The following is a 72,089-nucleotide window of genomic DNA, read 5'->3' as shown; positions in this document are numbered from 1 at the left end:
AGTACCATAACTCCTTGATACGAGATCCAATGAAGCTGGTTTTTGACTTGTTGGAAAGAGCGCGTCGTCCTCTTTCACATGGGTCCAACCCCACTATCAGAATCTACCGAAGCTGTGCGCAGCAAGCCAAAGGAGGCAGAGACCTACAGCTTGGGCTTGGGCCTTGTACTGACTACAGCCCTTTGAGGGACGCCCAGATTAGGGTTTCCCACTCCCCCTTGTGCTCTCCTCCTTATAAATAGAGCCAGCAGCCATCAGAATGAGGGTGGGTTTTGTTTAGATGCAAGATAGCTGCTGCTTCTTCCTTGTAAACGCGTGTGTCGGCTAGACCACCCGATTTGCTTGTTTCAAGACCCCAACTTGTGATTCAGATTCAGCCTTTGGCTTAAATCCGTGAGTTATTTGCTTGTTCATCTTGTTCTTGCTTGTTCTCGGTTGCTTGCAGGTTCTTGGTGTTCTTGGCACGGCAAGAACATCACAATCGGAGCCGGTGTACCTGTTGCTAAGGCGCAGCAACCTTGTGGTCGTTGTAGTCGGACAACCAACGTCGAATCCACCCCAAATCGAGTTTATCCACACTCACCAAAAGATCAGGAACAACCCCTTGGCCCATCACATGCTAGGTTTTTTAGCCGGTATCTCTAGCTTTTCTGGGCTCATTTCTGCTGCAACAGTGGCTATTTCTTTTCTTCCATCATTGGCCTGTGCTTTTGCTGCAATTTGGATTGCCTGAACATCACAGTCAAAAGCACGCTTCAAATCACTCTGAAGAGAGAGGACACCGTTAGGCCCTAGCATCTTAAGCAATAGGTACGAATAATGTGGTATTGCCATGAATTTTGCTAGTGCTGGGCGCCCGAGGATTGCATGATATGATGAATCGAAGTTCGCACCTTCAAACTTAATGAACTCTGTTCGGTAGGTCGAGGGAGTCCCAAAAGTAACCGGTAGAGTGATTTGTCCAAGTGGCATTGCTGCCTTCCTAGGTACTATGCCATAAAAAGGCGTTGCTGCCTTCCCAGGTACTATGCCATAAAAAGGCGTGCTTGGTGGTGTAATCATCCCGGCGAGTTGTAGTCCCATCTTCCTTAGAGTTTCTAAAAAAATGATGCTGAGTCCGGCTCCTCCGTCGATTAGTACTTTCGTAATAGTCATACCAGCAATGGTTGGATCTAGAACCAGTGGGTAATGGCCTATGTTTCCTACGCTGGTCCATTGGTCTTCTCTTGAAAATTGGATTGGATACTCTGACCAATTGAGATATCTTGGTGTAGCAGGTTCTGCTGCCATAATGGTTCGTAACGCTAGCTTTTCTTGATGTTTGCTTCTAGAATCTAGAACCCCAGCAAAGATTACTGCCACTGTCCCCCTGGATTTTTGGAATCCCTTGTCTTCATGGTTGTCTTCTTCTTTTTTTTGATTGCCTTCTTTGGTATTTTCCTTACTATCTTTCCTCGTGTATCGATCTTTGAAGGTGTAGCAATCTCCGATGGCGTGATTTCCTTTGGTGCAAAGGGCAACGCATGTTTTCAATGTCATCATACCTTCTGGGCTTTGAAAACTTCCTTGATTTGTCAGACACTACTATGGTGTTGTCTAGACCCCATTTTCTTTCCTGATGTCTGTTGTTTCGAGGATTTTGCCTGTTTGGGTTGTCTCTGTTGTTTCTATTTGGGAATCTTTCTCGTGTCTTTTCCTCTATGGTAATCATCTTTTCCACTGTTCGTCTGAATTCTTCATTGTTTCTTGGGTTTTCTTTGCAGAAGTCTTGAAATTGCCACCTAGCCATGATTCCATGAGAGAAAGCCTCGATTACTTCTCATTGGGTGATGTCATGTACTTGAGCTCGTAGTTCACCAAATCGTCGATAGTAATTTCTGAGACTTTCCCCTCCTTTCTGCTTGAGTCCTTTTAGCTCTACATGGGTGATTGGGTGTGTAATAATACCCGCGAAATTTTCATAGAAAGCTCTTTGCAAGTCTTCCTAATTTCTGATTGATCCTGGATTCAATTTGTCAAACCATTAGAGTGGCATGGTTTCTAGGGCCATGGGAAAGAACAAGGTCTTGATGTCATCGTCTCCTCTGGCCAATTCAATCGATTACGAGTAAATCCTGAGCCATTGCTTTGGTTCGGTCTTGCCATCATACTTGGAATGGTTGGACGACTTGAACTTGTGAGGCAGTCGTATTGAAGCAAGTCTGTTTGCAAAACAGGGATATCTATCGTGCGTTCTGGCTTCTATGTATTCTGATTCGGTGCCCCCTTCTTGCCAACTATTATCTTGGTGAGAGTAGTTTTGCGTGGCTGTCCGAATAGGTGCTTTGCTTCTAGCCTTTCTTGGTTGTTCGACTCAGTCGTTTTGACTATGGTTTCTTTTACTTTCTCTGTTGTGACTTCCACTTGGTCCAAGTCTCTCAAAGGCGGACTTCCTTTGATTTTGATCTTCCTGCTCATGAGATGTTGCCCTTCCATCGTGTGTCCTAAGGACTATTGATCAGAGGAAGTCTCGGAGCTGTTCTTGTTTTTCATTGGGATATGAAGTCACCCTGAGTTCTTCTAGTGCTTCTCGGATCTTATCGTAGGGTGTATTCGCTGCTCATCCTTCTTCGACCTCTTGCTCTGATTTTCTTCTATTGTACTCGGCTAGATCTGACTCATATTTGATCCAAGCTTCCTTACACTGCTTAGCACGGCGTTGACGTCCTTGTTTCAATTTGTTCTTTCTTTCTCTGGCTTGCTTCTGACTCTCGGTCTCACCATCGTGCCCCTGGGTAAATGGTGATATGTTGGACTCAGATTCATTTGAAGACCTGATGTCAGGTGCTTCTGGGGGGACCAATGGTGATCGAGGACGGCGAATCATGAACACTTCTCGAGCGTGAGTTGTTTTGTCATCAGCATTGGTTTATGTACTGTCAGAGTTGTCGATAACTTCAGTAGAGGCTTCTAGGTCGTAGATCAAGTCTCCTTTTTGGTAGGGTAGAGTTGTTGTTGTTGTATCATCGACTAGTTGGGTGCCGCCATCCTCAGGAACAGAACCTGGCTAGTGGATGATGCAGTCTTAAGATGTTATAGTTAAGACGAGACCTTCCTGGGCCCCTTTCAGCAGCATTCTAAGCATGGGATAGGTGGATCCTTCGGGCCATGTCTGATAAGATGTTGCCATGTTGTGGAGTCCGAACGGAAGAGGACCCGACTTCTTAAAGTGCTCTGAGTGTACTCCGAGTTGTATCCTTGATAGGTTGGCATCATGCCTCGGAGCCTTGTCGGAAAAGAACTCAGTTTTCCGAAAGAACTTGGATAAGACTCCGTCTCGGAAGTGGAACTTGAGTTTGAATCGGATGCGTGAAACCATGAAATCTGAATCGGATCGGACATCGCGATCTACACGAATCTTCCAGTAAGTTGATCTGTCGTTGTCGCCGAAATGGAAAGGTCTTGATAATGATCTGAATCTTTGAGGAGATAGCCTTGGAGCTTGCCATTGTCACCTGCCTTGCAGATCTATGAACCGAAGATGAAGGTTGACCCTAGCGAGAAAGTCATGTTGTCGAGGTCCATCGAGCTCTCGGATGCAAAGTCACCAAAAACCCCTACCTGGCGCGCCAGCTGTCGATGTTTGACCACCGATAGCCTGCCATGGGGGTCCCCGGAGTAGTATGTTTGGGCTTCAGCATATGCGGAACTCGATGGTGAACGCAAGAGACAGTCAATTTATCCTGGTTCGGACCCTCGATCTTTGATCGAGTCGTAGCCCTACGTCCAGTCGGCGTTAGCCTTTGCATTAGATTGATCGTAAAGTGTTGTGTCGTACAATTGTTCTCTGAACTCCCGATCCAAGGAGCCCTGCCCTCCTTTATATAGTCAGGAGGCCAGAGTCCTAGTTGGTTTACAATGAAAGTTCCTAGTAGGATTATAGAATAATACAGCTACTAAGATTACAGGGGAAGAATCCTAGTTAGACTAGATCTTCTCCCTTCCTTGCAGGGTATCCCATGGGTCCCGCACCGATAGTATCATAGGCTCGAAAATCATTTTGGACGCACCCGATGGAACTCCGACGTTGGTCATGTGGAATCTCGCTCCATTTAGAGATAGTGCTAATCTTAACGCAAGATAGCTGCACGGTTTGCGCCGAATGTGCCGTAGGCTTGGAAATCGTTTGGACGCACCCAACGGAACTCCTAGGTGACATGGGTCATGTGGAGTCTCACTTCTTTCCATTTTGAGACAGTGTTAGTGTCGGGGCAAGATAGGAGCATGGTTTGCACAAGACGTACCATAGGCTCAAAAATCATTTTGGACGCACTCGATGGTACCACTAGGTGATGAGGCTCAAGTGGAAGCTCATTTTGGTCCATTTGGAGATAGTGCTAATGTTGTCGCAAAATAGGTGCACAGTTTGCGTTGAATGTATCATAGGCTCAAAAATCGTTTTGGACGCACCCGATGGAACTCCTAGGTGACGTTAGTCATGTGGAATCTCGCTCCATTTGGAGATAGTGCTAATCTTGATGCAAGATAGCTGCATGGTTTGCGTCGAACGTGTCATAGGCTCGGAAATCATTTGGACGCACCCAATGGAACTCCTAAGTGACATGGGTCATGTGGAATCTCACTTCTTTCCGTTTGGAGACAGTGTAAGTGTCGGTGCAAGATAGGTGCACATTTTACGTCAAATGTACCATTGGCTCATAAATCGCTTTGGACGCACTCGATGGTACTCATAGGTGACGAGGCTCTAGTGAAAGCTTGCCCCATTTGGAGATAGTGCTAATCTTGACGCAAGATAGTTGCACGGTTTGTGTCGAACATACCATAGGCTCAGAATTCATTTTGGACACACCCGATGGAACTCCTAGGTGACTTGGGTCATGTGGAATCTCGCTTCTTTCCATTTGGAGTCTGTGTTAGTGATGAGGACATCAACACTGACGATGCATCCGCGCCAACACCAGTACCTATCGCTGGTCCTCTTACTCGTGCTCGTGCTCGTAAAATTAATCATCAAGTGAGTTGCCTCTTGAGCTCCTGTCCATCTTGTTTAGATCTTGGAAACGCGTGCACTCTTGTTTTGATTAGGAACCAAGGAGAAGACCAAAAGGGAGAAGGATTCGCGATGGCTGGATTCGGACTGCAGAAAGGCACCAACTTGTGACCATCACCACGGTTGTATACGGAGTCGGATTCGGGCGCTTTAGGACTTTTTGGAAAGCTTATCAAGTCTATTTTCATATGGAACCAGTTCCACGTCCATATCTGTTCGGCAGCGTCGGCAATTATTCAATTACCGTCGAGAGGTCTTTATGTCCAGGGTGCTGCGTCACCTTATTTTAGTCCGATGGGCTGTGTATCGTCTTAGGGTCCATTAGGGACGTGTCTTAGGGTTGGAGTACAACCCAAACACCTTGTTGGTCATCCACCCCATGTTATATACCCTTTGGCCGCCGCCAAGACACTCGGGTTTTGTTTAGATCAAGTTTAGCCTTTGCTACTTGCTTGTAGGCGTGCGTGCTGATCCAGCCGCCCGTCTCCTTGTCTTCGGAACCCCACTCATAATAAGATTCAGTTTGAGGCTTTCAATTTCATCTTGCAAATTCAGTGCTTGTTTCCTTGTTCTTGCTAGTTCTTCGATTGCTTGCAAGACGGGAGCCCTAGTGGCTGGTTGTCGCACTCCACAAGATCGTGACGGCCTTTGGAGGTGGTGTATCGGTTGCTAAGGCGCAGTCTTGGAAGGCTGTAGTCGGGCCGTGAACGTCATCTCCATCCACCAAATCGAGTTGTCTCACGCCTCTCATCGAAAGATCGTCCATAAACCCTAGTAGGTTCTTATCAATTGGTAATCAGAGCAAGGTTTATCGGTGAGAGACTTGCAATTCTTCGCTGTTTTTATTTTTCCTACAGTCCAGAAAAGCCAAAAAAAATAGTAGATTAGTTTCCTGCAATCCTATAAACCTTTGGGCCGTGGCTAGTGCTACCTAGTTAGGGCTTGTTGAGTCGTCGGTTGCATCGGTTGTGTCAAGTTGCTGGTCTTAGTTTTAGTCCTTTAGAGTTTCGAGTTCTTGTCACATTCTAGTCACAACCGTGCACGTTTGAGTGGCTGTCCGAACCACTTAAGTCATACCATATTCCGAATCTAAGCAGGTTTGGTGATCCATTGTTTCTGAATCTAAGTAGATTTCGGTGATTCATTGTTTCCGAATCTAAGTAGGTTTCGGTGATCTAGTTATTTCCAAATCTAAGTTGTTTGATGTGTGCAAGTCCAAGTTTGAGTTGCTGACCGAACGACTCAAGTCATACCATACTTTGAGTGATCTTACTCTAGAGAGAGAGAGAGAGAGAGTATACCCCTACACTTTCAGAAAAAGTGTGAGTGGTGAGTTGCTCATTTGTCATCTCTCTATTCATATAATCAGTTTTGAGTGTCCCCTGCAAAAAAAAAGAAAGAAAAAAAGGAAAAAAACCAAAAGAAAAAGAAAGAGAAAGAAAAAAAGGGGGCTGTTTTGTGATTGTTCGTTCGCTTCAGGTGGTGCGTTGTGCCTTCGTTTGTGTCTAGGCTCGCGTCTCTAGCACGGTCTAGGCTAGGACCAGCACAATACCACCGGTTGAACGATTATTCAGCTTGCTTTTTATAACTAACGTGGTGCTAGTTGTTCCTTTGTTTTTAGCCCACCTATATAGCTCTACATATTTTATAGCTTGACAGGTCTTGTGCTGCGGCACCAATACACTTCATCCATTGCTGCAGACTTGTTGGTAGGCGACCCCTACTATCGAGCAAAGTAAGAATTGGTAAGAACTTGTGTAACAAGTTGAGAGCGAGCGACTTGCTGTAGCTACTTCCTAGTAGTTGTAGGGCTTTTATCTCTTCACTTGTTTTTGTGTTGTCTTTGCCTTTGAACCATGACAGGGTCCAGTGATGATAAAACTATTCCACATTCACCTCGCACTAAGGGCATCATACAACATTTTGAAAGGAAAGTGAAGCTGCACACCGAGGGCCTTGATAGCGACTTGCAGGTGACAAATGAAAAGCTTGGGCAGTTGGAGGCAACGCAGATTGCCACCAATAACAAGCTCGCAAGTTTGGAGGAATCTGTTGCTAGTGTGGACAAAAGCCTTATCGCTCTTCTAAGGCATTTTGATGCCTTGCACAATGATGATAAAGAGAAGTATAAAGAAGAAAAGGAGGCAGGTCACGAGGATGGGGGTGATGACGTTGACTACACTGGTGATACTGAACATGATGATCGAGACACTCATGAATGCCGTCGTCTACGTCATAACTGTAGAGGTATGGGTGGCAACCGCCGACACGAGGTACACAATAATGATGATGCCTTCAGTAAGATTAAATTTAAGATACCTCCTTTTGATGGTAAATATGACCCTGATGCATATGTTACTTGGGAGATTGCTGTTGATCAAAAGTTTGCATGCCATGACTTTCCTAAGACTACACATGTTAGGGCTGCTACTAGTGAGTTTACAGATTTTGCTTCTGTTTGGTGGATAGAATATGGCAAGAAAAATCCTAATAAACGACCTAAAACTTGGGATGCGCTGAAACGAGCCATGAGAGCTAGATTTGTTCCATCTTATTATGCTCGTGATATGATAAATAAGTTGCAGCAATTGAGACAAGGTGCTAAAAGTGTAGAAGAATATTATCAGGAATTATAAACGGGTATGTTGCGTTGTAATTTAGAGGAGGATGAGGAACCTGCTATGGTTAGATTTTTGGGCGGGTTAAATCGGGAAATTCAGGACATCCTCGCTTACAAAGAATACAATAGCGTAAACCGTTTGTTTCATCTTGCTTGTAAAGCTGAAAGGGAAGTGTAGGGACGACGTGCTAGCGCAAGGACTAATGCTTCTGCAGGGAAAGCTAGTTCATGGCAGCAACGCACGGCTACAACTCCATCTCCACGTACTCCTACGCCATCATCCAGTGATAAGACTCGAGTTGCTCCCATAAATTCAGTTGCGGAGACAATACAAAAGCCTGCTGCAAGTACTTCATCCGTGGCATCGACGGGTAGAACAAGCAACATACAATGTCACCGGTGCTAGGGATATGGGCATGTGATGCGTGACTGTCCAAACAAGCGTGTCATGATTGTCAAAGATGATGGTGAGTGTTTATCTGCTAGTGATTTTGATGAAGATACACTTGCATTGCTTGCGGCTGACCATGCAGGTAGTGAAGAACAAATAGAAGAACATGTTATGCAGATGACGCGGACCACTATGAGAGCTTGATCGTACAGCGAGTGCTTAGTGCACAAATGGAGAAGGCGGAGCAAAATCAGCGACACACCTTATTTCAAACAAAGTGTGTCATCAAAGACCGTTCGTGCCGCATGATCATTGATGGGGGTAGCTGCAACAACTTGGCAAGCAACGACATGGTACAGAAGCTTGCACTCACCACCAAACCACACCCGCATCCCTACTACATCCAATGGCTGAACAACAGTGGTAAGGCCAAGGTAACTAGACTTGTGCGAATCAATTTTGCCATCAGGACATATAAAGATATTGTTGAATGTGATGTTGTGCCTATGCAAGCTTGCAATATTCTGCTAGGTAGACCATGGCAATTTGATAGGGATTCTATGCATCACGGTAGATCAAATCAATATTCTTTTCTATACCATGATCAAAAAATTGTGTTGCATCCTAGGTCTCCTGAAGCTATTATGCAAACTGATGTTGCTAGGGCTGCTAAATCCAAGAGCGAGAGCAATAAAAATGACAAATCTGTAATTGAAGACAAAGATGAGATAAAACTGAAAGGACGATGTATGCTAGCCACAAAATCTGATATTAATGAGTTCAATGCATCCACCTCTGTTGCTTATGCTTTGGTATGCAAGGATGCTTTGATTTCAAATGAGGATATGCAACGTTCTTTGCCTCCTGCTGTTGCTAACGTTTTGTAGGAGTATTCTGATGTGTTCCCAAGTGAGATACCAGCGGGGCTGCCACCAATATGTGGGATTGAGCACCAAATTGATCTTATTCCTGGTGCATCTTTGCCAAACCATGCATCATACAGGACAAATCCGGAAGAAACAAAGGAAATTCAGCGACAAGTGCAAGAACTACTAGACAAAGGTTATGTGCGTGAATCTCTTAGTCCTTGTGATGTTCCAGTAATTTTAGTGCCTAAGAAAGATGGAACCTGGCGTATGTGTGTTGATTGTAGGGCTATTAATAATATCACCATTCGATATCGACACCCTATTCCACGATTAGATGATATGCTTGATGAATTGAGTGGTGCTATTCTGTTTTCAAAAGTTGATTTGCGTAGTGGGTACCACCAGATTCGTATGAAATTGGGAGATGAATGGAAAACGGCTTTCAAAACTAAGTTTGGTTTGTATGAGTGGTTAGTAATGCCTTTTGGGTTAACTAATGCACCTAGTACTTTCATGAGATTAATGAATGAGGTTTTGCGAGCTTTCATTGGGAAATTTGTTGTCGTCTACTTTAGATTTACAGCAAATCCATGGATGAACACCTTGATCACTTGCGTGCTGTTTTTAATGCTCTACGTGATGCACGTTTATTTGGTAACCTTGAGAAGTGCACTTTTTGCACCGATCGAGTAGCGTTTCTTGGCTATGTTGTTACTCCACAGGGAATTGAGGTTGATAAATCCAAGATTGAAGCTATACAAGGATGGCCTGTACCCACGACGATCACACAAGTGCGGAGTTTCCTAGGACTTGCTGGTTTCTATCGCCGATTTGTGAAAGATTTCAGCACCATTGCTGCACCGTTACATGAACTTACAAAGAAGGGAGTGTCCTTTTCTTGGGGCAAAGCACAAGAGCATTCTTTCCACATGCTAAAAGATAAGTTAACACATGCACCCCTGCTCCAACTTCCTGATTTTAATAAGACTTTTGAACTTGAATGTGATGCTAGTGGAATTGGAATGGGTGGTGTTTTATTGCAAGAAGGAAAACCCATTGCATATTTTAGTGAGAAACTAAGTGGACCTATGCTGAATTATTCTACTTATGACAAAGAATTGTATGCACTTGTGCGAACGTTGAAAACATGGCAGCATTATTTGTGGCCTAAAGAATTTGTTATACATTCTGATCATGAATCGTTGAAGCATATTCGTAGTCAAGGAAAACTAAATCGTAGACATGCTAAGTGGGTTGAATTTATTGAATCTTTCCCTTATGTAATTAAACACAAGAAAGGAAAAGAGAATGTCATTGCTGATGCTTTGTCTAGGAGATATACTTTGTTGACACAACTTGACTATAAGATCTTTGGTTTGGAAACAATTAAAGAACAATATGTGCATGATGATGATTTTAAGGATGTCTTACTGCAATGTAAAGATGGAAAAGCGTGGAATAAATTTGTTGTGAATGATGGCTTTGTGTTTAGAGCTAACAAGCTATGCATTCCAGCTAGCTCCGTTCGTTTGTTGTTGTTACAGGAAGCGCACGGAGGTGGTTTGATGGGACATTTTGGAGCAAAGAAGACGGAGGACATCCTTGCTGATCATTTCTTTTGGCCAAAGATGCGGAGAGATGTGGAGAGATTTGTCTCTCGCTGCACGACATGTCAAAAGGCTAAGTCACGCTTAAATGCACATGGTTTGTATATGCCTCTACCTATTCCTAATGCTCCTTGGGAAGATATTTCTATGGATTTTGTGTTGGGATTACCAAGGACTAGGAAGGGCTGTGACAGTGTTTTTGTGGTTGTGGATAGATTTTTGAAAATGGCACACTTTATACCTTGTCATAAAACTGATGATGCCACACATATTGCTGATTTGTTCTTTCGCGAAGTTGTTCGTTTGCATGGTGTGCCAAAAACAACTATTTCTGATCGAGATGTTAAATTTCTTAGCCATTTTTGGAGAACTTTATGGGCTAAATTGGGGACTAAACTTTTATTTTCTACCACTTGTCATCCCCAAACTGATGGTCAAACTGAAGTTGTGAATAGAACTTTATCAACTATGTTAAGGGCTGTTTTAACGAAAAATATTAAGATGTGGGAAGATTGTTTGCCTCATATTGAGTTTGCTTATAATCGTTCAATGCATTCTACAACAAAGATGTGTCCATTTGAGATTGTTTATGGCTTGTTACCATGTGCTCCTATTGATTTAATGCCTTTGCCAACTTCAGAAAAATTAAATTTTGATGCTAAACAACGAGCTGAATTAATGTTGAAACTACATGAATCAACTAAACAAAACATAGAGCGTATGAATGCTAAATATAAGTTTGCTGGTGATAAAGGTCGAAAAGCAATAAATTTTGAACCTGGAGATTTGGTTTGGTTGCATTTAAGAAAGGAGAGGTTTCCTGCATTGAGAAAGTCTAAATTGATGCCTAGAGTTGATGGACCATTTAGGGTATTACAACGGATTAATGAGAATGCATATAAACTTGATCTTCCAGTAGATTTTGGGGTTAGTCCCACATTTAACATTGCAGATTTAAAGCCATATTTGGGTGAGGAAGATGAGCTTGAGTCGAGGATGAATCAAATGCAAGAAGGGGAGGATGATGAGGACATCAACACCGACGACGCATCCGCGCCGACACCAGTACCTATCGTTGGTCCTCTTACTCGTGCTCGTGCTCGTAAAATTAATCATCATGTGAGTTGCCTCTTGAGCTCCTGTCCATCTTGTTTAGATCTTAGAAACGCGTGCACTCTTGTTTTGATTAGGAACCAAGGAGAAGACCAAAAGGGAGAAGGATTCGCGATGGCTGGATTCGGACTGCAGAAAGGCACCAACTTGTGACCATCACCACGGTTGTATACGGAGTCGGATTCGGGCGCTTTAGGACTTTTTGGAAAGCTTATCAAGTCTATTTTCATATGGAACCAGTTCCACGTCCATATCTGTTCGGCAGCATCGGCAATTATTCAATTACCGTCGAGAGGTCTTTATGTCCAGGGTGCTGCGTCACCTTATTTTAGTCCGATGGGCTGTGTATCGTCTTAGGGTCCATTAGGGACGTGTCTTAGGGTTGGAGTACAACCCAAACACCTTGTTGGTCATCCACCCCATGTTATATACCCTTTGGCCGCCGCCAAGACACTCGGGTTTTGTTTAGATCAAGTTTAGCCTTTGCTACTTGCTTGTAGGCGTGCGTGCTGATCCAGCCGCCCGTCTCCTTGTCTTCGGAACCCCACTCATAATAAGATTCAGTTTGAGGCTTTCAATTTCATCTTGCAAATTCAGTTCTTGTTTCCTTGTTCTTGCTAGTTCTTCGATTGCTTGCAGGATGGGAGCCCTAGTGGCTGGTTGTCGCACTCCACAAGATCGTGACAGCCTTTGGAGGTGGTGTATCGGTTGCTAAGGCGCAGTCTTGGAAGGCTGTAGTCGGGTCGTGAACGTCATCTCCATCCACCAAATTGAGTTGTCTCACGCCTCTCATCGAAAGATCGTCCATAAACCCTAGCAGGTTCTTATCAGTTAGTGTCGGTGCAAGATTGGTGCATGGTTTGCGCTAGACGTACCATAGGCATAGAAATCATTTTGGACAAACCCGATCATACCCAAGGTGACGAGGCTCAAGTGAAAGCTCGCTCCGTTTGGAGATAGTGCTAATCTTGACGAAGATAGGTGGACGGTTTCCATCGAATGTACCATAGGCTCATAAATCATTTTGGACGCACCAGATGGAACTCCTAGGTGACGTGGGTCATGTGGAGTCTCACTTCTTTCCGTTTTGAGACAGTGTTAGTGTCGGTGCAAGATAGGTGCATGGTTTGCACTAGACGTACAATAGGCTCAGAAATTGTTTTGGACGCACTCTATGGTACCACTAGGTGATGAGGCTCAAGTGGAAGCTCGTTTCGCTCTATTTGGGGATAGTGCTAATGTTGTCGCAAGATAGGTGTACAGTTTGTGTTGAACGTATCATAGGCTCGAAAATCATTTTGGACGCACCCGATGGAACTCCTAGGTGATGTTGGTCATATGGAATCTTGCTCCATTTGGAGATAGTGCTAATCTTGATGCAAGATAGCTGCACGGTTTGCGTTGAATATGCCATAGGCTCGGAAATCATTTGGACGCACCCAATGGAACTCCTAGGTGACATGGGTCATGTGGAATCTCACTTCTTTCCGTTTGGAGACAGTGTAAGTGTCATTGCAAGATAGGTGCACATTTTGGGCCAAACGTACCATCGGCTCATAAATCGCTTTGGAGGCACCCGATGGTAGTCCTAGATGACGAGGCTCAAGTGAAAGCTCGCCCCATTTGGAGATAGTGCTAATCTTGACACAAGATAGTTGCACGGTTTGTGTCGAACATACCATAGGCTCAGAAATCATTTTGGACACACCCGATGGAACTCCTAGGTGACTTGGGTCATGTGGAATCTCGCTTCTTTTCGTTTGGAGACAGTGTTAGTGTCGGTGCAAGATTGGTGCATGGTTTGTGCTAGACGTTCCATAGGCTCATAAATCATTTTGGACGAACCCGATCATACCCTAGGTGACGAGGCTCAAGTGAAAGCTCGCTCCGTTTGGAGATTGTGCTAATCTTGACGCAAGATAGGCGCACGGTTTGCGTGGAACATACCATAGGCTCATAAATCATTTTGGACACACCTGATGGAACTCCTAGATGACGTGGGTCATGTGGAGTCTCACTTCTTTTAGTTTTGAGACAGTGATAGTGTCGGTGCAGGATAGGTGCATGCTTTGCGCTAGACGTTCCATAGGCTCAGAAATTGTTTTGGACGCACTCGATGGTAGAACTAGGTGATGAGGCTCAAGTGGAAGCTCGGTTCGGTCCATTTGGAGATAGTGCTAATGTCGTTGCAAGATAGGTGCACAGTTTGCGATGAACGTATCATAGGCTCGAAAATCATTTTGGACGCATCCAATGGAAATCCTAGGTGACGTTGGTCATGTGGAATCTTGCTCCATTTAGAGATAGTGCTAATTTTGACGCAAGATAGCTGCACAGTTTGCGTCGAACATGTCATAGTCTCAGAAATCATTTGGACGCACCCAATGGAACTCCTAGGTGACATGGGTCATGTGGAGTCTCACTTCTTTCCATTTTGAGATAGTGATAGTGTCGGAGCAAGATAGGTGCATGGTTTGCGCTAGACGTACCATAGGCTCAGAAATCATTTTGGACGCACTCGATGGTACCACTAGGTGATGAGGCTCAAGTGGAAGCTTGTTTCAGTCCGTTTGGAGATAGTGCTAATGTTGTCGCAAGATAGGTGCACAGTCTGCGTCGAACGTATCATAGGCTCAAAAATCATTTTGGACACACCCGATGGAACTCCTAGGTGATGTTGGTCATGTGGAATCTTGCTCTATTTGGAGATAGTGCTAATCTTGACGCAACATAGCTGCACGGTATGCGTCGAACATGCCATAGGCTCAGAAATCATTTGGACACGCCCAATGGAACTCCTAGGTGACATGGGTCATGTGGAGTCTCACTTCTTTCCATTTTGAGACAGTGTTAGTGTCGGTGCAAGATAGGTGCATGGTTTGCGCTAGACATACCATAGGCTCAGAAATCATTTTGGACGCACTCGATGGTACCACTAGGTGATGAGGCACAAGTGGAAGCTCGTTTCGGTCCGTTTGGAGATAGTGCTAATGTTGTCCTAAGATTGGTGCATAGTTTGCGTCAAACGAATCATAGGCTCAAAAATTATTTTGGACGTACCCGATGGAACTCCTAGGTGACGTTAGTCATGTGGAATCTCGCTCCATTGGAGATAGTGCTAATCATGATGCAAGATAGCTGCACGGTTTGCGTCGAACGTGCCATAGGCTTGGAAATCATTTGGGTGCACCCAATGTAACTCCTAGGTGACATGGGTCATGTGGAATCTCACTTCTTTCCGTTTGGAGACAGTGTAAGTGTTGGTGCAAGATAGGTGCACATTTTACGCCAAACGTACCATTGGCTCATAAATCGCTTTGGACGCACCCGATGGTACTCCTAGGTGATGAGGCTCAAGTGAAAGCTCGCCTCATTTGGAGATAGTGCTAATCTTGACGCAAGATAGTTGCACGGTTTGTGTCGAACGTACCATAGGCTCGGAATTCATTTTGGACACGCCTGATGTAACTCCTAGGTGACTTGGGTCATGTGGAATCTCACTTCTTTTTGTTTGGAGATAGTGTTAGTGTCATTGCAAGATTGGTGCATGGTTTGCGCTAGACGTACCATAGGCTCAGAAATCATTTTGGACAAACCCGATCGTACCCTAGGTGAGAGGCTCAAGTGAAAGCTCGCTCCATTTGGAGATAGTGCTAATCTTGATGCAAGATAGGTGGACGGTTTCCATCAAATGTACCATAGGCCCATAAATTATTTTGGACACACCAGATGGAACTCCTAGGTGACGTTATTCGTGTGGAATCTCGCTCCATTGGAGATAGTGCTAATCTTGATGCAAGATCGCTGCACGGTTTGCGTCGAACATGCCATAGGCTCGGAAATCATTTGGACGCACCCAATGTAACTCCTCGGTGACATGGGTCATGGGGAATCTTACTTCTTTCTGTTTGGAGACAGTGTATGTGTCGGTGCAAGATAGGTGCACATTTTACGCCAAACGTCCCATTGGCTCATAAATCGCTTTGGGCGCACCCGATGGTAGTCCAAGGTCACGAGGATCAAGTGAAAGCTCGCCCCATTTGGAGATAGTGCAAATCTTGACGCAAGCTAGTTGCATGGTTTGTGTCGAATGTACCATAGGCTCAGAATTTATTTTGGACACACCCGATGGAACTCCTAGGTGACCTGCGTCATGTGGAATCTCGCTTCTTTCCGTTTGGAGACAGTCTTAGTGTCGGTGCAAGATTGGTGCATGGTTTGCGCTAGACGTACCATAGGCTCAGAAATCATTTTGGACGAACCCGATCATACCCTAGGTGACGAGGCTCAAGTGAAAGCTCGCTCTGTTTGGAGATAATGCTAATCTTGACGCAAGATAGGCGCATGGTTTGCGTCGAACGTACCATAGGCTCATAAATCATTTTTGACGCACCAGATGGAACTCCTAGATGACGTGGGTCATGTGGAGTCTCACTTCATTCAGTTTTAAGACAGTGTTAGTGTCGGTTCAAGATAGGTGCATGGTTTGCGCTAGACGTACCATAGGCTCAGAAATCATTTTGGATGCACCCAATGGAACTCCTAAGTGATGTTGGTCGTGTGGAATTTCGCTCCATTTGGAGATAGTGCAAATCTTGACGCAAGATAGCTGCACGGTTTGCGTCGAACGTGCCATAGGCTCAGAAATCGTTTGGACGCACCCAATGGAACTCCTAGGTGACATGGGTCATGTGGAGTCTCACTTCTTTTTGTTTTGAGATAGTGTTAGTGTCGGTGCAAGATAGGTGCATGATTTGCGCTAGACGTACCATAGGCTCAGAAATCATTTTGGATGCACTCGATGGTACCACTAGGTGATGAGGCTCAAGTGGAAGCTCGTTTCGGTCCATTTGGAGATAGTGCTAATGTTGTCGCAAGATAGGTGCACAGTTTGTGTCGACCGTATCATAAGTTCGAAAATCATTTTGGACGCACCTAATGGAACTCCTAGGTGATGTTGGTCGTGTGGAATTTCGCTCTATTTGGAGATAGTGCTAATCTTGACGCAAGATAGCTGCACGGTTTGCGTTGAACGTGCCATAGGCTCAGAAATCGTTTGGACGCACCCAATGGAACTCCTAGGTTACATGGGTCATGTGGAGTCTCACTTCTTCCCGTTTTGAGATAGTATTAGTGTCGGTGTAAGATAGGTGCATGCTTTGCGCTAGATGTACCATAGGCTCAGAAATCATTTTGGACGCACTCGATGGTCCCACTAGCTGATGAGGCTCAAGTGGAACCTCGTTTCGGTCCGTTTGGAGATTGTGCTAATGTTGTCGCAAGATAGGTGCACAGTTTGCGTCGAATGTATCATAGGCTCAAAAATTGTTTTAGACGCACCCGATGGAACTCCTAGGTGACGTTAGTCATGTGGAATCTTGCTCCATTTGGAGATAGTGCTAATCTTGTTGCAAGATAGCTGCACGGTTTGCGTCGAACGTGCCATTGGCTCAGAAATCGTTTGGATGCACCCAATGGAACTCCTCGGTGACATGGGTCATGTGGAATCTCATTTCTTTCTGTTTGGAGACAGTGTATGTGTCGGTGCAAGATAGGTGCACATTTTACGCCAAACGTACCATTGGCTCATAAATCGCTTTGGACGCACTCAATGGTACCAATAGGTGATGAGGCTCAAGTGGAAGCTCGTTTCGGTCCATTTGGAGATAGTGCTATGTTGTTGCAAGATAGGTGCACAGTTTGCGACGAATGTATCTTAGGCACAAAAATCATTTTTGACACACCTGATGGAACTCCTAGGTGACGTTGGTCATGTGAAATCTCGCTCCATTTGGAGGTAGTGCTAATCATGACGCAAGATAGAGCACGGTTTGCGTCGAACGTGCCATAGGCTCGGAAATCGTTTGGACACGCTCAATGGAACTCCTAGGTGACATGGGTCATGTGGAGTCTCACTTCTTTCTGTTTTGAGACAGTGTTAGTGTCGGTGCAAGATAGGTGCATGATTTACGCTAGACATACCATAGGCTCAGAAATCATTTTGGACGCACTCGATGGTACCACTAGGTGATGAGGCTCAAGTGGAAGCTTGTTTCGGTTCGTTTGGAGATAGTGCTATGTTGTCGCAAGATAGGTGCACACTTTGCGTCGAATGTATCATAGGCACAAAAATCATTTTGGACACACCCTATGGAACTCCTAGGTAACGTTGGTCATGTGAAATTTCGCTCTATTTGGAGATAGTGCTAATCTTGACGCAAGATAGCTGCACGGTTTGCGTTGAACGTGCCATAGGCTCGGAAATCGTTTGGACGCACCCAATGGAACTCCTAGGTTACATGGGTCATGTGGAGTCTCACTTCTTCCCGTTTTGAGACAGTATTAGTGTCGGTGCAGGATAGGTGCATGCTTTGCGCTAGATGTACCATAGTCTCAGAAATCGTTTTGGACGCACTCGATGGTCCCACTAGCTGATGAGGCTCAAGTGGAACCTCGTTTCGGTCCATTTGGAGATTGTGCTAATGTTGTCGCAAGATAGGTGCACAGTTTGCGTCGAACGTATCATAGGCTCAAAAATTGTTTTAGACGCACCCGATGGAACTCCTAGGTGACGTTAGTCATGTGGAATCTTGCTCCATTTGGAGATAGTGCTAATCTTGTTGCAAGATAGCTGCACGGTTTGCGTCGAATGTGCCATTGGCTCAGAAATCGTTTGGATGCACCCAATGGAACTCCTCGGTGACATGGGTCATGTGGAATCTCATTTCTTTCTGTTTGGAGACAATGTATGTGTCGGTGCAAGATAGGTGCACATTTTATGCCAAACGTACCATTGGCTCATAAATTGCTTTGGACGCACTCGATGGTACCAATAGGTGATGAGGCTCAAGTGGAAGCTCGTTTTGGTCCATTTGGAGATAGTGCTATGTTGTTGCAAGATAGGTGCACAGTTTGCATCGAATGTATCATAGGCACAAAAATCATTTTTGACACACCTGATGGAACTCCTAGGTGACGTTGGTCATGTGAAATCTCGCTCCATTTGGAGGTAGTGCTAATCATGACGCAAGATAGAGCACGGTTTGCGTCGAACGTGCCATAGGCTCGGAAATCGTTTGGACACGCTCAATGGAACTCCTAGGTGACATGGGTCATGTGGAGTCTCACTTCTTTCTGTTTTGAGACAGTGTTAGTGTCGGTGCAAGATAGGTGCACGATTTACGCTAGACGTACCATAGGCTCAGAAATCGTTTTGGACGCACTCGATGGTACCGCTAGGTGATGAGGCTCAAGTGGAAGCTCGTTTCGGTTCGTTTGGAGATAGTGCTATGTTGTCGCAAGATAGGTGCACACTTTGCGTCGAATGTATCATAGGCACAAAAATCATTTTGGACACACCCTATGGAACTCCTAGGTAACGTTGGTCATGTGAAATCTCGCTCCATTTGGAGATAGTGCTAATCTTGACGCAAGATAGCTGCACGGTTTGCATCGAACGTGCCATAGGCTCAGAAATCGTTTGGACATGCCCAATGGAACTCCTTGGTGACATGGGTCATGTGGAGTCTCACTTCTTTCTGTTTTGAGACAGTGTTAGTATCGGTGCAAGATAGGTGCATGATTTGTGCTAGACATACCATAGGCTCAGAAATCGTTTTGGACACACTCGATGGTACCACTAGGTGATGAGGCTCAAGTGGAAGCTCGTTTCGGTCCGTTTGGAGATAGTGCTAATGTTGTCGCAAGATAGGTGCACAGTTTGCATCGAACGTATTATAGGCTCGAAAATCATTTTGGACGCACCCGATGGAACTCCTAGGTGACGTTAGTCATGTGGAATCTCGCTCCATTTGGAGATAGTGCTAATCTTGATGCAAGATAGCTGCACGGTTTGCGTCGAACGTTCCATAGGCTCGGAAATCATTTGGACGCACCCAATGGAACTCCTAGGTGACATGGGTCATGTGGAATCTCACTTCTTTCCATTTGAAGATAGTGTAAGTGTCAGTGCAAGATAGGTGCACATTTTGCGCCAAACATACCATCGGCTCCTAAATCGCTTTGGACGCACCCGATGGTACTCCTAGGTGACGAGGCTCAAGTGAAAGCTCACCCCATTTGGAGATTGTGCTAATCTTGATGCAAGATAGTTGCACGTTTTGTGTCGAACGTACCATAGGCTCAGAAATCATTTTGGACACACCCGATGGAACTCATAGGTGACTTGGGTCATGTGGAGTCTCGTTTCTTTCTGTTTGGAGACAGTGTTAGTGTCGATGCAAGATTGGTGCATGGTTTGCACAAGATGTACAATAGGCTCAGAAATCATTTTGGATGAACCCGATCGTACCCTAGGTGACGAGGCTCAAGTGAAAACTCGCTTCGTTTGGAGATAGTGCTAATCTTGACGCAAGATTGGTGCACGCTTTGCATCAAACATACCATAGGCTCATAAATCATTTTGGACGCACCAGATGGAACTCCTAGATGACGTGGGTCATGTGGAGTCTCACTTCTTTTAGTTTTGAGACAGTGTTAGTATCGGTGCAAGATAGGTGCATGGTTTGCGCTAGACGTACCATAGGCTCAGAAATCATTTTGGATGCACTCGATGGTAGCACTAGGTGATGAGGCTCAAATGGAAGCTCATTTCGGTCCGTTTGGAGATAGTGCTATGTTGCCGCAAGATGGGTGCATAGTTTGCGTCGAATGTATCATAGGCACAAAAATCATTTTGGACACACCCGATGGAACTCCTAGGTGACGTTGGTCATGTGAAATCTCGCTCCATTTGGAGATAGTGCTAATCTTGACGCAAGATAGCTGCACGGTTTGCGTTGAACATGCCATAGGCTTGGAAATCATTTGGACGCGCCCAATGGAACTCCTAGGTGACATGGGTCATGTGGAGTCTCACTTCTTTCTGTTTTGAGACAGTGTTAGTGTCGGTGCAAGATAGGTGCATGATTTGCGCTAGATGTACCATAGGCTCAGAAATCGTTTTGGATGCACTCGATGGTACCACTAGGTGATGAGGCTCAAGTGGAAGCTCATTTCGGTCCGTTTGGAGATAGTGCTAATGTTGTCGCAAGATAGGTGCACAGTTTGTGTCGATCGTATCATAGGCTCGAAAATCATTTTGGACGCACCTGATGGAACTCCTAGGTGATGTTGGTCATGTGGAATCTCGCTTCTTTCTGTTTGGAGATAGTGTAAGTGTTAGTGCAAGATAGGTGCACATTTTGCGCCAAACGTTCCATCGGCACATAAATCGCTTTGGACGCACCCGATGGTACTCCTAGGTGACGAGGCTCAAGTGAAAGCTCACCCCATTTGGAGATAGTGCTAATCTTGATGCAAGATAGTTGCACATTTTGTGTCGAACATACCATAGGCTCATAAATCATTTTGGACACACCTGATGGAACTCATAGGTGACTTGGGTCATGTGGAGTCTCGCTTCTTTCTGTTTCGAGACAGTGTTAGTGTTAGTGCAAGATTGGTGCAAGGTTTGCGCTAGATGTACCATAGGCTCATAAATCGTTTTGGATGAACCCGATCGTACCCTAGGTGACGAGGCACAAGTGAAAGCTCGCTCCAATTGGAGATAGTATTAATCTTGATGTAAGATAGGCGCACGGTTTGCGTCAAACGTACCATAGGTTCATAAATCATTTTGGACGCACCAGATGGAACTCCTAGATGATGTGGGTCATGTGGAGTCTCACTTCTTTTAGTTTTGAGACAGTGTTAGTGTTGATCCAAGATAGGTGCATGGTTTGCGCTAGACATACCATAGGCTTAGAAATCGTTTTGGACACACTCGATGGTACCACTAGGTGATGAGGCTCAAGTGGAAGCTTGTTTCGGTTCGTTTGGAGATAGTGCTATGTTGTCGCAAGATAGGTGCATAGTTTGCGTCGAATGTATCATAGGCACAAAAATCATTTTGGACACACCCGATGGAACTCCTAGGTAACGTTGGTCATGTGAAATCTCGCTCTATTTGTAGATAGTGCTAATCTTGAAGCAAGATAGCTGCACGGTTTGCGTCGAACGTGCCATAGGCTCGGAAATCATTTGGACGCGCCCAATGGAACTCCTAGGTGACATGGGTTATGTGGAGTCTCACTTCTTTCTATTTGGAGACAGTGTTAGTGTCGGTGCAAGATTGGTGCAAGGTTTGCGCTAGATGTACCATAGGCTCATAAATCGTTTTGGACGAACCCGATCATACCCTAGGTGACGAGGCACAAGTGAAAGCTCGCTCCATTTGGAGATAGTGCTAATCTTGACGCAAGATAGGCGCACGGTTTGCGTCGAACATACCATAGGTTCATAAATCATTTTGGACACACTAGATGGAACTCCTAGATGTCTTGGGTCATGTGGAGTCTCACTTCTTTCAGTGTTGAGACAGTGTTAGTGTCGATCCAAGATAGGTGCATGGTTTGCGCTAGACATACCATAGGCTCAGAAATCATTTTGGACACACTCGATGGTACCACTAGGTGATGGGGCTCAAGTGGAAGCTCGTTTTGGTTCGTTTGGAGATAGTGCTATGTTGTCGAAAGATAGGTACACAATTTGCGTTGAATGTATCATAGGAACAAAAATCATTTTGGACACACCCGATGGAACTCCTAGGTAACGTTGGTCATGTGAAATCTCGCTCCATTTGTAGATAGTGCTAATCTTGACGCAAGATAGCTGCATGGTTTGCGTTGAACGTGCCATAGGCTCGGAAATCGTTTGGACGCGATGATGAGGACATCAACACCGATCATACATCCACGCCGTCCACGCCGACACCTGCTGGTCCTATTACCCGTGCTCGTGCTCGAACACTTAATCATCAAGTGAGTTCCTTCTTGAGCTCTTGTCCATCCTGTTTAGATCTTGGAGACACATGCACTCTTGTTTTGATTAGGAATCAAGGAGAAGACCGAAAGGGAAAAGGACTCGCGTAGGCTGGATTCGGACTGCAGCACACCTCCAACTTGCGACGGTCGCCACGGTTACATACGGAGTCGGATTGGGGTGATTCTGGACTTGTTGGAAAGCTAATAAAGTCTACTTTCATACGGATCTGACCTCATACTCATACCTGCTCATAAACGGCGTCAACAGCCCAAAAATCACCGAGAGGTCTATTCTGTCCAGGGTGCTGCGCCACCTTAAGTTAGCCCAATGGGCTTGTATCGTTTAGAGTCCAGTAGGGACGCGTCCTAGGGTTGGAGCATGACCCAAACTCTCTTGTGGTCGTCCTCCACACGTCATATACCCCTTAGCCGCCACCAGGAACACTTGGGTTTTGTTTAGATCAAGTTTAGCCTTTGCTACTTGCTTGTAGGCGCGCGTGCTGATCCAGCCACCCGTCTCCTTGTCTTCGGAACCCCACTCAAAATAAGATTTAGTTTGAGGCTTTCAATTCCATCTTGCAAATTCAATGCTTGTTTCCTTGTTCTTGCTAGTTCTTCGATTGCTTGCAGGACGGGAGCCCTAGTGGCTGGTTGTCGCGCTCCACAAGATCGTGACGGCCTTTGGAGGTGGTGTATCAGTTGCTAAGGCGTGGTCTTGGAAGGCTGTAGTCGGGCCGTGAACGTCATCTCCATCCACCAAATCAAGTGATCTCATGCCTCTCATCGAAAGATCGTCCATAAACCCTAGCGGGTTCATATCACCAGGAACACTTGGGTTTTGTTTAGATCAAGTTTAGCCTTTGCTACTTGCTTGTAGGCGCGCGTGCTGATCCAGCCACCCGTCTCCTTGTCTTCGGAACCCCACTCAAAATAAGATTCAGTTTGAGGCTTTCAATTCCATCTTGCAAATTCAGTGCTTGTTTCCTTGTTCTTGCTAGTTCTTCGATTGCTTGCAGGACGGGAGCCCTAGTGGCTGGTTGTCGTGCTCCACAAGATCGTGACGGCCTTTGGAGGTGGTGTATCGGTTGCTAAGGCGCGGTCTTCGAAGGCTGTAGTCGGGCCGTGAACGTCATCTCCATCCACCAAATTGAGTGATCTCACGCCTCTCATCAAAAGATCGTCCATAAACCCTAGCGGGTTCATATCACGCGCCCAATGGAACTCCTAGGTGACATGGGTCATGTGGAGTCTCACTTCTTTCTATTTTGAGACAGTGTTAGTGTCGGTGCAAGATAGGTGCATGATTTGCGCTAGACGTACCATAGGCTCAGAAATTGTTTTGGACGCACTCGATGGTACCACTAGGTGATGAGGCTCAAGTGGAATCTCGTTTCGGTCCGTTTGGAGATAGTGCTAATGTTATCGCAAGATAGGTGCACAGTTTGTGTCGAACGTATTATAGGCTCGAAAATTGTTATGGACGCACCCGATGGAACTCCTAGGTGACGTTAGTCATGTGGAATCTCGCTCCATTTGGCGATAGTGCTAATCTTGATGCAAGATAGCTGCACGGTTTGCGTCAAACGTTCCATAGGCTCGGAAATCGTTTGGACGCACCCAATGGAACTCCTAGGTGACCTAGGTCATGTGGAATCTCACTTCTTTCCATTTGGAGACAGTGTAAGTGTCAGTGCAAGACAGGTGCACATTTTGTGCCAAACGTACCATCGGCTCATAAATCGCTTTGGACACACCTGATGGTACTCCTAGGTGACGAGGCTCAAGTGAAAGCTTGTCCCATTTGGAGATAGTGCTAACTTGACACTAGATAGTTGCACGGTTTGTGTCGAACGTACCATAGGCTCAGAAATCATTTTGGACACACCCGATGGAACTCCTAGGTGACTTGGGTCGTGTGGAATCTCGCTTCTTTCCATTTGGAGATAGTGTTAGTGTTGGTGTAAGATAGGTGCATGGTTTGCGCTAGATGTACCATAGGCTCAGAAATCATTTTGGATGCACTTGATGGTACCACTAGGTGATGAGGCTCAAGTGGAAGCTCATTTCTGTCCGTTTGGAGATAGTGCTATGTTGTCGCAAGATAGGTGCACAGTTTGCATCGAATGTATCATAGGCATAAAAATCATTTTGGACACACCCGATGGAACTCCTAGGTGACGTTGGTCATGTGAAATCTCGCTCCATTTAGAGATAGTGCTAATCTTGACGCAAGATAGCTGCACGGTTTGCGTCGAACGTGCCATAAGCTTGGAAATCATTTGGACGCGCCCAATGGAACTCCTAGTTGACATGGGTCATGTGGAGTCTCACTTCTTTCTATTTTGAGACAGTGTTAGTGTCAGTGCAAGATAGGTGCATGATTTGCGCTAGACGTACCATAGGCTTAGAAATCGTTTTGGATGCACTCGATGGTACCACTAGGTGATGAGGCTCAAGTGGAAGCTCGTTTTGGTCCATTTGGAGATAGTGCTAATGTTGTCGCAAGATAGGTGCATAGTCTGTGTCGAACGTATCATAGGTTGAAAATAATTTTGGACGCACCCGATGGAACTCCTAGGTGATGTTGGTCATGTGGAATCTCGCTCCATTTGGAGATAGTGCTAATCTTGACTCAAGATAGCTGCACGGTTTGCGTCGAACATGCCATAGGCTCGGAAATCGTTTGGATGCACCCAATGGAACTCCTAGGTGACATGGGTCATGTGGAGTCTCACTTCTTTCCGTTTTGAGACAGTGTTAGTGTCTATGGGGGATATACCCCTGGGTACCACAAGATGGTACATGGGCCGCACCATCCGAGGTGGCCTGGCCCGTAAGATCAAGGCGTGCATAGCAAGATTACAAGTTGTACTAGATATTGTAATAGTACCAAATTGGATACTTTACTTGTAACCTTGTCTCTTCAGAGTATATAAGGAGAGACAAGGGTCCCCTAGAGGATAGGTTAATCTGTATACATCTCAATACAATACACCAAAGACACAGGACGTAGGGTATTACGTCGACCAGACGTCCCGAACCTGTCTAAATCGCTGTCTCTGCGCCTTGTGTCACCATCTGGTTCCTGATTACACGCACCGTCTACCGATAATCTACCACCATGGGCACCCCCCTCGGTGGACTGCCGACCATATTTCGTCGACAGTGGCGCGCCAGGTAGGGGTCCTCTTTTAGGGGTTGTGCGTGCTGATTTCATGGCGAAGTAGATGGCGTACCTCAAGATCTACATCGTTTATGGTCACTCGGCTGATCAAGGCAACATCACGACGCCACTCGCGGCAGGGTGTCATGGCAAGATGAGTCTAGCGGCGGCCCTATGCTTTCTCCGCAGCTTGGGACAGCCCGATAGATCGGACTTGGCTGTGACACACTTCGAAGCCGTCGCCCAGGACGAGGCGTACACATCCAACATGCCTTCGTGAAGGGCCACGCGATCCAGATTTTGATATATCTACATCTGCATGCATGTAGAATTCATCTACATCTTGATCTCAATACAAGTGTCAATCTCGTCGCCGTCATCCTATGGCAACCCGGCGTTAGAGGACCCTGTCGTCTACACGTCGCTTGCCAATGCCATCGGCAGTTCCCAAGAATCCGATCTCGATGCACCTGCCATGCACGTCAAGCCATGAAGAAGGAAAGAGTACTATATTAAAGGCATGAAAGCTGATTAAGGCTGGTACGCGTATATGCATATACGTACACTTTAAGTAGGCAAGCACAATTTCCCTTGCTTGTTGCCGACGTATATCCTCTTGATCCGATGTCGACGCAACCAAGGCCTGCAGCATCAGACTCGGGAGCCTTCGCCCATGCTCTGTTCCCACGTCGCAATGAAGATCGACTCTGACCACCCGCCGTGACAACCGTGACCGCCGCTACGACGATCGGCAGGAAAGTTCGAGGATTGGGCAACTCCATCGTCGCCGACCAGAAAACATCATCGCCTCGGTCGATCAACTACGCACTAAGCGCAACTATGACAAGTACTACGAGAAGCTCCTCGCCGACCACACCCCACCGACTCATCGTCGTGCTCGTCGGACCACGTCGACCACATCTCGAGCGGCCCCACCGAGCTCCGACCACCAGACCACATCGACCGCGACCACGTCGATCACGTCCCGAGCAGCTCCGCCGAGCTCTGGCCACGTTGACCACGACCATGTCCCGAGCAGCTCCGCCGAGCTTCGACCACATCGGCCACCAGACCACGTCGCAATGATGATCGCCGCGAAGAACGGCGCTACGACAATCGCGACCACAGTCATGGTGATAGGCCGAAAAGCTCGAGGACCGGACAACTTCATCGTGACCAACTAGATGTCTATCCAAAGATAATTTTCCTCAACAACGCCATCCGCGGCAACCCAGCTTCTCGCGGTAGGCGTTCAACGATCACTGTACCGGGGATACATGCAAGAGGTGACGTCAACTAGTATATCCATCGTATTCATGCACGACGGACATGCAATCCAGCAAGATCAAGGCGACGACATGTGGAGTTTTGTCAAAATTGCGGCAACTCGGCGTCAATCCGTGACGGCAGTTTTTTCCATCATATCGTCCACGACAGCCCTCATGTGCGTCCGTCATGAGGCCAAAGTTCCGACTAGGCGTCGGCTCAATCCACAGTAGCATGAAGACAACGCAAGCTAGCCAAGAGTTACGCATATACGCGTATACATCTACACAAGTATACATGCAAGCCATCTCATTGGGCAGAAGGCCAAGACGATTTGTTCACCCGCCCAAAAGCTAAGTGAATTCTCAATTAAATATTTATTACTTGATTTTTATTCAATGACACACAAATCTTTTTATTTTTCCTCATGCACCATCTCGCGCGGCATCTCGCGATGACCAAAGCAAGATGCGTGCATGATGGGATCATCGACTCAAGGCACACGCCTGCCGCTGGAGCTTGGAGGAGAGGGTGTACAGACACAGGTCGGAACGTCAAGGCCAAGTACATGAGCTCTAGAGCACTCAGAAGCCAGACGTTGATCAACTCATGTTGAGCCATCGGTGAGCCGTGTTGATCCGTCAAACAAGCCGTCTGAGCTGTCTAGCAAGTCACGACGAGCCGCGTTGAGCCACGTCGAGCCGTTGAGCGAGCCGCACCGAGCCACAAGCGAGCCGTGTCAAGCCATCTCTCGAACATCGCAACACGCCGACTACTCCCACCGGTCGTCAATAAAGCTAAGTATTATTTTTAATTGAAAATTTCTTCGATCATCGTACACCTCCGCCGACCACCCTAAGGGTGCGCTCCGCGTCGAATTTTCTCCATACATACAATCCAAAACATGTATAAGTTTTTACAACAGTTTGCCGATACGTTTTCCTTCCTGCTTGAGAATCCCAGAGACGGCACTGTCTCCGGCTCCACCCCACGCGTGCATGAGAGTTCGCCCTCTGCGCTACGGGTAGTCAGCAGTCGCTTGCTGGTAACACTGGCACTCTACGCGCGGCAGCGTTTCGTACCTCATGCTACGAGATGTTGGTCAGCCCAGGGCTGGCGCATTCTTCAGGACAGGTTAATACATCGCGCTACGCCACTACATAACAAAAGGGCTAAAAATAGCTAATGCTATTTTTCGAATATTACACCAAGTATAATTCATCGCCAACCGAACACCAAGTGTTTACTTCACCTCCTACAGAGAGGTCAATATATTTCATACATCATCATGTACTACTGCTCTCCGTGTTTATTTTTCAGGAACATAGTTCGGTCAGCGAGCTCATGCTTCAGGGTTCGCCAAGACCACTACGGTGCTCGAGGACTCTGGCTAGACCACGCTCGTGCTCGAGGACTCTGGCCAGACCACGCTCGTGCTCTGGGACTTCTCGCCAGACCACGCTCATGCTCGGGGACTCGCCAGACCCCTCCGTGCTCTAGGACTTCTCACCAGACCACTCCGCGCTCAGGGACTCGCCAGACCACTCTGTGCTCTGGGACTTCTTACCAGACCACTCCGCGCTCAGGGACTCGCTAGACCACTCTGTGCTCAGGGACTTCTCGCCAGACCACTCCGTGCTCGGGATATATACGTGCATCGTATACGGGTATATGCATGTGAACATCATGGCCATGCAAGTGAACGTCATATGGCCATGCAAGCAAACAGCAAGCAAGCAGGGACAAGGCATATATGGATATATGCATGCATCGTATATGGATATATGCATGCAAACGTCATGGCCATGCAAGCAATCAGGGGCTACACATATTCATGTTCATGTATATACGTTGCATAGTCGGCCGCGCCTCTTGCTCACTCATAGCGATGCTCGGCAACCTCTCGCACCCGTGGACTATGGCATCAGATCAACACGAGGCAAAGCAGGCAAGGACGTACGACAACATCACCATGAAGCCAACGCAAGCAAGCAAGGCCAAGTATGCATGCATATACGCGTGCCATGTAGCTCTACGTTAATTTCCAAGAGCCAAGCTTGATCAACACACAAGCCAACGACGACGATGAGTACTCCAGCAGTGGCAAAGGCTGCTCCTACTTCTCCTACACCATCACCGATTGAGCAAGCCATCCGAGCTCACGTCGACCACGGACCACGTCGACCACGGCTTAGGGACTTCGTCGCTCGCTCCTCGACCTGTGCTTGGGACTGCCTCGATCACTCTCCGACCATGGCTCAGGGACTTCGTCGCTTGCTCCTCGACCTGTGCTCGAGGACTGCCTCAATCACTCTCCAACCACGACTCGGGGACTTCGTCGATCGCTCCTTGACCTGTGCTCGGGAACTGCCTCGACCGCTCTCTGACCATGGCTCGGGGACTTCGTCGCTCGCTCCTCAACCTGTGCTCGGGGACTGCCTCGACCACTCTCTGACCACGGCTCGGGGACTTTGCGTCTTGACTACATGTGACTGGCAACTCGCATACAGTTGGGATATTTTTTCTTGGACCTTGCTACAAGGCTCATACCTCGCCTTCCAGCAAGCTCGGGGACTACATCGGTACGATGCACCTGCTGGTGCATCTCGTATCGCCTGTACGACGATTGGATTCTCATCTTAACTGGGAATTCTTTTTAGACCCTGGCACCACATGCCTACGTCACCTACTACCAGGCTCGGGGACTAAGTGGGCACACTTCACCTTGCGGTGAATGTACTTATTTTTCGACCACTACGCCTCTGATGATCAAAGATGCTACGCTTCAAGATGCACTTACATTTCTTTTCAGAAATACAAGTGGGCACACTTCTCGGGACGGAAATCTTTTTCTTTCTTCTTAAGAGCACCATACATTCTTTAGACAACCTACTTCTCCGGTGACAACGGTGGTCGAAGATGTCAAGAACTCAAGCCTCACTGTTCGGAGAAGGTTAAAATGGCGTGTCGCATCAGAATACATGGCGCTCGGGGACTAGCTGTGGGGGATATACCCCTGGGTACCACAAGATGGTACATGGACCACACCATCCGAGGTGGCCCGGCCCGTAAGATCAAGGCATGCATAGCAAGATTACAAGTTGTACTAGATATTGTAATAGTACCAAATTGGATACTTTACTTGTAACCTTATCTCTTTAGAGTATATAAGGAGAGACAAGGGTCCCCTAGAGGACAGGTTAATCTGTATACATCTCAATACAATACACCAAAGACACAGGACGTATGGTATTACGTCGACCAGACGGCCCAAACCTGTCTAAATCGCTGTCTCTGCGCCTTGTGTCACCATCTGGTTCCTAATTACACGCACCGTCTACCGATAATCTACCACCACGGGCACCCCCCTCGGTGGACTGCCGACCATATTTCATCGACAATGTCAGTGCAAGATAGGTGCATTGTTTGCGCTAGATGTACCATAGGCTCAGAAATTGTTTTGGACGCACTCGATGGTACCACTAGGTGATGAGGCTCAAGTGGAAGCTCGTTTCGGTCCGTTTGGAGATAGTGCTAATGTTGTCGCAAGATAGGTGCACAGTTTGCGTTGAACGTATTATAGGCTCGAAAATCATTTTGGACGCACCCGATGGAACTCCTAGGTGACGTTAGTCATATGGAATCTTGTTCCATTCGGAGATAGTGCTAATCTTGATGCAAGATAGCTGCACGGTTTGCGTCGAACGTGCCATAGGTTCAGAAATTGTGTGGACGCACCCAATGGAACTCCTAGGTGACATGGGTCATGTGGAATCTCACTTGTTTCCGTTTGGAGATAATTTAAGTGTCAGTGCAAGATAGGTGCACATTTTGCGCCAAACGTACCATCGGCTCATAAATCGCTTTGGACACACCTGATGGTACTCCTAGGTGATGAGGCTCAAGTGAAAGCTCACCCCATTTGGAGATAGTGCTAACTTGACACAAGATAGTTGCACGGTTTGTGTCGAACGTACCATAGGCTCAGAAAATCATTTTGGACACACCCGATGGAACTCCTAGGTGACTTGGGTCGTGTGGAATCTCGCTTCTTTCCGTTTGGAGACAGTGTTAGTGTTGGTGCAAGATTGGTGCATGGTTTGCGCTAGACGTACCATAGGCTTAGAAATCGTTTTGGACGAACCCAATCGTACGCTAGGTGACGAGGCTCAAGTGGAAGCTCTCTCCGTTTGGAGATAGTGCTAATCTTGATGCAAGATAGGTGCACGGTTTGTGTGGAACGTACCACAGGCTCATAAATCATTTTCGACGCACCTGATGGAACTCCTAGATGATGAGGGTCATGTGGAGTCTCACTTCTTTTAGTTTTGAGACAGTGTTAGTGTCAGTGCAAGATTGGTGCATGGTTTGCACTAGACGTACCATAGGCTCAGAAATCATTTTGGACGCACTCGATGGTACCACTAGGTGATGAGGCTCAAGTGGAAGCTCGTTTCGGTCGCAAGATAGGTGCACAGTTTACGTCGAACGTATCATAGGCTCGAAAATCATTTTGGATGCATCCAATGGAAATCCTTGGTGATGTTGGTCATGTGGAATCTCGCTCTATTTAGAGATAGTGTTAATCTTGATGCAAGATAGCTGCACAGTTTGCGTCGAACGTATCATAGGCTCGAAAGTCATTTTGGACACACCCGATGGAACTCCTAGGTGATGTTGGTCATGTGGAATCTCGCTCCATTTGGTAGTGCTAATCTTGAAGCAAGATAGCTGCATGGTTTGTGTCGAACGTGCCGTAGGCTCGGAAATCGTTTGGACGCACCCAATGGAACTCCTAGGTGACATGGGTCATGTGGAGTCTCTCTTCTTCCCATTTTGAGACAGTGTTAGTGTCGGTGCAAGATAGGTGCATGGTTTGCGCTAGATGTACCATTGGTTTAGAAATCGTTTTGGACGCACTCGATGGTACCACTAGGTGATGAGGCTCAAGTGGAAGCTCATTTTGGTCCATTTGAAGATAGTGCTATTGTTGTCGTAAGATTGGTGTACAGTTTGTGTCGAATGTATTATAGGCTCGAAAATCATTTTGGACGCACCCGATGGAACTCCTAGGTGACGTTAGTCATGTGGAATCGTGCTCCATTTGGAGATAGTGCTAATCTTGATGCAAGATAGCTGCACGGTTTGCATCAAACGTGCCATTGGCTCAAAAATCGTTTGGACGCACCCAATGGAACTCCTAGGTGACATGGGTCATGTGGAATCTCACTTCTTTCCATTTTGAGACAGTGTTAGTGTCGGTGCAAGATAGGTGCATGGTTTGCGCTAGACGTGCCATAGGCTCATAAATCGTTTTGGATGCACTCGATGGTACCACTAGGTGATGAGGCTCAATTGGAAGCTCGTTTCGGTCCATTTGGAGATAGTGCTAATGTTGTCACAAGATAGGTGCACAGTTTGCGTCGAACATATCATAGGCTCGAAAATTGTTTTGGACGCACCCGATAGAACTCCTAGGTGACGTTAGTCATGTCAAAACTCGTTCCATTGGAGATAGTGCTAATCTTGATGCAAGATAGCTGCATCGTTTGTGTCGAACATGCCGTAGGCTCGGAAATCATTTGGATGCACCAGATGGAACTCCTAGGTGACTTGGGTCCTGTGGAATCTGACTTCTTTCCGTTTGGAGACAGTGTACGTGTTGGTGCAAGATAGGTGCACATTTTACGCCAAACGTACCATTGGCTCATAAATCGCTTTGGACGCACTCGATGGTACCAATAGGTGATGAGGCTCAAGTGGAAGCTCGTTTCGGTCTGTTTGGAGATAGTGCTATGTTGTCGCAAGATACGTGCATAGTTTGCGTCGAATGTATCATAGGCACAAAATTCATTTTTGACACACCCGATGGAACTCCAAGGTGACGTTGGTCAAGTGAAATCTCGCTCCATTTGGAGGTAGTGCTAATCTTGACGCAAGATAGCTGCACGGTTTGCGTCGAACGTGCCATAGGCTCAGAAATCATTTGGACGCGCCCAATGGAACACCTAGGTGACATGGGTCATGTGGAGTCTCACATCTTTCTGTTTTGAGATAGTGTTAGTGTCGGTGCAAGATAGGTGCATGATTTGCACTAGATGTACCATAGGCTCAGAAATCATTTTGGACACACTTGATGGTACCACTAGTTGATGAGGCTCAAGTGGAAGCTCATTTCGGTCCATTTGGAGATAGTGCTAATGTTGTTGCAAGATAGGTGCACAGTTTGCATCGAACGTATTATAGGCTCAAAAATCGTTTTGGACGCACCCGATGGAACTCCTAGGTGACGTTAGTCATGTGGAATCACACTCCATTTGGAGACAGTGCTAATCTTGATGCAAGAGAGCTGCACGGTTTGCGTCGAACGTGCCATAGGCTCGGAAATCATTTGGACGCAACCAATGGAACTCCTATGTGACATGGGTCATGTGGAATCTCACTTCTTTCCGTTTGGAGACAGTGTAAGTGTCAGTGCAAGATAGGTGCACATTTTGTGCCAAACGTACCATCGGCTCATAAATCGCTTTGGACGCACCCGATGGTACTCCTAGGTGCTGAGGCTCAAGTGAAAGCTCACCCCATTTGGAGATAGTGCTAATCTTGATGCAAGATAGTTGCACGTTTTGTGTCGAACGTACCATAGGTTCAGAAATCATTTTGGACAAACCCGATCGTACCCTAGGTGACGAGGCTCAAGTGAAAGCTCGCTCCGTTTGGAGATAGTGCTAATATTGACGCAAGATAGGCGCACGGTTTGCGTGGAACGTACCATAGGCTCATAAATCATTTTCGACGCACTTGATGGAACTCCTAGGTGATGTGGGTCATGTGGAGTCTCACTTCTTTTAGTTTTGAGACAGTGTTGGTGTCGGTGCAAGATAGGTGCATGGTTTGCGCTAGACGTACCATAGGCTCAGAAATCATTTTGGACGCACTCGATGGTTCCACTAGGTGATGATGCTCAAGTGGAAGCTCGTTTCGGTCCATTTGGAGATAGTGCTAATGTTGTCGCAAGATAGGTGCACAGTTTGCGTCGAACGTATCATAGGCTTGAAAATCATTTTGGACGCATCCAATGAAAATCCTTGGTGACGTTGGTCATGTGAAATCTCGCTCTATTTACAGATAGTGCTAATCTTGACACAAGATAGCTGCACAGTTTGCGTCGAACGTATCATAGGCTCGAAAATCATTTTGGACGCACCCGATGGAACTCCTAGGTGACATGGGTCATGCGGAGTCTCATTTCTTTCTATTTTTAGACAGTGTTAGTGTCGGTGCAAGATAGGTGCATGAATTGCGCTAGACGTACCATAGGCTCAGAAATCGTTTTGGACGCACTCGGTGGTACCACTAGGTGATGAGACTCAAGTGGAAGCTCGTTTTGGTCCGTTTGGAGATAGTGCTAATGCTGTCGCAAGATAGGTGCACAGTTTGTGTCGAACATATCATAGGGTCGAAAATCATTTTGGATGCACCCGATGGAACTCCTAGGTGATGTTGGTCATGTAGAATCTTGCTCCATTTGGAGATAGTGCTAATCTTGATGCAAGATAGCGCACGGTTTGCGTCGAACGTGCCATAGGCTCAGAAATCGTTTGGACGCACCCAATGGAACTCCTAGGTGACATGGGTCATGTGGAGTCTCACTTCTTTCCGTTTTGAGATAGTGTTAGTGTCGGTGCAAGATAGCTGCATGGTTTGCGCTAGATGTACCATAGGCTCAGAAATCGTTTTGGACGCACTCGATGGTACCACTAGGTGATGAGGCTCAAGTGGAAGCTCATTTTGGTCCGTTTGGAGATAGTGCTAATGTTGTCGCAAGATAGGTGCACAGTTTGCGTCGAACGTATTATAGGCTCGAAAATCGTTTTGGACGCACCCGATGGAACTCCTAGGTGATGTTAGTCATGTGGAATCTTGCTCCATTCGGAGATAGTACTAATCTTGATGCAAGATAGATGCACGGTTTGCGTCGCACATGCCATAGGCTCAAAAATTGTTTGGACGCACCCAATGGAACTCCTAGGTGACATGGGTCATGTGGAATCTCACTTGTTTCCATTTGGAGACAGTTTAAGTGTCAGTGCAAGATAGGTGCACATTTTGCGCCAAACGTACCATCGGCTCATAAATCGCTTTGGACACCCCTGATGGTACTCCTAGGTGACGAGGCTCAAGTGAAAGCTCACCCCATTTGGAGATAGTGCTAATCTAGACACAAGATAGTTGCACGGTTTGTGTCTAACGTACGATAGGCTCAGAAATCATTTTGGACACACCCGATGGAACTCCTAGGTGACTTGGGTCATGTGGAATCTCGCTTCTTTCCGTTTGGAGACAATGTTAGTGTCGGTGCAAGATTGGTGCATGGTTTGCGCTAGACGTACCATAGGTTCAGAAATCATTTTGGACGAACCCGATCGTACCCTAGGTGACGAGGCTCAAGTGAAAGCTCGCTCCGTTTGGAGATAGTGCTAATCTTGACGCAAGATAGGCGCACGGTTTGCGTGGAACGTACCATAGGCTCATAAATCATTTTCGACGCACTTGATGGAACTCCTAGATGATGTGGGTCATGTGGAGTCTCACTTCTTTTAGTTTTGAGACAGTGTTAGTGTCGGTGCAAGATAGGTGCATGGTTTGCGCTAGACGTACCATAGGCTCAGAAATCGTTTGGGACGCACTCGATTGTAGCACTAGGTGATGAGGCTCAAGTGGAAGCTCATTTCGGTCCATTTGGAGATAGTGCTAATGTTGTCGCAAGATAGGCGCACAGTTTGCGTCGAACGTATCATAGGCTCGAAAATCATTTTGGATGCATCCAATGAAAATCCTTGGTGACATTGGTCATGTGAAATCTCGCTCTATTTACAGATAGTGCTAATCTTGACACAAGATAGCTGCACAGTTTGCGTCGAACGTATCATAGGCTCGAAAATCATTTTGGACGCACCCGATGGAACTCCTAGGTGACATGGGTCATGTGGAGTCTCATTTCTTTCTATTTTTAGACAGTGTTAGTGTTGGTGCAAGATAGGTGCATGAATTGCGCTAGACATACCATAGGCTCAGAAATTGTTTTGGACGCATTCGATGGTACCACTAGGTGATGAGACTCAAGTGGAAGCTCATTTCGGTCCATTTGGAGATAGTGCTAACGTTGTCGCAAGATAGGTGCACAGTTTGTGTTGAACATATCATAGGGTTGAAAATCATTTTGGATGCACCCGATGGAACTCCTAGGTGATGTTGGTCATGTGGAATCTTGCTCCATTTGGAGATAGTGCTAATCTTGACACAAGATAGCTGCACGGTTTGCGTCGAACGTGCCATAGGCTCAGAAATCGTTTGGACGCACCCAATGGAACTCCTAGGTGACATGGGTCATGTGGAGTCTCACTTCTTTCCATTTTGAGACAGTGTTAGTGTCGGTGCAAGATAGGTGCATGGTTTGCGCTAGATGTACCATAGGCTCAGAAATCGTTTTGGACGCACTCGATTGTACCACTAGGTGATGAGGCTCAAGTGGAAGCTCATTTTGGTCCGTTTGGAGATAGTGCTAATGTTGTCGCAAGATAGGTGCACAGTTTGTGTCGAACGAATTATAGGCTTGAAAATCGTTTTGGACGCACCCGATGGAACTCCTAGGTGACGTTAGTCATGTGGAATCTTGCTCCATTCGGAGATAGTACTAATCTTGATGCAAGATAGCTGCACGGTTTGCGTCGCACATGCCATAGGCTCAAAAATCATTTGGACGCACCCCATGGAACTCCTAGGTGACATGGGTCATGTGGAATCTCACTTGTTTCCGTTTGGAGACAGTTTAAGTGTCAGTGGAAGATAGGTGCACATTTTGTGCCAAACGTACCATCGGCTCATAAATCGCTTTGGACACCCCTGATGGTACTCCTAGGTGACGAGGCTCAAGTGAAAGCTCACCCCATTTGGAGATAGTGCTAATCTTGACACAAGATAGTTGCACGGTTTGTGTCGAACGTACCATAGGCTCAGAAATCATTTTGGACACACCCGATGGAACTCCTAGGTGACTTGGGTCATGTGGAATCTCGCTTCTTTCCATTTGGAGACAATGTTAGTGTCGGTGCAAGATTGGTGCATGGTTTGCGCTAGACGTACCATAGGTTCAGAAATCGTTTTGGACGAACCCGATCGTACCCTAGGTGACGAGGCTCAAGTGAAAGCTCGCTTCGTTTGGAGATAGTGCTAATCTTGACGCAAGATAGGCGCACGGTTTGCGTGGAACGTACCATAGGCTCATAAATCATTTTCGACGCACTTGATGGAACTCCTAGATGATGTGGGTCATGTGGAGTCTCACTTCTTTTAGTTTTGAGATAGTGTTAGTGTCGGTGCAAGATAGGTGCATGGTTTGCGCTAGACGTACCATAGGCTCAGAAATCATTTTGGACGCACTCGATGGTAGCACTAGGTGATGAGGCTCAAGTGGAAGCTCGTTTCGGTCCATTTGGAGATAGTGCTAATGTTGTCGCAAGATAGGTGCACAGTTTGCGTCGAACGTATCATAGGCTCGAAAATCATTTTGGACGCATCCAATGGAAATCCTTGGTGACGTTGGTCATGTGGAATCTCGCTCTATTTACAGATAGTGCTAATCTTGACACAAGATAGCTGCACAGTTTGCGTCGAACGTATCATAGGCTCGAAAATCATTTTGGACACACCCGATGGAACTCCTAGGTGATGTTGGTCATGTGGAATCTCGCACCATTTGGAGATAGTGCTAATCTTAAAGCAAGATAGCTGCATGGTTTGTGTCGAACGTGCCATAGGCTCGGAAATCGTTTGGACGCACCCAATGGAACTCCTAGGTGACATGGGTCATGTGGAGTCTCACTTCTTTCCGTTTTGAGACAGTGTTAGTGTCAGTGCAAGATAGGTGCATGGTTTGCGCTAGATGTACCATTGGTTCAGAAATCGTTTTGGACGCACTCGATGGTACCACTAGGTGATGAGGCTCAAGTGGAAGCTCGTTTTGGTCCATTTGAAGATAGTGCTATTGTTGTCGCAAGATAGGTGTATAGTTTGTGTCGAACGTATTATAGGCTCGAAAATTGTTTTGGACGCACCCGATGGAACTCCTAGGTGACGTTAGTCATGTGGAATCGTGCTCCATTTGGAGATAGTGCTAATCTTGATGCAAGATAGCTGCACGGTTTGCATCAAACGTGCCTTTGGCTCAGAAATCGTTTGGACGCACCCAATGGAACTCCTAGGTGACATGGGTCATGTGGAATCTCACTTCTTTCCATTTTGAGACAGTGTTAGTGTCGGTGCAAGATAGGTGCATGGTTTGCGCTAGACGTGCCATAGGCTCATAAATTGTTTTGGACGCACTCGATGGTACCACTAGGTGATGAGGCTCAATTGGAAGCTCATTTCGGTCCATTTGGACATAGTGCTAATGTTGTCACAAGATAGGTGCACAGTTTGTGTCGAACATTTCATAGGCTCGAAAATTGTTTTGGACGCACCCGATGCAACTCCTAGGTGACGTTAGTCATGTCAAAACTTGTTCCATTGGAGATAGTGCTAATCTTGATGCAAGATAGCTGCATGGTTTGCGTCGAACGTGCCGTAGGCTCGGAAATCATTTGGATGCACCAGATGGAACTCCTAGGTGACTTGGGTCATGTGGAATCTGACTTCTTTCCGTTTGGAGACAGTGTATGTGTCGGTGCAAGATAGGTGCACATTTTACGCCAAACGTACCATTGGCTCATAAATCGCTTTGGACGCACTCGATGGTACCAATAGGTGATGAGGCTCAAGTGGAAGCTCGTTTCGGTCCGTTTGGAGATAGTGCTATGTTGTCGCAAGATACGTGCATAGTTTGCGTCGAATGTATCATAGGCACAAAAATCATTTTCGACACACCCGATGGAACTCCAAGGTGACGTTGGTCAAGTGAAATCTCGCTCCATTCGGAGGTAGTGCTAATCTTGACGCAAGATAGCTGCACGGTTTGTGTCGAACGTGCCATAGGCTCAGAAATCATTTGGATGCGCCCAATGGAACTCCTAGGTGACATGGGTCATGTGGAGTCTCACTTCTTTCTATTTTGAGATAGTGTTAGTGTCGGTGCAAGATAGGTGCATGATTTGCGCTAGACGTACCATAGGCTCAGAAATCATTTTGGACACACTCGATGGTACCACTAGTTGATGAGGCTCAAGTGGAAGCTCATTTCGGTCCATTTGGAGATAGTGCTAATGTTGTTGCAAGATAGGTGCACAGTTTGCATCGAACGTATTATAGGCTCAAAAATCATTTTGGACGCACCCGATGGAACTCCTAGGTGACGTTAGTCATGTGGAATCTCGCTCCATTTGGAGACAGTGCTAATCTTGATGCAAGAGAGCTGCACGGTTTGCGTCGAACGTGCCATAGGCTCAGAAATCATTTGGACACAACCAATGGAACTCCTATGTGATATGGGTCATGTGGAATCTCACTTCTTTCCGTTTGGAGACAGTGTAAGTGTCAGTGCAAGATAGGTGCACATTTTGTGCCAAACGTACCATCGGCTCATAAATCGCTTTGGACACACCCGATGGTACTCCTAGGTGATGAGGCTCAAGTGAAAGCTCACCCCATTTGGAGATAGTGCTAATCTTGATGCAAGATAGTTGCACGTTTTGTGTCGAATGTACCATAGGCTCAGAAATCATTTTGGACAAACCCGATCGTACCCTAGGAGATGAGGCTCTAGTGAAAGCTCGCTCCATTTGGAGATAGTGCTAATCTTGACGCAAGATTGGTGCACGGTTTGCGTTGAACGTACCATAGGCTCATAAATCATTTTGGATGCATCAGATGGAACTCCTAGATGATGTGGGTCATGTGGAGTCTCACTTCTTTTAGTTTTGAGACAGTGTTAGTGTCGGTGCAAGATAGGTGCATGGTTTGCGCTAGACGTACCATAGGCTCAGAAATCATTTTGGACGCACTCGATGGTTCCACTAGGTGATGATGCTCAAGTGGAAGCTCGTTTCGGTCCGTTTGGAGATAGAGCTATGTTGTCGCAAGATAGGTGCACAATTTGCGTCGAATATATCATAGGCACAAAAATCATTTTCGACACACCCGATGGAACTCCTAGGTGACGTTGGTCATGTGAAATCTCGCTCCATTTGGAGATACTGCTAATCTTGACGCAAGATAGTTGCACAGTTTGCGTCGAACGTGCCACAGGCTCAGAAATCATTTGGACGCGCCCAATGGAACTCCTAGGTGACATGGGTCATGTGGAGTCTCATTTCTTTCTGTTTTTAGACAGTGTTAGTGTCGGTGCAAGATAGGTGCATGAATTGCGCTAGACGTACCATAGGCTCAGAAATCGTTTTGGAGGCACTCGATGGTACCACTAGGTGATGAGACTCAAGTGGAAGCTCGTTTCGGTCTATTTGGAGATAGTGCTCATGTTGTCGCAAGATAGGTGCACAGTTTGTGTCGAACGTATCATAGGGTCAAAAATCATTTTGGACGCACCCGACGGAACTCCTAGGTGATGTTGGTCATGTGGAATCTTGCTCCATTTGGAGATAGTGCTAATCTTGACGCAAGATAGCTGCACGGTTTGCATCGAACGTGCCATAGGCTCAGAAATCGTTTAGACGCACCCAATGGAACTCCTAGGTGACATGGGTCATGTGGAGTCTCACTTCTTTCCGTTTTGAGATAGTGTTAGTGTCGGTGCAAGATAGGTGCAAGGTTTGCGCTAGATGTACCATAGGCTCAGAAATCGTTTTGGACGCACTCGATGGTACCACTAGGTGATGAGGCTCAAGTGGAAGCTCATTTTGGTCCATTTGGAGATAGTGCTAATGTTGTCGCAAGAAAGGTGCACAGTTTGCGTCGAACGTTTATAGGCTCGAAAATCGTTTTGGACGCACCCAATGGAACTCCTGGGTGACGTTAGTCATGTGGAATCTTGCTCCATTCAGAGATAGTACTAATCTTGATGCAAGATAGCTGCACGGTTTGCGTCGCACATGCCATAGGCTCAAAAATCGTTTGGACGCACCCAATGGAACTCCTAGGTGACATGGGTCATGTGGAATCTCACTTGTTTCCGTTTGGAGACAGTTTAAGTGTCAGTGCAAGATAGGTGCACATTTTGCGCCAAACGTACCATCGGCTCATAAATCGCTTTGGACACCCCTGATGGTACTCCTAGGTGACGAGGCTCAAGTGAAAGCTCACCCCATTTGGAGATAGTGCTAATCTAGACACAAGATAGTTGCACGGTTTGTGTCGAACGTACCATAGGCTCAGAAATCATTTTGGACACACCTGATGGAACTCCTAGGTGACTTGGGTCATGTGGAATCTCGCTTCTTTCCGTTTGGAGACAGTGTTAGTGTCGGTGCAAGATTGGTGCATGGTTTGCGCTAGACGTACCATAGGTTCAGAAATCATTTTGGACGAACCCGATCGTACCCTAGGTGACGAGGCTCAAGTGAAAGCTCGCTCCGTTTGGAGATAGTACTAATCTTGACGCAAGATAGGCGCACGGTTTGCGTGGAACGTACCATAGGCTCATAAATCATTTTCAACGCACCTAATGGAACTCCTAGATGATGTGGGTCATGTGGAGTCTCACTTCTTTTAGTTTTGAGACAGTGTTAGTGTCGGTGCAAGATAGGTGCATGGTTTGCACTAGACGTACCATAGGCTCAGAAATCATTTTGGACGCACTCGATGGTACCACTAGGTGATGAGGCTCAAGTGGAAGCTCGTTTCGGTCCATTTGGAGATAGTGCTAATGTTGTCGCAAGATAGGTACACAGTTTGCGTTGAACGTATCATAGGCTCGAAAATCATTTTGGACGCATCCAATGGAAATCCTTGGTGATGTTGGTCATGTGGAATCTCGCTCTATTTACAGATAGTGCTAATCTTGACACAAGATAGCTGCACAGTTTGCGTCAAACGTATCATAGGCTCAAAAATCATTTTGGACGCACCCGATGGAACTCCTAGGTGATGTTGGTCATGTGGAATCTCACTCCATTTGGAGATAGTGCTAATCTTGAAGCAAGATAGCTGCATTGTTTGTGTCGAACGTGTCATAGGCTCAGAAATCGTTTGGACGCACCCAATGGAACTCCTAGGTGACATGGGTCATGTGGAGTCTCACTTCTTTCCGTTTTGAGATAGTGTGAGTGTCGGTGCAAGATAGGTGCATGGTTTGCGCTAGATGTACCATTGGTTCAGAAATCATTTTGGGCGCACTCGATGGTACCACTAGGTGATGAGGCTCAAGTGGAAGCTCGTTTTGGTCCGTTTGAAGATAGTGCTATTGTTGTCGCAAGATAGGTGTACAGTTTGCGTCGAACGTATTATAGGCACGAAAATTATTTTGGACGCACTTGATGGAACTCCTAGGTAACGTTAGTCATGTGGAATCATGCTCCATTTGGAGAAAGTGCTAATCTTGATGCAAGATAGCTGCACGGTTTGCATCAAACGTGCCATTGGCTCAGAAATCGTTTGGACGCACCCAATGGAACTCCTAGGTGACATGGGTCATGTGGAATCTCACTTCTTTCCGTTTTGAGACAATGTTAGTGTCGGTGCAAGTAGGTGCATGGTTTGCGCTAGACGTGCCATAGGCTCATAAATCGTTTTGGACGCACTCGATGGTACCACTAGGTGATGAGGCTCAATTGGAAGCTCGTTTCGGTCCATTTGGAGATAGTGCTAATGTTGTCACAAGATAGGTGCACAGTTTGCGTCGAACATATCATAGGCTCAAAAATTGTTTTGGACGCACCCGATGGAACTCCTAGGTGACGTTAGTCATGTCAAAACTCATTCCATTGGAGATAGTGCTAATCTTGATGCAAGATAGCTGCACGGTTTGCGTCGAAAGTGCCGTAGGCTCGGAAATCATTTGGATGCACCAGATGGAACTCCTAGGTGACTTGGGTCATGTGGAATCTGACTTCTTTCCGTTTGGAGGCAGTGTATGTGTCGGTGCAAGATAGGTGCACATTTTACGCCAAACGTACCATTGGCTCATAAATCGCTTTGGACGCACTCGATGGTACCAATAGGTGATGAGGCTCAAGTGGAAGCTCGTTTCGGTCCGTTTGGAGATAGTGCTATGTTGTCGCAAGATACGTGCATAGTTTGCGTCGAATGTATCATAGGCACAAAAATCATTTTGACACACCCGATGGAACTCCAAGGTGACGTTGGTCAAGTGAAATATCGCTCCATTTGGAGGTAGTGCTAATCTTGACGCAAGATAGCTGCACGGTTTGCGTCGAACGTGCCATAGGTTCAGAATTCATTTGGATGCGCCCAATGGAACTCCTAGGTGACATGGGTCATGTGGAGTCTCACTTCTTTATATTTTGAGATAGTGTTAGTGTCGGTGCAAGATAGGTGCATGATTTGTGCTAGATGTACCATAGGCTCAGAAATCATTTTGGACACACTCGATGGTACCACTAGTTGATGAGGCTCAAGTGGAAGCTCATTTCGGTCCATTTGGAGATAGTGCTAATGTTGTTGCAAGATAGGTGCACAGTTTGCATCGAACGTATTATAGGCTCAAAAATCATTTTGGACGCACCCGATGGAACTCCTAGGTGACGTTAGTCATGTGGAATCTCGCTCCATTTGGAGACAGTGCTAATCTTGATGCAAGAGAGCTGCACGGTTTGCATCGAACGTGCCATCGGCTCAGAAATCGTTTGGACGCAACCAATGGAACTCCTATGTGACATGGGTCATGTGGAATCTCACTTCTTTCCGTTTGGAGACAGTGTAAGTGTCAGTGCAAGATAGGTGCACATTTTGTGCCAAATGTACCATCGGCTCATAAATCGCTTTGGACGCACCCGATGGTACTCCTAGGTGATGAGGCTCAAGTGAGAGCTCACCCCATTTGGAGATAGTGCTAATCTTGATGCAAGATAGTTGTAGGTTTTGTGTCGAACGTACCATAGGCTCAGAAATCATTTTGGACAAACCCGATCGCACCCTAGGTGACGAGGCTCTAGTGAAAGCTCGCTCCGTTTGGAGATAGTGCTAATCTTGACGCAAGATTGGTGCACGGTTTGCGTCGAACGTACCATAGGCTCATAAATCATTTTGGACGCATCAGATGGAACTCCTAGATGACGTGGGTCAAGTGGAGTCTCACTTCTTTTAGTTTTTAGACAGTGTTAGTGTCGGTGCAAGATAGGTGCATGGTTTGCGCTAGACGTACCATAGGCTTAGAAATCATTTTGGACACATTCGATGGTTCCACTAGGTGATGATGCTCAAGTGGAAGCTCGTTTCGGTCTGTTTGGAGATAGAGCTATGTTGTCGCAAGATATGTGCACAATTTGCGTCGAATATATCATAGGCACAAAAATCATTTTCGACACACCCGATGGAACTCCTAGGTGACGTTGGTCATGTGGAATCTTGCTCCATTTGGAGATAGTGCTAATCTTGATGCAAGATAGCTGCATGGTTTGCGTCGCACATGCCATAGGCTCGAAAATCGTTTGGACGCACCCAATGGAACTCCTAGGTGACATGGGTCATGTGGAATCTCACTTGTTTCCGTTTGGAGACAGTTTAAGTGTCAGTGCAAGATTGGTGCACATTTTGCGCCAAACGTACCATCGGCTCATAAATCACTTTGGACACCCCTGATGGTACTCCTAGGTGACGAGGCTCAAGTGAAAGCTCACACCATTTGGAGATAGTGCTAATCTAGACACAAGATAGTTGCACGGTTTGTGTCGAACGTACCATAGGCTCAGAAATCATTTTTGACAAACCCGATCGTACCCTAGGTGACGAGGCTCAAGTGAAAGCTCGCTCCGTTTGGAGATAGTGCTAATCTTGACGCAAGATAGGAACACGGTTTGCGTGGAACGTACCATAGGCTCATAAATCATTTTCGACGCACCTGATGGAACTCCTAGATGATGTGGGTCATGTGGAGTCTCACTTCTTTTAGTTTTGAGACAGTGTTAGTGTCGGTGCAAGATAGGTGCATGGTTTGCGCTAGACGTACCATAGGCTCAGTGATGAGGACATCATTGGCTCAAATATGACCATGCCAACCACTTCTATACCAAAGGTGCAACCATTCTATATGAGGCTTATCATTGATGCATTTGATGAATTGATGCTGCACCATGAAGTGTGTTCATTCTCATTTTTAGAATTACTTACATGGATCAAGGGAAGGTTTGATTGCATATGGAAAGCATGGAAGGTTAATGAAGTTGATTGGGGACCAAATCCAAGTATTCCTAACGTCCTCCGCTAGGCCACCATGTCACTTTGGTTCCAAGGACAGAAAGAGTCCAAGTCCAACACGTTTTGGAAGTTGAATTCGGACTGCAAAATAGTCCCAAATTGCGACGGTCACCACAACTTCATATGGACTCCGATTGGGACGTTCTAGCACTTTTTGGAAAGCTTATCAAGTCTATTTTCCAACGGATCTGGACTCATGGCTATATCTTATCCGATGCTTCTGCAGTCATCGTTTCAACGCCGGGACCTTTTCTGCCTTTGGTGCTGCATCACCCTATTTTGGGCCGATGGTCCATGTATCAAGTTGGGTCCATTAGGGATGCGTCCTAGGGTTGGAGAACGACCCCAATACCCCCCTGGTCATTCCCCTAGGTATTAATAAGGATTAGAGCCGCCACAAACAGATTGGGTTTTTGTTTTGTTGAAAGTTTAGCCATTGCTACTTCCTAGTAGACGCGTGTGTCGACTAGACCATCCGTTCTACTCGATTCAGAACCCCAACTTTGTGGTTTCAGATTGGTTTTCATCTCTATATTTGCAATTGAGTTGCTTGTTCTACTTGTTCTTGCTTGTTCCTCGATTGCTTGCAGGAATTACCCTAGTGGTTTGGTTGATCGTGCTCCACAAGATCGCGATGGCTGTTGGAGGTGGTGTATCGGTTGCTAAGGCGCAGCTTGGAAGGCTGTAGTCGGGCCGTGAATGTCGTCTCCACCCATCAATCGAGTTATCCCACACCTCTCATCGAAAGATCGGGGACAAACCCTAGCGGGTTCATATCAATTGGTAATCAGAGCAAGGTTGATCGGTGAGAGACTTCTAGTTCTTTGTTGTTTTTAATCTCCTATAGTCCAGAAAAAGCCAAAACAAAATTAGTAGATTAGTTCTCCATAATCCCAAAAACCCTTTGTGCTTAATACTATTACTGCTTAGTTAGGGCTTATTGAATTAACGGGTGCATCGTCATGTTAAGTTGCTGGTCTTAGCGTTTAGTCGTTTAGAGTTTCGAGTTCTAGTCACGTTTCTGTCACCATAGCAGATTTGAGTTTATTTGTTTCTCTCAACGAATCCGAGTGGATTTCCAAATTCTTTTGTTTTGTTTACCACCATTATCCTAGCCACGTCCTTGGAGGTTTCATCCACGTCCATATTTCCATCTACAAAAAGGAAATCCAACAAGATCAAGATAGAATTTGATTCGGAGTCCTGTTTTATCCTGAAAAGAAAAGCACCATATTTCCTTTGTCAGGAGTCTGAATAGGGAGTTTAAATACAATCTGGAAACCTTAACTTGTCCTCTTTCCAACGGATCAGAGCTTGCTCCGAAATTCATTCTGAGCGCTTCGCAATTGCCCTGGAGATTTGCGCGTCTGCTGGTTTTGCAAAACAGCCACTTGTTTGACTTTGCTACTGAATCACCCTTCCCAAGGAAACATTTAATTGTTGTAAGTAGCTTGTTAATTCTTGTTGCAAAAATTTCAGTTTTGTGCTAGTTGAAAAAAAAAACAGAAAAAAAGATAGAAGAAAGAAAGAAAAGAAAGAAAGAAAAGAAAGATAGAAAGAAAGAAAGAAAAGAAAGAGAAAGAAGAGAAGGGTTTTCTTTTGTTGTTATTCCTATCCTTGTGATCCTTCTTTGCTGCAGCTCAGTGACTTTGTTTGTGTCCAGGCTCGCGTCTCTAGCACGTACTAGCCTAGGACCAGCATAATAACGTCGTTGAGCGTTTGTTCAATTTGCTTGCAACTAACATGGTTCTAGTACTTCCTTTCTTTAGCCCATCTACAGCTCCACATATTCGACTACAGCTTGAGAGGTTTTTGTTGCGGCGGCACCGATACACTTCACTCCACGGTTATAGACTTGTTGGTTGCCGTCACCCTCCTGTTTGGCTTGGTAAGAACTTGTAAGGGCTTGTTTTAACAAGTTGAGTTTGAGAGAATTACGACCAACACATCCTAGTAGTTGATAGGAGGATACATATTATTTTTGTGTTTCTTGTTTTCTACTAATCATGGCAAGTGATATGGAGATTTTTGAGCTATTGAAACTAGACCCTCATATTCAGGATGTCATTCAACACTTGCCGTTATATGATGGTAAGTTTGATCCTCAAGCTTACATTGATTGGGAGTTAAAAGTAGACAATGAATTTGATGAGCATGACCTGTCCGAGAAACAAAAGATTTGTATTGCCTCCAATGTTTTGACTGAATTTGCTTTGCTAGAATAGAAACACATTCGTAGGCACAAGAACGTTCTAGAATCTTGGGAAGACTTCAAAATTCTTTTTAGAGATGCATTCGTTCCTGCATATTATGTTGATTATTTGCTTGCAAAATTAGACAACTTGAAGCAGGGTAGTAAGACTGTGAAACAATACTACCATAATTTTAAGATTTGTATCATGTTTGGTGGATTGGATGAATGCATGGAAGATGTTATGAGTAGATTCATGAGAGGGCTCAATTCTGAAATTCGAACCTTGTTAATTAGCAAATCATATTGCCATATTGGTCAATTGTTTTGTCTGGCTCTCAATGCTGAAAAAGAGATTCTATTATCTGTGAATACTTACCAGAATGATGTGACCCATAATGTCCAAAATTTGTCCACTCTGCATGCTAATGAAGAGCAACAAATAGTGGAACCCACTACTGATTTTCCTTTGTCACAAAATGAATTACTCGCTGTTCCTTGTGACAAAGAGGACTTGTGTGCTGATGATTCTTTTACTTCTATGCCACAAGTAGCGAATAAGTGTGATACTTTTGGTTTGGAACCATACAAATGTGCTGAAGATAAGCTTTTTCATCCTATTACATGTGCACAAGATGAACTGAATTTGCTGTCCTCTTTAAATACTTTGGGTTATATTGAATTTGATATTCTATGTAATCTAAATTGTCTAAAAGAGAACTTAAATTTGATTCTGGTTTGCCGAGTTTTAATCATTGTTCGCTTCATGCAATTGGCAAATATGACAGCAAAGGAGAATATTTGGTGCATAAAGTTTATATTTGCTCAAATCTGAAATATCCTTTTGGGCCACAATACCATGATCAAATTGAGGGCTGCACTAACACTAATGATGTCTTGCAAAGTTTTCCTAGTTTTTCCCATATGCAACAGGATAAATATCAAGAAGGGGAGCACGGTTCACTTTTACAGTATAACACATACTCCAACAAAGGTCAAACCGAGGACGGTTTGCTGTCAAGAAGGGGAGAATGATCAGGACATCATTGGCTCAAATATGACCATGCCAACCACTTCTATACCAAAGGTGCAACCATTCTATATGAGGCTATCACTGATGCATTTGATGAATTGATGCTGCACCATGATGTGTGTCATTCTCATTTTTAGAATTACTTACATGGATCAAGGGAAGGTTTGATTGCATATGGAAGCATGGAAGGTTAATGAAGTTGATTGGGGACCAAATCCAAGTATTCCTAACGTCCTCCGCTAGGCCACCACGTCACTTTGGTTCCAAGGACAGAAAGAGTCCAAGGTCCAACACGTTTTGGGAAGTTGAATTCGGACTGCAAAATAGTCCCAAATTGCGACGGTCACCACAACTTCATATGGACTCCGATTGGGACCGTTCTAGCCACTTTTTGGAAAGCTTATCAAGTCTATTTTCCAACGGATCTGGACTCATGGCTATATCTTATCCGATGCTTCTGCAGTCATCGTTTCAACGCCGGGACCTTTTCTGCCTTTGGTGCTGCATCACCCTATTTTGGGCCGATGGTCCATGTATCAAGTTGGGTCCATTAGGGACGTTGTCCCTAGGGTTGGAGAACGACCCCAACACCCCCCTGGTCATTCCCCTAGGTATTAATAAGGATTAGAGCCGCCACAAACAGATTGGGTTTTTGTTTGTTGAAAGTTTAGCCATTGCTACTTCCTAGTAGACGCGTGTGTCGACTAGACCATCCGTTCTACTCGATTCAGAACCCCAACTTTGTGATTTCAGATTGGTTTTCATCTCCATATTTGCAATTGAGTTGCTTGTTCTACTTGTTCTTGCTTGTTCCTCGATTGCTTGCAGGAATTACCCTAGTGGTTTGGTTGATCGTGCTCCACAAGATCGCGACGGCTGTTGGAGGTGGTGTATCGGTTGCTAAGGCGCAGCTTGGAAGGCTGTAGTCGGCCGGCGTGAATGTTCACCCATCAATCGAGTTATCCCCACCTCTCATCGAAAGATCGGGGACAAACCCTAGCGGGTTCATATCACTCAGAAATCATTTTGGACGCACTCGATCGTTTCAGACCATTTGGAGATAGAGCTATGTTGTCGCAAGATTGGTGCCACAGTTTGCGTCGAATGTATCATAGGCACAAAAATCATTTTCACACACCCGATGGAACTCCTAGGTGACGTTGGTCATGTGAAAACTCGCTCCATTTGGAGATACTGCTAATCTTGACGCAAGTTAGCTGCACGGTTTGCGTCGAACGTGCCACATGCTCGGAAATCATTTGGACACGCCCAATGGATCTCCTAGGTGACATGGGTCATGTGGAGTCTCATTTCTTTTTGTTTTTAGACAGTGTTAGTGTCGGTGCAAGATAGGTGCATGAATTGCGCTAGACGTTCCATAGGCTCATAAATCATTTTGGACACACTCGATGGTATCACTAGGTGATGAGACTCAAGTGGAAGCTCGTTTCGGTCCGTTAGAGATAGTGCTAATGTTGTCGCAAGATGGGTGCATAGTTTGTGTCGAACGTATCATAGGCTCAAAAATCATTTTGGACGCTCCTGACGGAACTCCTAGGTGATGTTGGTCATGTGGAATCTTGCTCCATTTGGAGATAGTGCTAATCTTGATGCAAGATAGCTGCACAGTTTGCATCGAACATGCCATAGGCTCGGAAATCGTTGGACGCACCCCAATGGAACTCCTAGGTGACATGGGTAATGTGGAGTCTCACTTCTTCTATTTTGAGGACAGTGTTAGTGTCGGTGCAAGATAGGTGCATGTTTGCGCTAGATGTACCATAGGCTCAGAAATCGTTTTGGACGCACTCGATGGTACCACTCGGTGATGAGCTCAAGTGGAAGCTCGTTTGGTCTGTTTGGAGATAGTGCTAATGTTGTCGCAAGATAGGTGCACAGTTTGCGTTGAACGTATTATAGGCTCGAAAATCGTTTTGTGGACGCACCCGATGGAACTCCTAGGTGACGTTAGTCATGTGGAATCTTTCTCCGTTCGAAGATAGTGCTAATCTTGATGCAAGATAGCTGCAGGTTTGCGTCGAACGTGCCATAGGCTCAAAATCGTTTGGACGCACCCAATGGAACTCCTAGGTGACATGGGTCATGTGGAATCTCACTTGTTTCCGTTTGGAGACAGTTTAAGTGTTAGTGCAAGATATGTGCACATTTTGTGCCAAACATACCATCGGCTCATAAATCGCTTTGGACACCCTGATGGTACTCGTAGGTGACGAGGCTCAAGTGAAGCTCACCCCATTTGGAGATAGTGCTAATCTAGACACAAGATAGTTGCACGGTTTGTGTCGAACGTACCATAGGCTTAGAAATCATTTTGGACCACACCCGATGGAACTCCTAGGTGACTTGGGTCATGTGGAATCTTGCTTCTTTCTATTTGGAGACAGTGTTAGTGTTAGTGCAAGATTGGTGCATGGTTTGGCTAGACGTACCATAGGCTCAGAAATCGTTTGGATGAACCCGATCGTACCCTAGGTGACGGGCTCAAGTGGAAAGCTCGCTCCATTTGGAGATAGTGCTAATCTTGACGCAAGATAGGCGCATGATTTGCGTGGAACGTCCATAGGCTCATAAATTATTCGTCGCGCACCTGATGGAACTCCTAGATGATGTGGGTCATGTGGAGTCTCACTTCTTTCAGTTTTGAGATAGTGTTAGTGTTGGTGCAAGATTGGTGCATGGTTTGCACTAGACGTACCATAGGCTCAGAAATCATTTTGGACGCACTCGATGGTACCACTAGGTGATGAGGCTCAAGTGGAAGCTCGTTTCGGTCGCAAGATAGGTGCACAGTTTACGTCGAACGTATCATAGGCTCGAAAATCATTTTGGATGCATCCAATGGAAATCCTTGGTGATGTTGGTCATGTGGAATCTCGCTCTATTTAGAGATAGTGTTAATCTTGATGCAAGATAGCTGCACAGTTTGCGTCGAACGTATCATAGGCTCGAAAGTCATTTTGGACACACCCGATGGAACTCCTAGGTGATGTTGGTCATGTGGAATCTCGCTCCATTTGGTAGTGCTAATCTTGAAGCAAGATAGCTGCATGGTTTGTGTCGAACGTGCCGTAGGCTCGGAAATCGTTTGGACGCACCCAATGGAACTCCTAGGTGACATGGGTCATGTGGAGTCTCTCTTCTTCCCATTTTGAGACAGTGTTAGTGTCGGTGCAAGATAGGTGCATGGTTTGCGCTAGATGTACCATTGGTTCAGAAATCGTTTTGGACGCACTCGATGGTACCACTAGGTGATGAGGCTCAAGTGGAAGCTCATTTTGGTCCATTTGAAGATAGTGCTATTGTTGTCGTAAGATTGGTGTACAGTTTGTGTCGAATGTATTATAGGCTCGAAAATCATTTTGGACGCACCCGATGGAACTCCTAGGTGACGTTAGTCATGTGGAATCGTGCTCCATTTGGAGATAGTGCTAATCTTGATGCAAGATAGCTGCACGGTTTGCATCAAACGTGCCATTGGCTCAAAAATCGTTTGGACGCACCCAATGGAACTCCTAGGTGACATGGGTCATGTGGAATCTCACTTCTTTCCATTTTGAGACAGTGTTAGTGTCGGTGCAAGATAGGTGCATGGTTTGCGCTAGACGTGCCATAGGCTCATAAATCGTTTTGGATGCACTCGATGGTACCACTAGGTGATGAGGCTCAATTGGAAGCTCGTTTCGGTCCATTTGGAGATAGTGCTAATGTTGTCACAAGATAGGTGCACAGTTTGCGTCGAACATATCATAGGCTCGAAAATTGTTTTGGACGCACCCGATAGAACTCCTAGGTGACGTTAGTCATGTCCAAACTCGTTCCATTGGAGATAGTGCTAATCTTGATGCAAGATAGCTGCATCGTTTGTGTCGAACATGCCGTAGGCTCGGAAATCATTTGGATGCACCAGATGGAACTCCTAGGTGACTTGGGTCCTGTGGAATCTGACTTCTTTCCGTTTGGAGACAGTGTACGTGTTGGTGCAAGATAGGTGCACATTTTACGCCAAACGTACCATTGGCTCATAAATCGCTTTGGACGCACTCGATGGTACCAATAGGTGATGAGGCTCAAGTGGAAGCTCGTTTCGGTCTGTTTGGAGATAGTGCTATGTTGTCGCAAGATACGTGCATAGTTTGCGTCGAATGTATCATAGGCCAAAATTCATTTTTGACACACCCGATGGAACTCCAAGGTGACGTTGGTCAAGTGAAATCTCGCTCCATTTGGAGGTAGTGCTAATCTTGACGCAAGATAGCTGCACGGTTTGCGTCGAACGTGCCATAGGCTCAGAAATCATTTGGACGCGCCCAATGGAACACCTAGGTGACATGGGTCATGTGGAGTCTCACATCTTTCTGTTTTGAGATAGTGTTAGTGTCGGGTGCAAGATAGGTGCATGATTTGCACTAGATGTACCATAGGCTCAGAAATCATTTTGGACACACTTGATGGTACCACTAGTTGATGAGGCTCAAGTGGAAGCTCATTTCGGTCCATTTGGAGATAGTGCTAATGTTGTTGCAAGATAGGTGCACAGTTTGCATCGAACGTATTATAGGCTCAAAAATCGTTTTGGACGCACCCGATGGAACTCCTAGGTGACGTTAGTCATGTGGAATCACACTCCATTTGGAGACAGTGCTAATCTTGATGCAAGAGAGCTGCACGGTTGCGTCGAACGTGCCATAGGCTCGGAAATCATTTGGACGCAACCAATGGAACTCCTATGTGACATGGGTCATGTGGAATCTCACTTCTTTCCGTTTGGAGACAGTGTAAGTGTCAGTGCAAGATAGGTGCACATTTTGTGCCAAACGTACCATCGGCTCATAAATCGCTTTGGACGCACCCGATGGTACTCCTAGGTGCTGAGGCTCAAGTGAAAGCTCACCCCATTTGGAGATAGTGCTAATCTTGATGCAAGATAGTTGCACGTTTGTGTCGAACGTACCATAGGTTCAGAAATCATTTTGGACAAACCCGATCGTACCCTAGGTGACGAGGCTCAAGTGAAAGCTCGCTCCGTTTGGAGATAGTGCTAATATTGACGCAAGATAGGCGCACGGTTTGCGTGGAACGTACCATAGGCTCATAAATCATTTTCGACGCACTTGATGGAACTCCTAGGTGATGTGGGTCATGTGGAGTCTCACTTCTTTTAGTTTTGAGACAGTGTTGGTGTCGGTGCAAGATAGGTGCATGGTTTGCGCTAGACGTACCATAGGCTCAGAAATCATTTTGGACGCACTCGATGGTTCCACTAGGTGATGATGCTCAAGTGGAAGCTCGTTTCGGTCCATTTGGAGATAGTGCTAATGTTGTCGCAAGATAGGTGCACAGTTTGCGTCGAACGTATCATAGGCTTGAAAATCATTTTGGACGCATCCAATGAAAATCCTTGGTGACGTTGGTCATGTGAAATCTCGCTCTATTTACAGATAGTGCTAATCTTGACACAAGATAGCTGCACAGTTTGCGTCGAACGTATCATAGGCTCGAAAATCTTTTGGACGCACCCGATGGAACTCCTAGGTGACATGGGTCATGCGGAGTCTCATTTCTTTCTATTTTTAGACAGTGTTAGTGTCGGTGCAAGATAGGTGCATGAATTGCGCTAGACGTACCATAGGCTCAGAAATCGTTTTGGACGCACTCGGTGGTACCACTAGGTGATGAGACTCAAGTGGAAGCTCGTTTTGGTCCGTTTGGAGATAGTGCTAATGCTGTCGCAAGATAGGTGCACAGTTTGTGTCGAACATATCATAGGGTCGAAAATCATTTTGGATGCACCCGATGGAACTCCTAGGTGATGTTGGTCATGTAGAATCTTGCTCCATTGGAGATAGTGCTAATCTTGATGCAAGATAGCGCACGGTTTGCGTCGAACGTGCCATAGGCTCAGAAATCGTTTGGACGCACCCAATGGAACTCCTAGGTGACATGGGTCATGTGGAGTCTCACTTCTTTCCGTTTTGAGATAGTGTTAGTGTCGGTGCAAGATAGCTGCATGGTTTGCGCTAGATGTACCATAGGCTCAGAAATGTTTTGGACGCACTCGATGGTACCACTAGGTGATGAGGCTCAAGTGGAAGCTCATTTTGGTCCGTTTGGAGATAGTGCTAATGTTGTCGCAAGATAGGTGCACAGTTTGCGTCGAACGTATTATAGGCTCGAAAATCGTTTTGGACGCACCCGATGGAACTCCTAGGTGATGTTAGTCATGTGGAATCTTGCTCCATTCGGAGATAGTACTAATCTTGATGCAAGATAGATGCACGGTTTGCGTCGCACATGCCATAGGCTCAAAAATTGTTTGGACGCACCCAATGGAACTCCTAGGTGACATGGGTCTGTGGAATCTCACTTGTTTCCATTTGGAGACAGTTTAAGTGTCAGTGCAAGATAGGTGCACATTTTGCGCCAAACGTACCATCGGCATAAATCGCTTTGGACACCCCTGATGGTACTCCTAGGTGACGAGGCTCAAGTGAAAGCTCACCCCATTTGGAGATAGTGCTAATCTAGACACAAGATAGTTGCACGGTTGTGTCTAACGTACGATAGGCTCAGAAATCATTTTGGACACACCCGATGGAACTCCTAGGTGACTTGGGTCATGTGGAATCTCGCTTCTTTCCGTTTGGAGACAATGTTAGTGTCGGTGCAAGATTGGTGCATGGTTTGCGCTAGACGTACCATAGGTTCAGAAATCATTTTGGACGAACCCGATCGTACCCAGTGACGAGGCTCAAGTGAAAGCTCGCTCCGTTTGGAGATAGTGCTAATCTTGACGCAAGATAGGCGCACGGTTTGCGTGGAACGTACCATAGGCTCATAAATCATTTTCGACGCACTTGATGGAACTCCTAGATGATGTGGGTCATGTGGAGTCTCACTTCTTTTAGTTTTGAGACAGTGTTAGTGTCGGTGCAAGATAGGTGCATGGTTTGCGCTAGACGTACCATAGGCTCAGAAATCGTTTGGGACGCACTCGATTGTAGCACTAGGTGATGAGGCTCAAGTGGAAGCTCGTTTCGGTCCATTTGGAGATAGTGCTAATGTTGTCGCAAGATAGGCGCACAGTTTGCGTCGAACGTATCATAGGCTCGAAAATCATTTTGGATGCATCCAATGAAAATCCTTGGTGACATTGGTCATGTGAAATCTCGCTCTATTTACAGATAGTGCTAATCTTGACACAAGATAGCTGCACAGTTTGCGTCGAACGTATCATAGGCTCGAAAATCATTTTGGACGCACCCGATGGAACTCCTAGGTGACATGGGTCATGTGGAGTCTCATTTCTTTCTTTTTTAGACAGTGTTAGTGTTGGTGCAAGATAGGTGCATGAATTGCGCTAGACATACCATAGGCTCAGAAATTGTTTTGGACGCATTCGATGGTACCACTAGGTGATGAGACTCAAGTGGAAGCTCATTTCGGTCCATTTGGAGATAGTGCTAACGTTGTCGCAAGATAGGTGCACAGTTTGTGTGTTGAACATATCATAGGGTTGAAAATCATTTTGGATGCACCCGACGGAACTCCTAGGTGATGTTGGTCATGTGGAATCTTGCTCCATTTGGAGATAGTGCTAATCTTGACACAAGATAGCTGCACGGTTGCGTCGAACGTGCCATAGGCTCAGAAATCGTTTGGACGCACCCAATGGAACTCCTAGGTGACATGGGTCATGTGGAGTCTCACTTCTTTCCATTTTGAGACAGTGTTAGTGTCGGTGCAAGATAGGTGCATGGTTTGCGCTAGATGTACCATAGGCTCAGAAATCGTTTTTGGACGCACTCGATTGTACCACTAGGTGATGAGGCTCAAGTGGAAGCTCATTTTGGTCCGTTTGGAGATAGTGCTAATGTTGTCGCAAGATAGGTGCACAGTTTGTGTCGAACGAATTATAGGCTTGAAAATCGTTTTGGACGCACCCGATGGAACTCCTAGGTGACGTTAGTCATGTGGAATCTTGCTCCATTCGGAGATAGTACTAATCTTGATGCAAGATAGCTGCACGGTTTGCGTCGCACATGCCATAGGCTCAAAAATCATTTGGACGCACCCCATGGAACTCCTAGGTGACAGGGTCATGTGGAATCTCACTTGTTTCCGTTTGGAGACAGTTTAAGTGTCAGTGGAAGATAGGTGCACATTTTGTGCCAAACGTACCATCGGCTCATAAATCGCTTGGACACCCCTGATGGTACTCCTAGGTGACGAGGCTCAAGTGAAAGCTCACCCCATTTGGAGATAGTGCTAATCTTGACACAAGATAGTTGCACGGTTTGTGTCGAACGTACCATAGGCTCAGAAATCATTTTGGACACACCCGATGGAACTCCTAGGTGACTTGGGTCATGTGGAATCTCGCTTCTTTCCATTTGGAGACAATGTTAGTGTCGGTGCAAGATTGGTTGCATGGTTTGCGCTAGACGTACCATAGGTTCAGAAATCGTTTTGGACGAACCCGATCGTACCCTAGGTGACGAGGCTCAAGTGAAAGCTCGCTTCGTTTGGAGATAGTGCTAATCTTGACGCAAGATAGGCGCACGGTTTGCGTGGAACGTACCATAGGCTCATAAATCATTTTCGACGCACTTGATGGAACTCCTAGATGATGTGGGTCATGTGGAGTCTCACTTCTTTTAGTTTTGAGATAGTGTTAGTGTCGGTGCAAGATAGGTGCATGGTTTGCGCTAGACGTACCATAGGCTCAGAAATCATTTTGGACGCACTCGATGGTAGCACTAGGTGATGAGGCTCAAGTGGAAGCTCGTTTCGGTCCATTTGGAGATAGTGCTAATGTTGTCGCAAGATAGGTGCACAGTTTGCGTCGAACGTATCATAGGCTCGAAAATCATTTTGGACCATCCAATGGAAATCCTTGGTGACGTTGGTCATGTGGAATCTCGCTCTATTTACAGATAGTGCTAATCTTGACACAAGATAGCTGCACAGTTTGCGTCGAACGTATCATAGGCTCGAAAATCATTTGTGGACACACCCGATGGAACTCCTAGGTGATGTTGGTCATGTGGAATCTCGCACCATTTGGAGATAGTGCTAATCTTAAAGCAAGATAGCTGCATGGTTTTGTGTCGAACGTGCCATAGGCTCGGAAATCGTTTGGACGCACCCAATGGAACTCCTAGGTGGCATGGGTCATGTGGAGTCTCACTTCTTTCCGTTTTGAGACAGTGTTAGTGTCAGTGCAAGATAGGTGCATGGTTTGCGCTAGATACCATTGGTTCAGAATCGTTTTGGACGCACTCGATGGTACCACTAGGTGATGAGGCTCAGTGGAAGCTCGTTTTGGTCCATTTGAAGATGTGCCTATTGTTGTCGCAAGATAGGTGTATAGTTTGTGTCGAACGTATTATAGGCTCGAAAATTGTTTTTGGACGCACCCGATGGAACTCCTAGGTGACGTTAGTCATGTGGAATCGTGCTCCATTTGGAGATAGTGCTAATCTTGATGCAAGATAGCTGCACGGTTTGCATCAAACGTGCCTTTTGGCTCAGAAATCGTTTGGGACGCACCCAATGAACTCCTAGGTGACATGGGTCATGTGGAATCTCACTTCTTTCCATTTTGAGACATGTAGTGTCGGTGCAAGATAGGTGCATGGTTTGCGCTAGACGTGCCATAGGCTCATAAATTTTTTGGACGCACTCGATGGTACCACTAGGTGATGAGCTCAATTGGAAGCTCATTTCGGTCCATTTGGACATAGTGCTAAGTTGTCACAAGATAGGTGCACAGTTTGTGTCGAACATTTCATAGGCTCGAAAATTGTTTTGGACGCACCCGATGCAACTCCTAGGTGACGTTAGTCATGTCAAAACTTTGTTCCATTGGAGATAGTGCTAATCTTGATGCAAGATAGCTGCATGGTTTGCGTCGAACGTGCCGTAGGCTCGGAAATCATTTGGATGCACCAGATGGAACTCCTAGGTGGACTTGGGTCATGTGGAATCTGACTTCTTTCCGTTTGAGACAGTGTATGTGTTGGTTGCAAGATAGGTGCACATTTTACGCCAAACGTACCATTGCTCATAAATCGCTTTGGACGCACTCGATGGTACCAATAGGTGAGGCTCAAGTGGAAGCTCGTTTCGGTCCGTTTGGAGATAGTGCTATGTTGTCGCAAGATACGTGCATAGTTTGCGTCGAATGTATCATAGGCACAAAAATCATTTCGACACACCCGAGTGGAACTCCAAGGTGACGTTGGTCAAGTGAAATCTCGCTCCATTCGGAAGGTAGTGCTAATCTTGACGCAAGATAGCTGCACGGTTTGTGTCGAACGTGCCATAGGCTCAGAAATCATTTGGATGCGCCCAATGGAACTCCTAGGTGACAGGGTCATTGTGGAGTCTCACTTCTTTCTATTTTGAGATAGTGTTAGTGTCGGTGCAAGATAGGTGCATGATTTGCGCTAGACGTACCATAGGCTCAGAAATCATTTTTGGACACACTCGATGGTACCACTAGTTGATGAGGCTCAGTGGAAGTCATTTCGGTCCATTTGGAGATAGTGCTAATGTTGTTGCAAGATAGGTGCACAGTTTGCATCAAACGTATTATAGGCTCAAAAATCATTTTGGACGCACCCGATGGAACTCCTAGGTGACGTTAGTCATGTGGAATCTCGCTCCATTTGGAGACAGTGCTAATCTTGATGCAAGAGAGCTGCACGGTTTGCGTCGAACGTGCCATAGGCTCAGAAATCATTTGGACACAACCAATGGAACTCCTATGTGATATGGGTCATGTGGAATCTCACTTCTTTCCGTTTGAGACAGTGTAAGTGTCAGTGCAAGATAGGTGCACATTTTGTGCCAAACGTACCATCGGTCATAAATCGCTTTGGACACACCCATGGACTCCTAGGTGAGAGGCTCAAGTGAAAGCTCACCCCATTTGGAGATAGTGCTAATCTTGATGCAAGATAGTTGCACGTTTTGTGTCGAATGTACCATAGGCTCGAAATCATTTGGACAAAACCCGATCGTACCCTAGGAGATGAGGCTCTAGTGAAAGCTCGCTCCATTTGGAGATAGTGCTAATCTTGACGCAAGATGGTGCACGGTTTTGCGTTGAACGTACCATAGGCTCATAAATCATTTTGGATGCATAGATGGAACTCCTAGATGATGTGGGTATGTGGAGTCTCACTTCTTTTAGTTTTGAGACAGTGTTAGTGTCGGTGCAAGAAGGGCATGTGTTTGCGCTAGACGTACCATAGGCTCAGAAATCATTTTGGACGCACTCGATGGTTCCACTAGGTGATGATGCTCAGTGAAGCTCGTTTCGGTCCGTTTGGAGAAGCTATGTTGTCGCAAGATAGGTGCACAATTTGCGTCGAATATATCATAGGCACAAAAATCATTTTCGACACACCCGATGGAACTCCTAGGGACGTTGGTCATGTGAATCCGCTCCATTTGGAGATACTGCTAATCTTGACGCAAGATAGTTGCACAGTTTGCGTCGAACGTGCCACAGGCTCAAAATCATTTGGACGCGCCCAATGGAACTCCTAGGTGACATGGGTCATGTGGAGTCTCATTCTTTCTGTTGTTTTAGACATGTTAGTGTCGGTGCAAGATAGGTGCATGAATTGCGCTAGACGTACCATAGGCTCAGAAATCGTTTTGGACGCACTCGATGGACCACTAGGTGATGAGACTCAAGTGGAAGCTCGTTTCGGTCTATTTGGAGATAGTGCTTCATGTTGTCGCAAGATAGGTGCACAGTTTGTGTCGAACGTATCATAGGGTCAAAAATCATTTTGGACGCACCCGACGAACTCCTAGTGATGTTGGTCATGTGGAATCTTGCTCCATTTGGAGATAGTGCTAATCTTGACGCAAGATCGCTGCACGTTTGCATCGAACGTGCCATGGGCTCAGAAATCGTGTAGACGCACCCAATGGAACTCTAGGTGAATGGGTCATGTGGAGTCTCATTCTTTCCGTTTGAGATAGTGTTAGTGTCGGTGCAAGATAGGTGCAAGGTTTGCGCTAGATGTACCATAGGCTCAGAAATCGTTTTGGACGCACTCGATGGTACCACTAGGTGATGAGGCTCAAGTGGAAGCTCATTTTGGTCCATTTGGAGATAGTGCTAATGTTGTCGCAAGAAAGGTGCACAGTTTGCGTCGAACGTTTATAGGCTCGAAAATCGTTTTGGACGCACCCAATGGAACTCCTGGGTGACGTTAGTCATGTGGAATCTTGCTCCATTCAGAGATAGTACTAATCTTGATGCAAGATAGCTGCACGGTTTGCGTCGCACATGCCATAGGCTCAAAAATCGTTTGGACGCACCCAATGGAACTCCTAGGTGACATGGGTCATGTGGAATCTCACTTGTTTCCGTTTGGAGACAGTTTAAGTGTCAGTGCAAGATAGGTGCACATTTTGCGCCAAACGTACCATCGGCTCATAAATCGCTTTGGACACCCCTGATGGTACTCCTAGGTGACGAGGCTCAAGTGAAAGCTCACCCCATTTGGAGATAGTGCTAATCTAGACACAAGATAGTTGCACGGTTTGTGTCGAACGTACCATAGGCTCAGAAATCATTTTGGACACACCTGATGGAACTCCTAGGTGACTTGGGTCATGTGGAATCTCGCTTCTTTCCGTTTGGAGACAGTGTTAGTGTCGGTGCAAGATTGGTGCATGGTTTGCGCTAGACGTACCATAGGTTCAGAAATCATTTTGGACGAACCCGATCGTACCCTAGGTGACGAGGCTCAAGTGAAAGCTCGCTCCGTTTGGAGATAGTACTAATCTTGACGCAAGATAGGCGCACGGTTTGCGTGGAACGTACCATAGGCTCATAAATCATTTTCAACGCACCTAATGGAACTCCTAGATGATGTGGGTCATGTGGAGTCTCACTTCTTTTAGTTTTGAGACAGTGTTAGTGTCGGTGCAAGATAGGTGCATGGTTTGCACTAGACGTACCATAGGCTCAGAAATCATTTTGGACGCACTCGATGGTACCACTAGGTGATGAGGCTCAAGTGGAAGCTCGTTTCGGTCCATTTGGAGATAGTGCTAATGTTGTCGCAAGATAGGTACACAGTTTGCGTTGAACGTATCATAGGCTCGAAAATCATTTTGGACGCATCCAATGGAAATCCGTGGTGATGTTGGTCATGTGGAATCTCGCTCTATTTACAGATAGTGCTAATCTTGACACAAGATAGCTGCACAGTTTGCGTCAAACGTATCATAGGCTCAAAAATCATTTTGGACGCACCCGATGGAACTCCTAGGTGATGTTGGTCATGTGGAATCTCACTCCATTTGGAGATAGTGCTAATCTTGAAGCAAGATAGCTGCATTGTTTGTGTCGAACGTGTCATAGGCTCAGAAATCGTTTGGACGCACCCAATGGAACTCCTAGGTGACATGGGTCATGTGGAATCTCACTTCTTTCCGTTTTGAGACAATGTTAGTGTCGGTGCAAGTAGGTGCATGGTTTGCGCTAGACGTGCCATAGGCTCATAAATCGTTTTGGACGCACTCGATGGTACCACTAGGTGATGAGGCTCAATTGGAAGCTCGTTTCGGTCCATTTGGAGATAGTGCTAATGTTGTCACAAGATAGGTGCACAGTTTGCGTCGAACATATCATAGGCTCAAAAATTGTTTTGGACGCACCCGATGGAACTCCTAGGTGACGTTAGTCATGTCAAAACTCATTCCCATTGGAGATAGTGCTAATCTTGAGCAAGATAGCTGCACGGTTTGCGTCGAAAGTGCCGTAGGCTCGGAAATCATTTGGATGCACCAGATGGAAACTCCTAGGTGACTTGGGTCATGTGGAATCTGACTTCTTTCCGTTTGGAGGCAGTGTATGTGTCGGTGCAAGATAGGTGCACATTTACGCCAAACGTACCATTGGCTCATAAATCGCTTTGGACGCACTCGATGGTACCAATAGGTGATGAGGCTCAAGTGGAAGCTCGTTTCGGTCCGTTTGGAGATAGTGCTATGTTGTCGCAAGATACGTGCATAGTTTGCGTCGAATGTATCATAGGCACAAAAATCATTTTTGACACACCCGATGGAACTCCAAGGTGACGTTGGTCAAGTGAAATATCGCTCCATTTGGAGGTAGTGCTAATCTTGACGCAAGATAGCTGCACGGTTTGCGTCGAACGTGCCATAGGTTCAGAATTCATTTGGATGCGCCCAATGGAACTCCTAGGTGACATGGGTCATGTGGAGTCTCACTTCTTTATATTTTGAGATAGTGTTAGTGTCGGTGCAAGATAGGTGCATGATTTGTGCTAGATGTACCATAGGCTCAGAAATCATTTTGGACACACTCGATGGTACCACTAGTTGATGAGGCTCAAGTGGAAGCTCATTTCGGTCCATTTGGAGATAGTGCTAATGTTGTTGCAAGATAGGTGCACAGTTTGCATCGAACGTATTATAGGCTCAAAAATCATTTTGGACGCACCCGATGGAACTCCTAGGGTGACGTTAGTCATGTGGAATCTCGCTCCATTTGGAGACAGTGCTAATCTTGATGCAAGAGAGCTGCACGGTTTGCATCGAACGTGCCATCGGCTCAGAAATCGTTTGGACGCAACCAATGGAACTCCTATGTGACATGGGTCATGTGGAATCTCACTTCTTTCCGTTTGGAGACAGTGTAAGTGTCAGTGCAAGATAGGTGCACATTTTGTGCCAAATGTACCATCGGCTCATAAATCGCTTTGGACGCACCCGATGGTACTCCTAGGTGATGAGGCTCAAGTGAGAGCTCACCCCATTTGGAGATAGTGCTAATCTTGATGCAAGATAGTTGTAGGTTTTGTGTCGAACGTACCATAGGCTCAGAAATCATTTGGACAAACCCGATCGCACCCTAGGTGACGAGGCTCTAGTGAAAGCTCGCTCCGTTTGGAGATAGTGCTAATCTTGACGCAAGATTGGTGCACGGTTTGCGTCGAACGTACCATAGGCTCATAATCATTTTGGACGCATCAGATGGAACTCCTAGATGACGTGGGTCAAGTGGAGTCTCACTTCTTTTAGTTTTTAGACAGTGTTAGTGTCGGTGCAAGATAGGTGCATGGTTTGCGCTAGACGTACCATAGGCTTAGAAATCATTTTGGACACATTCGATGGTTCCACTAGGTGATGATGCTCAAGTGGAAGCTCGTTTCGGTCTGTTTGGAGATAGAGCTATGTTGTCGCAAGATATGTGCACAATTTGCGTCGAATATATCATAGGCACAAAAATCATTTTCGACACACCCGATGGAACTCCTAGGTGACGTTGGTCATGTGGAATCTTGCTCCATTTGGAGATAGTGCTAATCTTGATGCAAGATAGCTGCATGGTTTGCGTCGCACATGCCATAGGCTCGAAAATCGTTTGGACGCACCCAATGGAACTCCTAGGTGACATGGGTCATGTGGAATCTCACTTGTTTCCGTTTGGAGACAGTTTAAGTGTCAGTGGCAAGATTGGTGCACATTTGCGCCAAACGTACCATCGGCTCATAAATCACTTTGGACACCCCTGATGGTACTCCTAGGTGACGAGGCTCAAGTGAAAGCTCACACCATTTGGAGATAGTGCTAATCTAGACACAAGATAGTTGCACGGTTTGTGTCGAACGTACCATAGGCTCAGAAATCATTTTTGACAAACCCGATCGTACCCTAGGTGACGAGGCTCAAGTGAAAGCTCGCTCCGTTTGGAGATAGTGCTAATCTTGACGCAAGATAGGAACACGGTTTGCGTGGAACGTACCATAGGCTCATAAATCATTTTCGACGCACCTGATGGAACTCCTAGATGATGTGGGTCATGTGGAGTCTCACTTCTTTTAGTTTTGAGACAGTGTTAGTGTCGGTGCAAGATAGGTGCATGGTTTGCGCTAGACGTACCATAGGCTCAGTGATGAGGACATCATTGGCTCAAATATGACCATGCCAACCACTTCTATACCAAAGGTGCAACCATTCTATATGAGGCTTATCATTGATGCATTTGATGAATTGATGCTGCACCATGAAGTGTGTTCATTCTCATTTTTAGAATTACTTACATGGATCAAGGGAAGGTTTTGATTGCATATGGAAAGCATGGAAGGTTAATGAAGTTGATTGGGGACCAAATCCAAGTATTCCTAACGTCCTCCGCTAGGCCACCATGTCACTTTGGTTCCAAGGACAGAAAGAGTCCAAGTCCAACACGTTTTGGAAGTTGAATTCGGACTGCAAAATAGTCCCAAATTGCGACGGTCACCACAACTTCATATGGACTCCGATTGGGACGTTCTAGCACTTTTTGGAAAGCTTATCAAGTCTATTTTCCAACGGATCTGGACTCATGGCTATATCTTATCCGATGCTTCTGCAGTCATCGTTTCAACGCCGGGACCTTTTCTGCCTTTGGTGCTGCATCACCCTATTTTGGGCCGATGGTCCATGTATCAAGTTGGGTCCATTAGGGATGCGTCCTAGGGTTGGAGAACGACCCCAATACCCCCCTGGTCATTCCCCTAGGTATTAATAAGGATTAGAGCCGCCACAAACAGATTGGGTTTTTGTTTTGTTGAAAGTTTAGCCATTGCTACTTCCTAGTAGACGCGTGTGTCGACTAGACCATCCGTTCTACTCGATTCAGAACCCCAACTTTGTGGTTTCAGATTGGTTTTCATCTCTATATTTGCAATTGAGTTGCTTGTTCTACTTGTTCTTGCTTGTTCCTCGATTGCTTGCAGGAATTACCCTAGTGGTTTGGTTGATCGTGCTCCACAAGATCGCGATGGCTGTTGGAGGTGGTGTATCGGTTGCTAAGGCGCAGCTTGGAAGGCTGTAGTCGGGCCGTGAATGTCGTCTCCACCCATCAATCGAGTTATCCCACACCTCTCATCGAAAGATCGGGGACAAACCCTAGCGGGTTCATATCAATTGGTAATCAGAGCAAGGTTGATCGGTGAGAGACTTCTAGTTCTTTGTTGTTTTTAATCTCCTATAGTCCAGAAAAAGCCAAAACAAAATTAGTAGATTAGTTCTCCATAATCCCAAAAACCCTTTGTGCTTAATACTATTACTGCTTAGTTAGGGCTTATTGAATTAACGGGTGCATCGTCATGTTAAGTTGCTGGTCTTAGCGTTTAGTCGTTTAGAGTTTCGAGTTCTAGTCACGTTTCTGTCACCATAGCAGATTTGAGTTTATTTGTTTCTCTCAACGAATCCGAGTGGATTTCCAAATTCTTTTGTTTTGTTTACCACCATTATCCTAGCCACGTCCTTGGAGGTTTCATCCACGTCCATATTTCCATCTACAAAAAGGAAATCCAACAAGATCAAGATAGAATTTGATTCGGAGTCCTGTTTTATCCTGAAAAGAAAAGCACCATATTTCCTTTGTCAGGAGTCTGAATAGGGAGTTTAAATACAATCTGGAAACCTTAACTTGTCCTCTTTCCAACGGATCAGAGCTTGCTCCGAAATTCATTCTGAGCGCTTCGCAATTGCCCTGGAGATTTGCGCGTCTGCTGGTTTTGCAAAACAGCCACTTGTTTGACTTTGCTACTGAATCACCCTTCCCAAGGAAACATTTAATTGCTGTAAGTAGCTTGTTAATTCTTGTTGCAAAAATTTCAGTTTTGTGCTAGTTGAAAAAAAAAACAGAAAAAAAAGATAGAAGAAAGAAAGAAAAGAAAGAAAGAAAAGAAAGATAGAAAGAAAGAAAGAAAAGAAAGAGAAAGAAGAGAAGGGTTTTCTTTTGTTGTTATTCCTATCCTTGTGATCCTTCTTTGCTGCAGCTCAGTGACTTTGTTTGTGTCCAGGCTCGCGTCTCTAGCACGTACTAGCCTAGGACCAGCATAATAACGTCGTTGAGCGTTTGTTCAATTTGCTTGCAACTAACATGGTTCTAGTACTTCCTTTCTTTAGCCCACCTACAGCTCCACATATTCGACTACAGCTTGAGAGGTTTTTGTTGCTGCGGCACCGATACACTTCACTCCACGGTTATAGACTTGTTGGTTGCCGTCACCTCCTGTTTGGCTTGGTAAGAACTTGTAAGGGCTTGTTTTAACAAGTTGAGTTTGAGAGAATTACGACCAACACATCCTAGTAGTTGATAGGAGGATACATATTATTTTTGTGTTTCTTGTTTTCTACTAATCATGGCAAGTGATATGGAGATTTTTGAGCTATTGAAACTAGACCCTCATATTCAGGATGTCATTCAACACTTGCCGTTATATGATGGTAAGTTTGATCCTCAAGCTTACATTGATTGGGAGTTAAAAGTAGACAATGAATTTGATGAGCATGACCTGTCCGAGAAACAAAAGATTTGTATTGCCTCCAATGTTTTGACTGAATTTGCTTTGCTAGAATAGAAACACATTCGTAGGCACAAGAACGTTCTAGAATCTTGGGAAGACTTCAAAATTCTTTTTAGAGATGCATTCGTTCCTGCATATTATGTTGATTATTTGCTTGCAAAATTAGACAACTTGAAGCAGGGTAGTAAGACTGTGAAACAATACTACCATAATTTTAAGATTTGTATCATGTTTGGTGGATTGGATGAATGCATGGAAGATGTTATGAGTAGATTCATGAGAGGGCTCAATTCTGAAATTCGAACCTTGTTAATTAGCAAATCATATTGCCATATTGGTCAATTGTTTTGTCTGGCTCTCAATGCTGAAAAAGAGATTCTATTATCTGTGAATACTTACCAGAATGATGTGACCCATAATGTCCAAAATTTGTCCACTCTGCATGCTAATGAAGAGCAACAAATAGTGGAACCCACTACTGATTTTCCTTTGTCACAAAATGAATTACTCGCTGTTCCTTGTGACAAAGAGGACTTGTGTGCTGATGATTCTTTTACTTCTATGCCACAAGTAGCGAATAAGTGTGATACTTTTGGTTTGGAACCATACAAATGTGCTGAAGATAAGCTTTTTCATCCTATTACATGTGCACAAGATGAACTGAATTTGCTGTCCTCTTTAAATACTTTGGGTTATATTGAATTTGATATTCTATGTAATCTAAATTGTCTAAAAGAGAAACTTAAATTTGATTCTGGTTTGCCGAGTTTTAATCATTGTTCGCTTCATGCAATTGGCAAATATGACAGCAAAGGAGAATATTTGGTGCATAAAGTTTATATTTGCTCAAATCTGAAATATCCTTTTGGGCCACAATACCATGATCAAATTGAGGGCTGCACTAACACTAATGATGTCTTGCAAAGTTTTCCTAGTTTTTCCCATATGCAACAGGATAAATATCAAGAAGGGGAGCACGGTTCACTTTTACGTATAACACATACTCCAACAAAGGTCAAACCGAGGACGGTTTGCTGTCAAGAAGGGGAGAATGATCAGGACATCATTGGCTCAAATATGACCATGCCAACCACTTCTATACCAAAGGTGCAACCATTCTATATGAGGCTTATCACTGATGCATTTGATGAATTGATGCTGCACCATGATGTGTGTTCATTCTCATTTTTAGAATTACTTACATGGATCAAGGGAAGGTTTGATTGCATATGGAAAGCATGGAAGGTTAATGAAGTTGATTGGGGACCAAATCCAAGTATTCCTAACGTCCTCCGCTAGGCCACCACGTCACTTTGGTTCCAAGGACAGAAAGAGTCCAAGTCCAACACGTTTTGGAAGTTGAATTCGGACTGCAAAATAGTCCCAAATTGCGACGGTCACCACAACTTCATATGGACTCCGATTGGGACGTTCTAGCACTTTTTGGAAAGCTTATCAAGTCTATTTTCCAACGGATCTGGACTCATGGCTATATCTTATCCGATGCTTCTGCAGTCATCGTTTCAACGCCGGGACCTTTTCTGCCTTTGGTGCTGCATCACCCTATTTTGGGCCGATGGTCCATGTATCAAGTTGGGTCCATTAGGGACGTGTCCTAGGGTTGGAGAACGACCCCAACACCCCCCTGGTCATTCCCCTAGGTATTAATAAGGATTAGAGCCGCCACAAACAGATTGGGTTTTTGTTTTGTTGAAAGTTTAGCCATTGCTACTTCCTAGTAGACGCGTGTGTCGACTAGACCATCCGTTCTACTCGATTCAGAACCCCAACTTTGTGATTTCAGATTGGTTTTCATCTCCATATTTGCAATTGAGTTGCTTGTTCTACTTGTTCTTGCTTGTTCCTCGATTGCTTGCAGGAATTACCCTAGTGGTTTGGTTGATCGTGCTCCACAAGATCGCGATGGCTGTTGGAGGTGGTGTATCGGTTGCTAAGGCGCAGCTTGGAAGGCTGTAGTCGGGCCGTGAATGTCGTCTCCACCCATCAATCGAGTTATCCCACACCTCTCATCGAAAGATCGGGGACAAACCCTAGCGGGTTCATATCACTCAGAAATCATTTTGGACGCACTCGATCGTTTCAGACCATTTGGAGATAGAGCTATGTTGTCGCAAGATTGGTGCACAGTTTGCGTCGAATGTATCATAGGCACAAAAATCATTTTCAACACACCCGATGGAACTCCTAGGTGACGTTGGTCATGTGAAAACTCGCTCCATTTGGAGATACTGCTAATCTTGACGCAAGTTAGCTGCACGGTTTGCGTCGAACGTGCCACATGCTCGGAAATCATTTGGACACGCCCAATGGATCTCCTAGGTGACATGGGTCATGTGGAGTCTCATTTCTTTTTGTTTTTAGACAGTGTTAGTGTCGGTGCAAGATAGGTGCATGAATTGCGCTAGACGTTCCATAGGCTCATAAATCATTTTGGACACACTCGATGGTATCACTAGGTGATGAGACTCAAGTGGAAGCTCGTTTCGGTCCGTTTAGAGATAGTGCTAATGTTGTCGCAAGATGGGTGCATAGTTTGTGTCGAACGTATCATAGGCTCAAAAATCATTTTGGACGCTCCTGACGGAACTCCTAGGTGATGTTGGTCATGTGGAATCTTGCTCCATTTGGAGATAGTGCTAATCTTGATGCAAGATAGCTGCACAGTTTGCATCGAACATGCCATAGGCTCGGAAATCGTTTGGACGCACCCAATGGAACTCCTAGGTGACATGGGTAATGTGGAGTCTCACTTCTTTCTATTTTGAGACAGTGTTAGTGTCGGTGCAAGATAGGTGCATGGTTTGCGCTAGATGTACCATAGGCTCAGAAATCGTTTTGGACGCACTCGATGGTACCACTCGGTGATGAGGCTCAAGTGGAAGCTCGTTTTGGTCTGTTTGGAGATAGTGCTAATGTTGTCGCAAGATAGGTGCACAGTTTGCGTTGAACGTATTATAGGCTCGAAAATCGTTTTGGACGCACCCGATGGAACTCCTAGGTGACGTTAGTCATGTGGAATCTTTCTCCGTTCGAAGATAGTGCTAATCTTGATGCAAGATAGCTGCATGGTTTGCGTCGAACGTGCCATAGGCTCAAAAATCGTTTGGACGCACCCAATGGAACTCCTAGGTGACATGGGTCATGTGGAATCTCACTTGTTTCCGTTTGGAGACAGTTTAAGTGTTAGTGCAAGATATGTGCACATTTTGTGCCAAACATACCATCGGCTCATAAATCGCTTTGGACACCCCTGATGGTACTCGTAGGTGACGAGGCTCAAGTGAAAGCTCACCCCATTTGGAGATAGTGCTAATCTAGACACAAGATAGTTGCACGGTTTGTGTCGAACGTACCATAGGCTTAGAAATCATTTTGGACACACCCGATGGAACTCCTAGGTGACTTGGGTCATGTGGAATCTTGCTTCTTTCTATTTGGAGACAGTGTTAGTGTTAGTGCAAGATTGGTGCATGGTTTGTGCTAGACGTACCATAGGCTCAGAAATCGTTTTGGATGAACCCGATCGTACCCTAGGTGACGAGGCTCAAGTGAAAGCTCGCTCCATTTGGAGATAGTGCTAATCTTGACGCAAGATAGGCGCATGATTTGCGTGGAACGTACCATAGGCTCATAAATTATTTTCGTCGCACCTGATGGAACTCCTAGATGATGTGGGTCATGTGGAGTCTCACTTCTTTCAGTTTTGAGATAGTGTTAGTGTTGGTGCAAGATTGGTGCATGGTTTGCACTAGACGTACCATAGGCTCAGAAATCATTTTGGACGCACTCGATGGTACCACTAGGTGATGAGGCTCAAGTGGAAGCTCGTTTCGGTCGCAAGATAGGTGCACAGTTTACGTCGAACGTATCATAGGCTCGAAAATCATTTTGGATGCATCCAATGGAAATCCTTGGTGATGTTGGTCATGTGGAATCTCGCTCTATTTAGAGATAGTGTTAATCTTGATGCAAGATAGCTGCACAGTTTGCGTCGAACGTATCATAGGCTCGAAAGTCATTTTGGACACACCCGATGGAACTCCTAGGTGATGTTGGTCATGTGGAATCTCGCTCCATTTGGTAGTGCTAATCTTGAAGCAAGATAGCTGCATGGTTTGTGTCGAACGTGCCGTAGGCTCGGAAATCGTTTGGACGCACCCAATGGAACTCCTAGGTGACATGGGTCATGTGGAGTCTCTCTTCTTCCCATTTTGAGACAGTGTTAGTGTCGGTGCAAGATAGGTGCATGGTTTGCGCTAGATGTACCATTGGTTCAGAAATCGTTTTGGACGCACTCGATGGTACCACTAGGTGATGAGGCTCAAGTGGAAGCTCATTTTGGTCCATTTGAAGATAGTGCTATTGTTGTCGTAAGATTGGTGTACAGTTTGTGTCGAATGTATTATAGGCTCGAAAATCATTTTGGACGCACCCGATGGAACTCCTAGGTGACGTTAGTCATGTGGAATCGTGCTCCATTTGGAGATAGTGCTAATCTTGATGCAAGATAGCTGCACGGTTTGCATCAAACGTGCCATTGGCTCAAAAATCGTTTGGACGCACCCAATGGAACTCCTAGGTGACATGGGTCATGTGGAATCTCACTTCTTTCCATTTTGAGACAGTGTTAGTGTCGGTGCAAGATAGGTGCATGGTTTGCGCTAGACGTGCCATAGGCTCATAAATCGTTTTGGATGCACTCGATGGTACCACTAGGTGATGAGGCTCAATTGGAAGCTCGTTTCGGTCCATTTGGAGATAGTGCTAATGTTGTCACAAGATAGGTGCACAGTTTGCGTCGAACATATCATAGGCTCGAAAATTGTTTTGGACGCACCCGATAGAACTCCTAGGTGACGTTAGTCATGTCCAAACTCGTTCCATTGGAGATAGTGCTAATCTTGATGCAAGATAGCTGCATCGTTTGTGTCGAACATGCCGTAGGCTCGGAAATCATTTGGATGCACCAGATGGAACTCCTAGGTGACTTGGGTCCTGTGGAATCTGACTTCTTTCCGTTTGGAGACAGTGTACGTGTTGGTGCAAGATAGGTGCACATTTTACGCCAAACGTACCATTGGCTCATAAATCGCTTTGGACGCACTCGATGGTACCAATAGGTGATGAGGCTCAAGTGGAAGCTCGTTTCGGTCTGTTTGGAGATAGTGCTATGTTGTCGCAAGATACGTGCATAGTTTGCGTCGAATGTATCATAGGCACAAAATTCATTTTTGACAC

This window comes from Miscanthus floridulus, chromosome 19, assembly GCF_019320115.1.
Source record: "Miscanthus floridulus cultivar M001 chromosome 19, ASM1932011v1, whole genome shotgun sequence".
NCBI lineage: Eukaryota > Viridiplantae > Streptophyta > Magnoliopsida > Poales > Poaceae > Miscanthus > Miscanthus floridulus.
The sequence above is the reverse complement of the archived record's forward strand: the minus strand, read 5'-3'. Positions refer to the sequence as shown.